Source organism: Pan troglodytes, chromosome 1, assembly GCF_028858775.2.
Source record: "Pan troglodytes isolate AG18354 chromosome 1, NHGRI_mPanTro3-v2.0_pri, whole genome shotgun sequence".
In the NCBI taxonomy this organism is placed as follows: domain Eukaryota; kingdom Metazoa; phylum Chordata; class Mammalia; order Primates; family Hominidae; genus Pan; species Pan troglodytes.
In genome coordinates this window covers 36,878,180-36,950,268 of record NC_072398.2, presented here as the reverse complement: position 1 = coordinate 36,950,268, position 72,089 = coordinate 36,878,180, and the positions used below count along the sequence as shown (strand labels likewise).

At 44.1% G+C, this 72,089-nt stretch overlaps 1 long non-coding RNA gene across 2 annotated transcripts; it reads right to left on the bottom strand.

The window, feature by feature from the left end:
- Positions 1-46,799: 46,799 nt before the first annotated feature.
- On the bottom strand, positions 46,800-70,513 carry LOC104004711 (uncharacterized). 2 transcript variants are annotated; one of them, XR_010150601.1, is made up of 4 exons: positions 70,280-70,513; positions 65,971-66,027; positions 50,478-50,555; positions 46,800-48,209 (listed from the first exon to the last, which is right to left on the bottom strand). It is a non-coding gene; the product is annotated as an uncharacterized LOC104004711 (long non-coding RNA). The 2 variants fall into 2 exon arrangements; XR_677732.4 differs by lacking the exons at positions 46,800-48,209; positions 50,478-50,555 and adding an exon at positions 60,591-61,276.
- Between the last annotated feature and the right edge of the window lie 1,576 nt (positions 70,514-72,089).

Here is a 72,089-nt window from a genome sequence, read left to right as displayed (position 1 = left end):
ATGTAGTAAGGCATTCATCGGGGTCTCCTAGACGCAGAAAAAAATGTAACGACAGTGAGGCATATGTGTGCTTCACGCAAGAAAGAATTTTTTTTTTCTTTTTTTTTGAGACAGAGTTGCCCTCTTTTACCCAGGCTGGAGTGCAGTGGCACAATCTCAGCTCACTGTAACCTCCTCCTTCCAGGTTCAAGCAATTCTCCTGCCTCAGCCTCCCAAGTAGCTGGGATTACAGGCATGCTCCACGACACCCGGCTAATTTTTGTATTTTTTAGTAGCAGTAGGGTTTCACCATGTTGGCCAGGCTGGTCTTGAACTCCTAGCCTTGGGTGATTCACCCGCCTCAGCCTCCCAAAGTGCTGGGATTACAGGCATGAGCCACTATGCCCGACATGAAAGAACTTTCTAATGGAGTTGACCATCAGGAGAAGAGTCTGCCTGGGAGATGTGAGATCATTTCCATTGGATGTGACTCTAATTATCTATCAGCCATGCCATAGGTGTGAGGTTGGACCAAGAGAACCTTTAAGATCTCTTCCAAGCTCTAACTCTACGACTCTGTAATCATTATCACCATAAACTGGGCACCTTTTCCACAAGGGGCTTGTGTAAAATGTGGAACAATCAACTCGGAAAAGGCCTATTCAAGAATCAGAACTTCTTGTGTTCTGAGGGATATTCCTACAAATCTCCGAGGACATAATAACTTACCAATATATAGTCTAGGAATATTTCTGAATGTTTCAGTCACAGAGTCCAGGAAGCCTCTCTTCTGGACAGTGTCTGCTAATTAGCTCCCTTGTTGAAATAGTCTGTATCCACCACCAAACACCCTGAGAGTGCTATCCTTTCCTGATGGATACATTATAGTTTATTTCCGAAATAGTTTATCTCTCAAATCTCTCTCTAACTCACACCTCTCCCCTGCTTAGATTGTTCCAATCAGTTGGACATTTTATTTGTATTTCAAACTACCTACACTTGAATATCTATTAGACATTTTAAACTGAAAATACCCCAAACTCGTCTTCTGCCACCAAACTTGCTCCTCCCACCAAACTTGCTCCTCCCACCAAACTTGCTCCTCCCACAGTCTTGCCTGTTTCAATTAATGGCAACTCTATCCTTTCAATATGCTGGGACAAAAACCTTGGAGTCATTTGCGACTTATTTTACACCTTATAGCCAGTCTTTCAGAAAAACCTGTTGTTCCTACTTTCAAAATATATTCAGATTATGACCACTTCTCATCACCTGCACTGCTGCCACCTGGTCTAAGGCCATGGTTCTCTCTCACCGAGATTACCACAGTAACGTTTTCAACTCATCTCTCTGCTTCCATCTTTCAGTCTTTCTCAGCACAGGATCCAGAGTAGGGTGATGGAAATGTACTATATGGCTATTGTGGTGGTGGTTACATGACTCCATACATTTGTGAAAACTCAACAAATGGTACTCTTAAAATTGGCAAATTTTATTATATACAAATTATATTGCAAGGCCAGCCATGGTAGCTCATGCCTATAATCCTAGCACTTTGGAAAGCCAAGGTGGAAGGATCGCTTGAGCCCAGGAGTCTGAGGCCAGCCTGGGCAATATAGTAAGACCCTGTCTCTACAAAAAATAAAAAATTAGCCAGACGTGGTGGTGTGTGCCTATAGTCCCAGCTACTTAGGGGGCTGAGGTGGGAGAATTGCTTGAGCCTAGGAGGTCAAGGCTGCAGTGAGATATGATTGTGCCACTGCACTCCAGCCTGGGCAACAGAGCAAGACCCTGTCTCAAAAAAATTGTATTGCAATAAAGATTAAAAATGCAAATTAGATTATGTCATTTATTGGATCAAAACCATAAAAAATGGATTCCCATTTCATTCAGAGTATAATCCAGAGTTCTTACAATGGCCTTCAAGGTCCTGTTTAATCTATTACCCCATTAGCTGTCTGACCTCACCTCCTTTTCGCTCACTTAGCTCTACCACTGGCCTACTCATTGTTCTTCTGTCATACCAGGAACACACCCACCTCAGGATCTTGTATGTGTTTACCTGTCTAGAACACTCTTGTTCTAGTTATTATCTGCATCCTTGATCCTTATTCTTACAGTATTTTTTAAATTGTCACCTTCATAGCGAGGCTTTCCTAGACCATCCTATTTATCCACTCTGCCTTTTAATTATAGTGTTAAGACCATTTATATTTAATGTAATTATTGATGCAGTTGATGTCCACTATCGTGCTATTTATTTTCAATTTAGCCTATCTGTTCTCTGTTCCTCTTGCCTCTTTTCCTGCTTTCTTTTGTATAAAGCAAGAAGAAAATGTTCAGGGTTTCATTTTATCTCCTCTATTGACTCTTGAGCTAGTTCACGTGGTTTTTGTTTGTTTGTTTTAGTGGTTGCTCTGGAAGTTATAATATGCATCCATCACTTACCACAGGCATATCTTGAAGTAAGATTATACCACTTCATGTATAAGGTAAGAAACATAAAACAACATACTTATATTTATTCCCCTTCTGGTCTTTTTTCTATTGCTATAATGCCTTTTATTATTTCTACATATATTATAAACTCCACAAATTATTGTTAACTTTTGGTTAAAATTCAATTGTATAGACTCACAGATTCCTATTTTATTCAGTGATACGATCTATTACTGTTATTATTATTATTTTTTTAGTCTTCAAATCATCCCAGATTTGGCCATTGGGAATCCCTTTAAGTTACTTCTTGTGTCTTTTTGATATGTCCCCCATCATTCTTTGAGGATTTTGTTACTTCTGGTAGCAGGTTCCATGCTTATTTTATACTTCTCTGCCCTTCCCCTGAAATCAGCCATTTCTCCAAGGAGACTTGATTCTTTTTGTGGAAAGTGATATTCACAAAGCAGGATCTAGGTACTAGTGTGCTCATTGCTACTACAGTATCATTCATTACTTCTAGGCCCCTGTCCTCTCAGTGGACAGAGCTGGGAAATGTACATATGTATATACTCACATATATGTACACATGCACACCTGTATCTGTTTCTATAACTATCTACTAAAAACCATGAGCCCTCACCAATGCCTCCAATTCCAATCCAACATCACAGCGTTTATTTTAGCCTTCCCCTTTCCATTTTTGTCTTTTAAATTTTAACTTTTATTTCCTTTGGTGCTCCTCAGCAGGACCCTTTCCATATTTGTAACTGTCTTCATTCACAGTGAGAGAATCAGCTTTCATTATCCTCTGTACATTTATATATTTGCTCAATCTTCCTGGATGTAACCAGTATTCTGGCCACTCTGGAGCCAGTCCTTGGTTCTGCTGCCCCACTGATTCCCGCCAGTGACATCAGGACTAAATTCTTCCCTCACTAATTGCTGCTGGCCATGCTGGAGCCAAAGCCTAGACCCTGATGAAGGGCCCAGTAGCCTTGGTGAAGAAGCAGGAGGAATGTCAGGATTAATCACAGCTGATAATCTGTAAACTAGATGTGACAGGAAGATGAGGGAGCTTGGATACCGAGAATGCCAGAAAATATGCCATGGGTTTCAGGCAGGTTGTACAAGAAAAATGTGCCAGGAGATGCACTGAGTTGGTAGAAAATGGAGGAGTGGAAGTGCTGGAGATCTTGGTAAAATCGAAGAATAGGTATGGTTAGGATGAAGCTATCTGGAGGACACAGCCACTTCCAAATAGCTGGCCAAATGCCTGATTATATCTTCACATGAACTGGGCTACAGAGAGACCCAATTCCACTGGAACTTTTATTATCAAGTGGGTCACATCCGGGAGAATTGCCATTAAGCAGACATTTTTCCAAACAGGGATTACAGGTGCTTCCCCTCCAGTAAATTAAACCCCTAATAGCAAAAGTAAAGGAAGCACATGTACACTCACACACAGACTGAATATAATACTGGCCCCCAATCAAAAATCATCAGGAAGTCAGACTTCAAGGCAAGTCCTCTGTCCTGAAACGACTCTTTCATGATCAGATAGCACAGGTATCAAAGAGAAAAGACAGAGATGGAGCTTTTGCAAGTTCCTGAACCCAGAAGCCATGGGGTTCTGAGAGACCAGCTGGAAACTGGATGAATTAATATCTGAATAGTTGAATAAACAAACCTGAGCTAGCCTTGCAGACTGAGTAGGATTTCTGTATGTGAGAGGGAGAAGGAGTGGAATTCCCACGGGAAGCAACCCAATTAAGGATCTAGAGCAAGCCACAAGCACGCGAGAACGGTATGACAGAACCATGGCTGCATCTGCTGCACTGGGGGTGACCTAGGTCAGGGCCGTAGCAGAGTCACGTCTCCAGGCAGCACCAGGCTGTCAGTGCTGTTTGGCAATGCAGCTGTGTGTCAGTTTCCTCCTTCATCCCTCTGTGGATATTCAGACTCCCCCCTCTCAGTGGACAGCCTTGCTGGCTTCAGTGATTAACATCAAGGCTATCAGTCATGAACTTCCTCAACCTCCTGTTTCTGCACCTACAAATTATTGTATTTATACCTACTCACAAATTCTTTCTTCCTCAGTCACAGGAAGAGATGTCCTATTAAAGACTAATTCCCCACACCACATTCATGCTTTCCTTTTTCCTCACAAAAACATCATTACTGCCGGGTGCAGTGGCTCACGCCTGTAATCCCAGCACTTTGGGAGGGCGACACGGGCGGATCACAAGGTCAGGAGATGGAGACCATCCTGGCTAACACGGTGAAACCTCGTCTCTACTAAAAATACAAAAAATTAGTCGGGTGTGATGGCGGGCGCCTGTAGTCCCAGCTACTCAGGAGGCTGAGGCAGGAGAATGGCGTGAACCCGAGAGGTGGAGCTTGCAGTAAGACGAGATCGCGCCACTGCACTCCAACCTGGGCGACAGAGCAAGACACTGTCTCAAAAAAAAAAAAAAAAAAAAAAAAACCATTACATCAGTTGTCACCCTCGACTCCTTTCAGGATCTTTCCCAAAAACTGTGAATAGGAAGTCTCATCATGAGCACGTGAAACATTAATCCTATACCCTGTAGCTATTGCCCAATTCTATGGCTTAAATGGGTCCCTTCCAAAAATCAGGTGTTGTCAATGTGATAGAATTAAGAGGCATGGCCTTTAAGAGATTATTATGCTATGAGGGCTCCTCTTCTTGAATGGGATTAGGTATCCTAATAAAGGGATTCGAAGAGGAAATTGATTCTCTCTTGCGCTTCTGCTTTCCACGTGAGGATGCAGCAAGAAGGCCCCCAAAAGGAGCCAGCATCTTGATTTTGGACTTCCCAGCCTCTAGAACAGTGAGAAACAAATTTCCTTTCTTTATAAATTACCCAGTCTGTGGTATCCTGTTATAGTAGCACAAAACAGACTAAAATGCCTTTTCTTTCTCTTTCCTTTAACAGAAAAGCTTATTTTTTGTTAAATACTGCTTCACATTTTTCTCTACTTATAAAAGTAGTATACGTTCATTACAGAATATTTAGAAAACAAAGAAATATTTAGAAACAAAGAAAACTGTACAGAAAAAAAAAACCAACTTTGTAACCCTGCCACTCATTTTGGAATCTCTCCACCTGAGGAAATATATATATATATATATATATATTTTTTTTTTTTCAGATGGAGTCTCGCTCTGTCCCCCAGGCTGGAGTGCAGTGGCATGATCTCGGCTCACTGCAAGCTCCGCCTCCCGGGTTCATGCCATTCTTCTGCCTCAGTCTCCCGAGTAACTGGGATTACAGGTGCATGCCACCACACCCAGCTAATTTTTTTGTATTTTTAGTAGAGACAGGGTTTCACCATATTAGCCAGGATGGTCTCGATCTCCTGACCTCGTGATCCACCCACCTCAGCCTCCCAAAGTGCTGGGATTACAGGCATGAGCCACAGCGCCCAGCCCCACCTGAGGATATTTTGTTTCTATGTGTATATATCTACGTTCAGCATTGAATAGCTAACATTTTACTGAGCACTTTCTGTGTGCCAGGCTAACCACCACCCAGTGAGGGACTTTACCATGGCTGCACATCCTGTCAGTGGCCTAGTCAGGATTTGATCCCAGGGAGTCTGGCTTCAGAGGGTGAGATCTTAACCCTGCTCCTTATGCCTCTAATTTATACCAGAATTGGAATCATATAGTATAGGTAATGTTTTATATCCTGCTTTTCACTGTTATATTCTAAGTATTTCTCAATATCACAAATTATGTTTTGTAAATGTAATTTCTAAGTTAGTATCACACTTTTCAATAGGATAGCTTGTCCTCTTCCATTCAGTTGTCAAACCATTGATTTTTGCCCTCACTTCTCACCACTCAACAACAGAAACAGATCCCAGAAGGATCATAGGTGACCTCTTCGAGGCTAACTCCACTGGACATGTTATAACCCTTCTCTTTCTTGACTCCTCAGGAATATTTGACACCATTGTACTCTCCTTCTTTCTGTCATCTAGTCAATATTTATTGAGCACCAGCAGAAACTTCCTCCTCTATCCATTTCCAAGACATGCTTTTCTTTGGTTTCCCTTTCTTTCCCTAGCCATGTTTTCTTAGCCTTTAAGTTCCTGGTCCTCAGTCCACACTTGAAGTGTGGGTTCCCCTGAGAACCCCATGTTGGGGTTTTCACCAGCATTTTTCAGCCCTGGCTGTGGCTAGGAACCACTGGAAATAACTGCCTAAAGTATTCAGAGTGGGGAGTGGGCTTCAATATTTTGAAGATGCTTCATGTCTTCCACTCAGTCTTTGCTTTTCCTCCTGTGTTCCCTATGTCAGAGAATAGCATACATCTCCACCCACTTACTTAAGCAAGAAAGCTTGCCTTCTTCCTCTCTCCCAATCAATCACTGTGTCCTGTTGATTCTACCACCTTATTATTTTTAAATGTTTCTACATCTCTCTATCTCCATTGTCATTACCTGCATTCAGCCCATCATCAGTTCTTACCTGGATTACTAAAATGCCCTTGTAGTTGACCCTGCCTCCAATCTTGCCTCACTCCAATCCTTAGGTTGTTGTTGTTTCACACTGAAAACAGCTTTCTTGTTTTTTTTTTCTGATTATGTAAATACTATAAGGTCAATATAAAAATGAAAAGAATCATAAAAATAAGAGGGAGAAAGAAATGATCACCTGAAATCCCACCGCCCTGAGATACCCTCATTCTTCCACTTTTTGGTGATTATCCTTTCATGCACTTTTTATGTTGATCAGTCATATGAGAAAAGGGTCTGAACTTTGATCTTCATTGGGATTCAGATATCAGAGAGTGGCGGTGAAGGAGGAACAATTTTAATTAGGGACAAAGAAGGCCTAGAAAGAGGGTATGTATAATCGTAAACAAGTGTCATAATCTAATTGCTGTGGTTTGAATGTGTCCCCCATATTTCATGTGTTGGAAACTTCATCCCCAATGTGGCAGTACTGAGAGGTTTGGGCCTTAAGGGATGAATGGATCGTGAGGGCAGAGCCATTATTCATGGATGAATGGATGAATGGGTTAGTGGATTAAAGTGTTATCATGGAAGGGGAACTGCTGGCTTTATAAGAAGAGGAAAAGAGGCCTGAGCTAGCATCTTAACATGCTAAGCTCCCTTGCGATGTGATATCCTGTGCCACCTTAGGACTGTGCAGTCTCTACAAGCAAGAAGGCCCTCACCAGATGTGGCTCCTTGGCTATCTCAGCCTCCATAACTGTAAGATATAAACTCTTTTTCTTTATAAATTACCCAGTTTCAGGTATTCTGTTATAAGCAACAGAAAATGCACTAGTACAATCATAATGCTGTTTTGTTTTTAAACAGGGGCACATTTTATTTTTTTAATATATTTTTTACTGTGCAAAATCTGCTACAAGAACATTCTAGTTAAGTAATCTTTTTTGTTTACCTTCCCTCCTTTCTCTTTTTCTACTCCTTGCAGCTTCACCTGCACCCCAGGTAACCAGTGCTACTAACTTGGTATGTGTACCTTCATACCTTTTCTTCATGCTCATATAATCATATGTTGCATTTGGCTCCCCATGATAGTGACTCAACACAGGCTTAATCACTTTAGAGTTTATTCTTATATGTAGGCATCCAGGGCTGCTATGGTGGCTACACAAAGTGATCAGGGAGCCAGCTTCCTTCAAACTGTGTGCCTGGCAATCTTTCACATTGTTATATCTTCAAAGTCATACAATGACTATAAAAGCACCAGCCATACATCCTTTTCAGGTAAGAAATGGGGAAGATCAGGGGCCAGAAAGAGCTTCACCTAAACTTCATCCAAATACTCCATCCAAAACTTCCACTTAAATTTCATTGGCCATTCCTATCTGCAAGAAGAGACACGTTTGAGCACATTGCTACCCCTAATGATGGAGGTTCTCTTAGTAAGGAAGAAAGAAATAATAGATTTAGGTAGGCAGCTAGCAGGCTGTACCTAAACACACACACAAACAGTTTTAGGGTTTTTGTTTTGCTATTGGTAGATGTCATCATTTTCTGAAAATTGGTTCAGAGTACATCTATACCTTTGCATATAGCTTTCCCCCACTTAATCACATTTCATGGAAATCTCTCCAAGTCCATTAATATAGATCTAACATATATTTAAATGGCTACACAATTCCCCATGTATAAGCACACTGTAATTTATTCATTCATTCCTCTAATGATGGGCTTCACTTGGTTTTCAGTGTTTCGCCAACTACAAACAATGCAGCAATAAACACCTCTGTACATGCATTTTTTTTGTATTGGTGCTTTTATTTCTATAGAGTAGATTCCCAGCAGTGGGATTGCTAGGTTGAAGGGCAAATGTATTAAAATTTTATAGTCTTTGCCTGATTGCCAAAAGGTTTGTAGCAACTCATACTGCACCCAGCAATATATGAGTACCTATTTCCTCCTCATTCTTACCAATAGTAGATGTTTTCCCTCTTAATTTTTACCAATCTAAAGGGTATAAAGTGATATTATGTTATTACCTTAATTTTCATTTCCCTGATTGATAGTCATATTGAGCATCTTTTAAATCTACTTATTGGACAGGCATGGTAGCTTATGCCTGTAATCCTCACACTTTGGGAGGCCAGGGAGGGTGGATCGCTTGAGCTCAGGAGTTCAAGACCAGTCTGGGCAACATGATGAAACCCCATCTCTACCAAAAGTACAAAAATTAGCTGGGCATGGTAGCCCACGCCTGTGGTCCCAACTACTTGGGAGGCTGAGGTGGGAGGATCACTGAAGCCCAGGGAAGTGAGGCTGCAGTGAGCCATGATCGTGCCACTGCACTCCAGTCTGGGCAACAGAGGGAGACCTAGTCTCAAATAAATAAATAAATATTGGACACTTAGAATTTCTCTTCTGTGAATTACATTTCATTTAAGTCATCTATTTCTACTAGTTTTGTCTTTTCTAATCAATTTCTGAGAGTTTTTGTGTATTATGAATATTAATCATCAATTCATACAGTATAATTAGCATTCTAGCATACTACATAAAAACTTTATTGGCTGTTCTTTGCCTACAGAATAAAGTCCAGGTTTTTTAACAAAACGAAGTATGTTGTCTGGGCAGGAGATGGTGTTCAGATGCCTTTGATAGGGACAGTTAGGCAACTCCTTTCTCCCCATGTGTCCGTTTACATACATCGATTTACACAGAGATTAAATAGTATGGTCTATGAGGAAAAGGTCTGAACCTTGTTTTGGTTGGATTTCAGTCATCTGATGGACTGGGGTGGCCCTGAGGGAGGCATGATTAAAGTGGTGGTGGTGTGGGGGGTGCTGAAAAGTAGGTCATCACAGAGCAGAAGGGATCTGGCCCCTTGGATCCAACCCAGCATTTGAGCCAGAATGTCCAAGAGCAGTGTCATTCTGGGTTCACTGTGGAAGCCAATACTGGAACTTGTCTCACCTAGCTGCTTTGGCAGCCTGTGTGGGTCCTGAGAGAAAATGGGTGTCTTAGTGTGTTTGGGCTGCTGTTATAACAAAATACCACAGACTGGGTAATTTATAAACAATACACTTTATAAACAATAGACATTTATTTCTTACAGACTGGGTAATTTACCACAGACTGGGTAATTTATAAAACTGGGTAATTTATAAACAATAGACATTTATTTCTTCCAGTCTAGAGGCTAGGAAGTCCAAGGGCAAGATGCCAGCAGATTTAGAGAGCTTGCTCTTTGCTTCCAAGATGTCACCTTCTTGCTGTGTGTTCACAAAGCAGAACGTACAAATGCTATGTTCTCACATGATGGAAAGGCAAACAGGGCCAGGTAGCTCTCTGAAGCCTCTTTTATGTATGTATGTATGTATTTATTTATTTATTTTTAACACTGTCTCACTCTGTCACCCAGGCTGGAGTGCAATGGCACGATCTTGGTTCACTGCAACCTCTGTCTCACAGGTTCAAGCGATTCTTGTGCCTCAGCCTCTCAAGTAGCTGGGATTACAGGCGCCCACCACCATGCCCGGCTAATTTTTGTAACGTTAGTGGTGACGGGGTTTCACCATGTTGGCCAGGCTGGTCTCAAACTCCTGACCTCAGGTGATCCACCTGCCTTGGCCTCCCAAAGTGCTAGGATTACAGACGTGAGCCACCTCGCCCAGCCTGAAGCCTCTTTTATAAGGACATTAGTGTCATTCACAAGGGCAGAGCCCTCATAACTCAGGCCCCACCTCTTAATACTCTTGCATTGAGGATTAAGTTTCAACATGGATTTTGGAGAGACACAAACATTCCAACCATTGCAGGGGCTTGTGTGGAGGTTTAAAGAGCTGTTACTTTGGAGCCAAGCAGGCTTGCCATGGAACCCTTAATTGACCTGTAGCCAATCAGAGCATTTTCCTTCACACTTGACTAGAGCAGTGGCAATAAAGTCTGGTCTTCAGATGCAGGAGCGATGCTCCAGTTTCAACATTATGAACCTAATTGTCTAGGTATTCATGCCAATAACAGGAAAAATGTTCCAACCTTGTGTTGGTACCCTGTTAAATCATTAAGACTTGGAACTGCAGAATTGCAGCCTGGCTAGACATGGTAGCAAGTGGTAATCTAGGTGGGTTCATGAAAACATAAAAGTACTCCACAAAGAGTCCCCTAAGTATTTGGTAGAAAAGATTCTGAAAATAACTTTGATTTCCTGCATGGATCTTGACTTCTTTTAGTTAAGCCAGTGAGACTCAAGAGTTTGTGAGAGCTGGGTATTGACGCTAATGGGATCACCACTATACACACTGATGAAGGCCAAAACCAGCAGCTTCCATTCTCACTGTGAACATAATGGACCTTGCTCACCTCTCCAGCCTTATCTCCTGCAATTTTCTCTGTTCTGAATATGTTGAGCCAGTAATAAATTCCTCCAGCCAGTAATACATTTTTTGTCTACTGTAACTTTGCGTATGCTATTCTGTCTTCCTGAAACACTCAATCTCTCAGCTGCATTATTTATTGGCTAACGCTTTTGAATCACGGCCTAATTCAGGAAGTCCTCCTTGATTCCTCCAGTTGGGGCTTCAGGTCTCTCCTAAAGTTCCCATCACATTCCTTGTGCCCCCAAATGCCACCCCTTCTATCAGACTGTGCACTAGTTTCCTCAGCACTGAGTGCAGTGTTTGACACGTAACAAACACTCAATCATGTTTTTTGTTGTTGTTGCTGTTTGTTTTTTGTTTTGTTTTGTTTGAGACAGAGTCTCGCTCTGTCGCCCAGGCTGGAGTACAGTGGCGCGATCTCGGCTCACTGCAAGCTCCGCCTCCCGGGTTCACGCCATTCTCCTGCCTCAGCCTCCCAAGTAGCTGGGACTACAGGCACCCGCCACCACGCCTGGCTTTTTTTTTTTTTTTTTGCATTTTTAGTAGAGACGGGGTTTCTCCGTGTTAGCCAGGATGGTCTCGATCTCCTGACCTCGTGATCTGCCCACTTCGGCCTCCCAAAGTGCTGGGATTACAGGCATGAGACACCGCACCTGGCCAGCAGTATTATTCTTAATGGAGAACAAAATAAAAACAGTCAAAATGTTGAACAATAGAGAATCGGTAAATAACTTATGATTCACCAGTATAATGGATATTATGCAGCCATTAAAATCTATGTTTTTCTGATAATTTTAGCATTATGGGAAATTTTTCATGTCATAAAACTGAGTGAAAAAATATAAAAAACTATGGACAGATTATCTACATTTTATGACTGCAAACCCCTAGATATTATCAGTGGTGGAATTATAAGCAGTTCTTTTTTTTTTATCATTTTCTTTATTTTCTAAATTTCCTACAAGTATGTATAATTTTATCTTTAGAAAACGTTGTTTTGTTTTGTTTTTGAAATGGAATCTTGCTCTATCGCCCAGGCTGGGGAGCAGTGGCCCAATCTCAGCTTACTGCAACCTCCACTTCTTGCGTTCAAATGATTCTCCTGCTTCAGCCTCCCAAGTAGCTGGGATTACAGGCGCCCACCACCATGGCCTGGCAATTTTAGTATTTTTAGTAGAGACAGGGTTTCACCATGTTGGCCAGGCTGGTCTTGAACTGCTGACCTCAGGTGATCTGCCCGCCTCGGCCTCCTAAAGTGCTGTGATTATAGGCATGAGCCACGGTGCCTGGCCAGAAAAGGTTTTAATTTTTAATGCAAATAAATTGATAGGACAAGGTAGTTTATGCTCAAAGCATAAACTTTGCTCAAAGCAAGACAAAGAAGTGACAGTAAACTCACATTAATGCAGAATGATTGGGAATTGCACCCCTCTTTTGTTTTCATGCTGTATGGCTATAGCCTTCTTCTCTACAATCTCTGCAGTTTTTGACAGGGAGGTGCATAAGAGAGAATTGGAGAATGACACTACCATTTCTTTTTTGTTGTATTCAAGTGTTTCATGCAAAGTTTGTGGGTGGAGCAACTTGGAGGACACAGTGGTCACATCCTATTACCTATATCCCATGAATCTTTTCTTTCCTTGGTTATCCTAAAATAATGCTTGATGAAGAAAAGGCAGGGAACAGCAAAGGAGTGCTGGCTATAGCATCACGAGCCCTGAGAGGGTTTGCCAGGCAAGCGGAAAAAGCCCCTTTCACCATCAAGTGGTGATCATCCTCGTGGTCCTGAGTCCTTAGTGACCATTCAGGAACATCTGGCCTGCCCCAGGCACAATAAGGTTAACAGTGTCTCAGTCCCTTTAACCTGGTGGAGGGATGAGACTGAGATAAGGATTGAATGATGAAAGAAAAAGCAGGCGGGCTAGGCACAGAGGTTCCCGCCTATAATCCCAGCACTTTGGGAGGCCGAGGTGGGCGGATCACCTGAGGTCAAGAGTTCAAGACCAGCCTGACCAACATGGTGAAACCTTGTCTCTACTAAAAATACAAAAATTAGCTGAGTGTGGTGGTGTACGCTTGTAGTCCCAGCTACTTGGGAGGCTGAGGTGGGAGAATCGCTTGAACCCGGGAGGTGGATGTTGCAGTGAGCCAAAATCACACCACTGCACTCTAGCCTGGGTGACAGAGTGAGACTCTGTCTCAAAAAAGAAAAGAAAAGAAAAGAAAAAGCAGGTGCACATGTCTGCCAAAATATGGATAAGAATGCCTAGGAAATCATCCCAGTTAGTATGTATGCTTCAAGCAGATGATCAATGAACATCTGACATGCAAAAACTAGCTTCCATTTGTGTCACATTCCCCCCAGTTCATCAAGGGATTTTACATTTATGATTTTATTTGATCCTAACCACAACCCTTTGAGAGAGGCCCCAGTCTTCCCATTTTACAGATGAGATCATCAAGGCTCAACAAGATCAAAGGTTTCGCCCAAGGTCTCTCTCAGTTAATAGCAGCTGGAGCAGAAACCCAGACTTCTGGTTCCTCCGATTCTTTCTTGTTTGACACATTTAAGCCCTGACAGAAACATTCTCATACAAGAATACTCACAAATAATACTGAAATGTGAAAAGAAAAATGAAAATCTGTCTATCTACTGGAAGTTTTATTCATGTGATCTTAGCTACTATTTCTCCTTTTGAAATTTCATTTCTCAGCTCTTATCATGAATGCCAAGAAGAAACACAACAGACAGGCCCAAGGCACTACCTCTGGGCCTTAGTCAGATTTCATTCTCAATCCAACCCTGTGAAGTGAGTGACTGTCCCCATTTTATAACTAAGGACCCTGCAGGATCAGAGAGATCAAGCAACTTACTCAAGGAGATGTGACTAGTAAGTGGCCCAGGCAGGACTTTTACCTGGATCCTTTTGGCCACAGAACTCAGGCACTTTCCAAGGTACTACAAAGCCTCCTCAGGCAGGAGGTGCTCAATAAACATCCTTGGCTTGCTCTAATCCATCAAAGGAGATTTGACCAACTTGGATGTTTAAGAGCCGTACCACCAGAGCAGATCAGGTTAGTACACACAGAGATGCATTTGCAGGTCATGCGTGAGACAGAAGACAGCTCACCTTCATCAGTCAAGCAGATTTGAACTCCCCCTTTCTAGAAAACCTTCCTGCTTGCTGGAATCTGCTTAGCTTTAGAACACTCTAGTTACCTCTCCCCTTTCCTAGCTTACCCTCCAAATGATCTTCCCTTGAGACATTTACTGAGCAGTCATAAAAGTATTTTCAGTCCATCCACATGACAATTGCTTAGGTGTTTGCAGGAGAGGAACCCATCTCAGGTTTTTGATCCACAGGAGGCAGGGTCCTGAGATGTCTCAGTCACTGCAGACAAGGCCCAAAGAAGCCCCGAATCCTCTGCACCCACCTCCCTCTCACCAAAAACCCTTTTCAGGGGAAGAGTGGAATCATCTTACACTAGAAGAACTTAATATCTCAAATGAAACAGCAGCCAAGTTTCTCTTCTCCAGGAGAAAAGAGATTTCCAGCCTCTGAGTTAAAAAAAAAAAAAAAAGTCATTTTTTGGAGTTTCCTCTTTCCAATCCCTTTTACAACAGCTCTCTGAACTTTCAACTAGACTCACTGTCTTTTCTCATACTCACACCCTTCGTCCCATGTCCAGCCTCACTGTCTTCCTGTCTTCAGCCCTACTATTGGTGGTCTGGGCCCTGGCTGAGCACCACAACCTATACAGATCATGCTCAAGGCAGGAAGTCAAGGCTTCACTCTGTCACTACATTTCTTGCTGCTTAGCATTTGTGTATTTTCGACATATGTTTTTCCAGTCTCCCATTAAATTAGAATCACAGAATGTTAGGAATGGAAAGAACTTAAGAGCCCTTTAGTTCATGGAGCAGCTCCACAGCCTGTTCCCAAACACCTCTAGGGGCTTTGGCATTTGACCCAGAACTCCCCTCACATTACAGCAGCAGTTCCCAGCGGGTAGGAGCTTTCCCTTGTACTTCTGCCTCGTTGCCTCCACAACTGACGCAAGGATCTCCAAAATCAGCGTTCAGTGTCGTTGACAAGGGGAGCAGAATTTTCTAGCTCCAAGCACCGTCAAAGGTCCTCTTTGTTTTGCCAACAGTCCTGCAGGTACAGGCATAGCTGCTTTGCCCCACTTTGGTGGTGCTGAGGAATGGCAGGCATGACTACTCTAAGGCTGAGGTCAAGCCACCCATCCTGCCTCTGATCCCTGTCCCCCATGCCACCACCCCAGCCTGCTGTCCTCTCTACCCTAGACTAAGCTGTCTCTATTCTGTGAGCATGAGAGGACGAACTGTAGTATAGGATAGTGTAGTGTAAAGACTCTTCTATATCCCTTCCTGGGCAAGTCTTGCCCCCACATGTTCCAGCCTGGGAATCTCAGCACGGCATTTGTGTTCACTGCTGGCTTGGGTTGGGAACCGTAATCACACCCTGATGAGGATTAATAAGCTTCCTGGGCCTGTTGGGTGACTGTGCCTCAGAAACTGTCCAATCCAGAGCTGGGTCTATCCCCATAGCACAGCATGCTTTGCTATGAGTCAGAGCTTTGCAAATGCTGAAATTACCACCACCATGTTCCTAGGGATGACACATACTCCCAAATGCCATCACTATATGTTTTCTTCCACAGTAAGCCTTATAGCTGGTCTGCAGATTGGCTTAAATTTTGGTTAAGTTTCTTTTTGTCTCAGTTCTCAATTATTCCTGCTAGGGGAAGCAGTGGTCATTTGGATAATCCAAAAGGATGGATTATCTAAAAATAATTTGAATTTATCTCTGGAATGTGTTAGGTGATTTATTTGTTTTAAGCACAGCAGTTACCTTTCTAATGATACTTAATCAGGGTAATGTGAAAGAAATAGCATTCCATCACCACAGATGAGTTAGATAGGCAGTTCTGGAGGTTGGGGAGAGAGGAGCAAGTGAGGCAGGGTTATGAAACAATGTGCTCAACATCCACACTGGCCAGAGATACCTACACTCAGTCCCTACATGTATAGAGGATTACACAGGCTCTGTGATTTTGCTCCCAGGGGTACATTCACACATCTTGCCATCTTCCCATTGGCTAGAGAGGTCTTCCATCCTGAGAATGAGAGAGGGCAAATCAGGCGGACAATGAAGTGCCTTCTGTGTCCAGAAAGTTGAGAGTTGTCCTTAAAGTAAAAAAAGGGTGGGATTTAATGTTCCTTTTCCAACAAGTATGGGAAGTCCCCCTTGAGAGATAGTGTAGGTTTTTGGGAGCCCATGGATGGCCAGCTCCCTGTTGCCCTCGCTAGGATCTTAGAACTCCTTTCTCTGGGTATCAGGACACAAGAAGACTCCAGTGAGCAGAGAATGGGACAGCGACAGTGTGAAATATATAGATTTTAGACCAGAAGAAAAGGATTGCCTCTTGTTGGCTATGGGATCTTGGGCAAATTACTGAATTGCTCTGACCCTTACTGCACCTGTCTGAAAAAACGTAAACAACAACAACAGTAAGAGTAGCTACCATACAGATGAGTGGTTGCTATGATCTGAATGTTTGTGTCCCCGCAAAATTCCTATGTTGAAATTCTAACCCCTAAGGTGATGATATTAGGAGGTAGAACGTTTGGGGAGGTGATTGGGTCATGAGAACAGCACCTTTATGAATACAATCAGTGCCCTTACACAATAGGTCCAAGGGAGCTTGTTCATCCCATCCACCATGTGAGGGTACAACTAGAAAGTGCCATTTATGAACCAGAAAGCACTCACCAGACACTGAGTCTGCCAGTGTCTTGATCTTGGACTTCTCAGACTTCAGAACAGTGAGAAATACATTTCTGCTATTTATAAGCTAACCAGCCTCTGGTATTTTGTTATATCAGCACAAATGGACTAAGATAGTGGCAGCTAAATAATATTTGTGAAAGTATTTTGGAAGCTCTAATGTCCTGTTCAATTGTTAGTTATTACCATAACCTGTGACTGGCCCTATAAAACCCAATCACAGTCCTGAAAATGGAACTCAAAGGGCACGCCCTCCCTAAGGTGAAGGCAGCGTTTAAAGGACTGTATGTTCTCAGCACCTAAGGGGTATATTCAGGTGTGTACTTAATCATTACTGTTCTGATTCTGACGAAGATAAAGATAGCACAAGAACCCAGAGGAAGACTGACTGCCTACCTGCATGGAGTCCTTTCTCATTTTCTTAACATTTGGTTGAATTTGTTAATGATTCTAGATCACAGCCTCTTCTGATATTGGCCTCTTCAGAAATGCTTGGCAGTGGAATTGCCATCTACCTTGAATGCCAGGTTGGAATCTGCCCAGACTCTCAATAAGAGAGCATTTCCAAACACTCTGCCCAGGCTCCCTTATCTAAGATCCTCTCTTCAAAAAGTGGGTAGAAGGTGGGGAGATGGGGGAGGCAGGGAGTGGGGAAGGGTAGTGGTGGGGCGTTTGCCACTGCTGAACTTCAACTTTCCCGCTTGACTATCTTCTTCTCCCACAGAGAAGAAAGAAAGAATTGCGACTGAAGTTTCAAGATACCCTAAGTTTTCCTTCTCTAGTCTGTAGCCTCATTCTTGTCTCTCAGTTTGCCCCCTTCTTTCTTTTCACCATTGCTCACCTCACACCCTTGGCTTTCCTGTTTCTGGTTTTTTTTTGTTTTGTTTTGTTTTTGTCCTTAGATCTTAAACCACCGGGCCTCTGGATCAAATGGCAGACTCCTTTAGAGGAAAATGGGATATTTGTTCTGGGACCAGAGAGGTAACCTGCAGGCTCTAATAGTTGCTGAGGAAAAGGAGCAACATGTTCACCTGGATGATTCCAAATGGCCTACTCTGGTTTAAGGTTAGGTATGGTTATTCCAAAAGTCTTCACAGACTTCTGTTCCTAACCCATTCAAACCCAAAAGAACTCTAATTCTACATGTAGCCATCAGCTATGTCTTAGTCTATTGGGCTGTTATAACGAACTGTCATAGTCCGAGTGGCTTATAAATAACAGAAATTTATTTCTCACCCTTCTGGGAAGTCCAAGGTCACGACATGTGGGAGAATCAGTGTCTGGTGAGGGCCTGCTTCCTGGTTCATAGATGGCCATGCTTACATGGCAGAGGGCCAAGGGATCTCTCAGGGTCTCTCTTCTAAGGGCACTAATCCCATCAGTGAGGTCGCTACCATCATGACCTAAAAATCTCCCAAAGACCCCACCTCCTAATACTATCACACTGGGGATTAGGTTTCACCATATGAATGTTCTGGGGGACACAAACATTCAGACCGTATCAAGCTGCAGTTAGTTCTTTACCTCAGGATCTTTAATTATCCTTCAATTACCCATCTGCCACCTCCCACACCTTCAACTGCTTCCTACTTTTCATTGTGATTAAGTTTCAAATTGTCTCCAGTGGACATAGTATTTCTAAAAATAGAATTCTTAAGCAATAAGGATGTAGTAAATCAGGAATCTTCAGAAGGTGCATATTCTGTCTGAGGTCAGGTTCTCTAGAGGCAGAGTCTAATGCAGGGATCATTGTGCAGGTGACTTTGAGGAGGAGTGCTCTAGAAGAAACCTGAAAGGTTTCTACGGCTTTAACACTCATCTTAAATAACTGTCCTAGTCACCCTCTAACACTCGCCCTATCTTTTTTTTTTTTTTTTTGTCCAAATCTTGCTCTGTTGCCCAGGCTGGAGTGCAATGGCACGATCTTGGCTCACTGTAACCTCCGGCTCCCGGGTTCAAGCAATTCTCCTGCCCCAGCCTCCCGATTAGCTGGGATTACAGGGGTGCACCACCACGCTCGGCTAATTTTTGTATTTTTAGTAGAGACAGGGTTTCACCATGTTGGTCAGGCTGATCTCGAACTCCTGGCCTCGTGATCCACCTGCCTCAGCCTCCCAAAGTGCTGGGATGATAGGCGTGGGCCACCACGCCCGGCCCGCTCACCCTATCTTATAGCACTTATCGCTGTAAGGTTTGCTCATTTATCTGTTTACTTACCTTTTTCCCATCTTCCTGCTACTAGAGTAAAAGCTCCATGACAGTGTGAGCTTACCTGGGTTTTTGTTTTGTTTTTATTTGGGTTTGTCCTTGTTGTTGTTTTACTGCTTTATCCAGTGCCTGGAGCATAGAAGACACTCAGTAGATAGTTGTTTAATAAGATAATGAATGAGTACATAGTTTAAAATAATGTCTACTACAACTGTGTAATACAATGGAAAAATAACCAAAATCTACACTTAAGTGAAAAGATCATGATGTAAAATGTCATGTGTTACATAATTAGATCTGTGTTGAGAGAACTTCTGTTCCTCGCCACGATGAAATAATAGACTCCAGGGATTTACTTTTTTTCTTTTTTTTTTTTGAGATGGATGAAGTTTCGCTCTTCTTGCCCAGGCTGGAGTATGATGGCGCCATCTCGGCTCACTGCAACCTCTGCCTCCTAGGTTCAAGCAATTCTCCCGCCTCAGCCTCCCTAGTAACTGGGATTACAGGTGCTCACCACCACGCCCAGCTAATTTTTTGTATTTTTAGTAGAGACGAGGTTTCACCATGTTGGCCAGGCTGGTCTCAAACTCCTGACCTCAGGTGATCCACCCGCCTTGGCCTCCCAAAGTATTGGGATTACAGGCGTGAGCCACAGCACCCAGCCAGGGATTTACTTTCTTACCTGAAACTACTAAAAATCTGAACAAACTATACGACACAATGGTTTCAGGATTTGGTTAGTTAGCACAGGACTGTGTCCCTGAAAGAAGGGAGGGGAAAACCAAGGTCAGTCCTATGATTGCTTCAGTTTAACTGGCTACAGGCAGTTTCCTGGCTGCAGTGTGGGGAAGAGGAACCCAAGCACAGCCTCGTGCTCTCACTGAGTTGAGAGACTGAAGTTTAGGAATGCTGAGATGGCGAGAATTTGAGAGGCAACATATCAGGGAGGAGGAACTTGCCCTGCAAGAGAGCTCCAGAGATCTGCAGGTTGATAATTTGACTGGGTACTGATCTGTGCATGTAGGAGAGAAAACAACATGAAACTGTGTAAAACAAACATACATGCAATAGAAAGCAAGAACATCGGGCCGGGTGCGGTGGCTCGCACCTGTAATCCCAGCACTTTGGGGGGCGAAGTGGGCAGATCATGAGATCAGGAGTTTGAGACAAGCATGGCCGATATGGTGAAACCTCGTCTCTACTAAAAATACAAAAATTAGCCAGGCGTGTTGCCATGCGCCTGTAGTCCCAGCTACTCAGGAGGCTGAGGCAAGAGAATCGCTTGAACCTGGGAGGCGGAGGTTGTAGTGGGCCGAGATCGCGCCACTGACTCCAGCCTGGGCGACAGTGACTCCGTCTCAGAAAAAAAAAAAAAGAAAGAAAGAAAGAAAGCAAGAACACCCCAAATTCCTGAAGGTCACAGAATTCAGTTCCCATTAGGCAGAGTGGAAAGACCTCATCACACACAGAGCATTAAGTAGAGTCCACAGAAGGGTATAGTCATGGTGGTGGGGCTAAATAAGCCCTAGACTACCTGTTGCTCTGGACCCACCCTAACAAAGCTTAAAAGCAAGCCTTGAAGGGATCAGATTAAATCTAAGTAACTTAACTGAACAAAGTAGAGCATTATTTAAAGGATTACAACAAAATCTAGTATCCAACAAGGTAAAATTCACAATATCCAGCAACCAGTTGAAGCTTGCCAAGCATGCATCACAATAGGAAAATAGTACCCATAACTAGGAGAAAAGTCAGTCAGTAAAAACAGACCCAGAAGTGGCAGAGATGATGAAATTAGCAGATAAGAACCTTAAAAACAACTACTATAAGCATGCTTCACATGCTGAGGAAGATAGAAAACCTGAGCCAGGTGTGGTGGCTCACGACTGTAATCCCAGCACGTTGGGAGGCAGAGGCGGGTGGATCACTTGAGGTCAGGAGGCAGAGGCGGGTGGATCACTTGAAGTCAGGAGTTCGGGACCAGACTGGCCAATACAGTGAAGTCCCGACTCTACTAAAAATACAAAAATTAGCTGGGCGTGGTGGCATGCACCTGTAATCCCAGCTACTTGGGAGGCTGAGGCATGAGAATTGCTTGAACCCGGGAGGCGGAGGTTGCAGTGAGCTGAGACAACACCACTGCACTCCAGCCTGAGTGATAGAGACTGTCTCAAAAAAGAAAATAAAAATAGATAGAAAACATGAGCACAATGAAAGGATAAACTGAAGATACAAAAAAGATCCAAATGAAACTCCTAGAGATGAAAAATACATTTGAAATGGAAAATATACTGCACGGGATTAAGAACAAATTGGACGATGCAAAAGAAAAGATCAATAAATTGAAAACATAGCAATAGAAACTGTCTAGAGAAAAACAACTAAAGAAACAAAAAATAGAGAGAGGTAAAGAGAGTGAGCTTCAGTTACCCGAGAGACAATATTAAGCAGTTTAACATGGAATTTGAGTCCCAAAAGAGGGGAATAAGAAAATTTTTTTGAAAAAATAATGGCTGAAATTTTCCCCAAATTGATGAAAACCATAAACTCATGCATACAAGAAGCTCAAAAATCTCCAAGCAGAGTAAATATAAAGAAAACTGGCCAGGCACAGTGTCTCACACCTGTAATCTCAGCACTTTAGGAGGCTGAGGCAAGAGGATCGCTTGAGCCCAGGAGTTTGAGACCAGCCTCAGCAACATAGTGAGACCTTGCCTTTACTTAAAAAAAAAAAAAAAAAATTAAGGCATGGTGGCACACACCTGTGGTCCCAGCTACTGGAAAGGCTGAGGTAGGAGGATTGCTTGGGCCCAGGAGGCAGAGGTTGCAGTGAACCGAGATTGTGCCACTCTAGTCTGGGTGACAGAGTGAGACTCTGTCTCAAAATAAAATCAAAAATCAACCTTGGACCTTCGTTTGTCACCCAGAAATTCAGTCAACGGGTCAGTCCATCAGACCAATAGCAGTAGTGAGCACCACTTGCGTAGAGAAAAAAGCCAGCCCGCCAGGATAAAATAGGAGGGTCCCGAGGCCTTAACTGTGCAGAAGTGCTTCCCACACAAAGGTTTCCTCACCTGTCAGTGTCTACCCCAACAAGCACCAGAGAACCATCATGAAAATGTACAGTGAATGTGAGGGAGGGCCAATCACATTAACATTAGCAGGACTGTACCTTGAAACCGTTAACCCTGGGAGAAAGAATGGTTGAACAGTAAGCTTTCTGCATTGTTGAGATGAAGCCAGCAACAGTGGGCAAGAAGGTTGTAGCAGGAAGAAGGAAGTATTCTCTGGAGACCAACTCTCCTGTTTCAGTTTTGTCCCTGGGGCTAGTCCTGCTGAGTCCTGTAAGGTAGTAGTGTGGTGGTTCTTAATCTTTTTTTTTTTTTTCTTTTCGTGTTGGAGGCACATCTTTGACTATTAGAATTTGGTGTAGCAGATTTGAAAAAATATGTATTGTAAAACTCAAAATGATACCAAAGTAAGCAGTAATTTCACCTGCAGTCATTGCCAAAATATTAAGTTCTCACAGCATTTATAGCAGTCATAGAGGCAGCACCAGTTTTCAGTCCTTCTATAATACATCACCATCTAGAAACGGCCTGTTTATAGACCCCTAAAGCCACCTCTTACATACTCTAGAGACAAAGTTCTCATGTGTTCCAGTCAACGCAGGAGTTTTTTGTTAATTTGTTTAGGGTGGGGGTGGTGGGTGCCGGCTCCGTGTCATATTATTTCCTCCTCTATCTATCTAGAAGAAAGTTTACGTCACTCTCTGTACCCATAATGTGAACCCCTTGAGTCAGTAGTGAGTATTCTGACATACACTGAATCCTCAGTTGTAGCAAAAAGTGGTTTTTTTTTTTTTTGAGATGAAGTCCCACTCTTGTCACCCAGGCTGGAGTGCAGTGGCACAATCTCAGCTCACTGCAACCTCCGCCTCCCGGGTTCAAGTGATTCTCCTGCTTCAACCTCCCAGGTAGCTGGGATTACAGGTGGCCTGCCACCATGCCCAGCTAATTTTTGTATTTTTAGTAGAGATGGGGAGACGGGGTTTCACCGTGTTGGCCAGGCTGGTCTCAAACTCCTGACCTCAGATGATCTACCCTCCTCAGCCTCCCAAAGTGCTAAGATTACAGGCGTGAGCCACTGCGCCCGGCCCTCAAAAGGTGATCTTTAGTATTTTTAGTAGAGACAGGGTTTAACCGTGTTAGCCAGGATGGTCTCGATCTCCTGATCTTGTGATCTGCCCATCTCGGCCTTCCAAAGTGTTCGAATTACAGGCGTGAGCCACTGCACCCAGCCGCATTGGCCAATATTTGACAGTGCCCTGTGAAAGGATTGGCAGGAGAAGAAAATAAATAGGAAACAGTTTTCCAGCCACAAGAAATTCAACTCAATTCAATCAAGGCTGACTAAACACCTGCTGCGTCTAAGTCCTTGAGCCAGGGTGGGCTTCTGTCCCTAGCAGAGGCTCTTCAGCCTGGAGGCGCACCGCTGGGCTGGGGCAGGACCAGTTAAAAGTGAGGAAACCATACACGTACGTCAGAGATATGTTTTCTCTCTTTTCCCTTTGGGAAGATGTTCTTGGGAGTTCTTTGCCAGGAAGTTGGTCACTTCCTGCCCAAATGATGAGGTTTCCAAAAGGTATAAATAGATTCGCTTGCCACATAGAATTGGCTGAAGATGCCTCCACATGCCAGAAGGAAGCCTTGGGAGGGTTCTTTCCAGTATCAGGGAGCTCAGAGACAGGAGGCAGCAGCTGCCAGAGAAGCAGCACCAGCACCAGCCGGGCCCAGTGGGCTTCAGGGCTGAGGGCAAAAGGGCCTGGAAAAGTAACAAGTCTGTTGCGGAAAGTGCCGGGACTAACGTGCTGTGAGTATGGTGAAGCATATGAGAGAAAAGAGCATAGTAAATGATGAATAAGTATAAGAAATGCGGCCGGGCGCAGTGACTCATGCCTATAGGCCCAGCACTTTGGGAGGCCGAGTCGGGCAGATCATCTGAGGTCAGGAGTTCGAGACCAGCCTGGCCAACATGGTGGAACTCCGTCTCTACGAAAAATGCAAAAATTAGCTGGGCATGGTGGCACACACCTATAATCCCAGCTACTCTGGAGGCTGAGGCTGGAGAATTGCTTGAACTTGGGAGGCGGAGGTTCCAGTGAGCTGAGATCATGCCACTGCACGCCAGCTGAGGCAACAGAGACTCCGTCTCAAAAAAAAAAATAAGTAAGAAATGCGTTTGTAAGGATCTGCAGAAGGAACAAAGAAGACTACTAGAAACGTCAGTACCTGCTCAGTGAGTCATGCAGGGTGAACCACATACAGGAAGTGGTCAGAGGGTGCAAGAAGGGGAAGAACATGATAACTTATAGGGCCAAAGGCTGTGAGACTCACCTGGTTGTGCTGAAGAATTCTCCATGTAGGCATTGGTGTTACATTCAAATTTGTGTTGCACATATATTGTTTTTGTGTAACTTTAAGTGCGTACTAAGTTCTATTGGTACTTTATCCATGGGAGTAATTAAATTATCAAACACATCCTTTTTTGCTAATGATATTGCTCTGCCAAGGTAAAAAGGACCCCTGCCTTGGGCCTCTGCTTTAGACCTTAATTATTCAAAGTGTGGCCCTTGTACCAGCAGCATCAACAGCACCTGGAAGCCTGGGAGAAATGCAGAATATCAGGCCCTACCCCATACCTACTTAATAAGATCCCAGGTGATTCACATGTGCATTAAAGTCAGAGAACTGTGCTTCCTCCAGCTGTGTCTCTCCTCACTGCAGGCACGGTCCTCAGGGCCAAGGAGACGTGGCCATCCAGCACCCCTTCCCTTCTAGATCATGCTCCAGGTAGCTGGGACACCAGAATACTCTGGACGTTGGCCCTCTCTGACCCTGCCCCCAGAGTTTTTGTGGCCCATCCCCTCAGGGATGGCCTCATTGCCACCATGAGATCTCTGGGCCTGAGAGGTGGCCTCGGGGCAGCTGTTGGCAGGACATGTGGACAGAGGTTGGACCACATTCTGGAGTATCCACAGGCTTGCATATGAGGTCCCTTGGACAGAGCCAGAAGCAGGAAAGGAAGCAGAGGAAGGAAGTCATCATGTCCTGTGCCACCACATTTCAGGGCAGGACTCCAAGTAATTCAAGAATCTACATTTGAAATTGTTCTTCCAGGTCATTCTAAAAGTATATTTGTTGGCTGGGTGCGTTGGTTCACACCTGTAATCCTATCACTCTGGGAGGCCAAGGTGGGCAGACCACCTGAAGTCAGGACTTCAAGAACAGCCTGGCCAACATCGTGAAACCCCGTTTCCATTAAAAGTACAAAAATTAGCTGGGCATGGTTGTGTCTGCCTGTCGTTCCAGCTACTTGAGAGGCTGAGGCAGGAGAATCGCTTGAACCCAGGAGGCGGAGGTTGCAGAGAGCCGAGATGGCACCACTGTACTCCAGCCTGGGTGACAGAGTGAGACTCCATCTCAAAAAAATAAATAAATAAATAATAAAGGTATATTTATCAAGCTAGGATAATAAAACACATTTTATTTAACAGTTTATTCTCAAGTGAGGAGCACCTCTGCCCAGCCACCCCACCATCTGGGAAGTGAGGAGCTCCTCTGCCCGGTCGCCAACCTGTCTGGGAAGTGAGGAGCGACTCTCCTTGGTCGCCACAACGTCTGGGAAGCGAGGAGTGTCTCTGCCTGGCCGCTCCATTGTCTGGGAAGAGAGGAGCGCCTCTGCCTGGCTGCCCCACCGTCTGGGAAGAGAGGAGCGCCTCTGCCCAGCGGCCGCCCCGTCTGAGAAGCAAGGAGCTCCTCTGCCCGGCCCGCCGCCCCGTCTGGGAAGTGAGGAGCGCCTCTGCCTGATCGCCCCACCATCGGGGAAGTGAAAAGCACCTCCCCCTGGCCTGCGCCTCCCGCCAGCCGCAGCACCATCTGGGAAGTGAGGAGAGCCTTTGCCCGGCTGCTGTGCAACCCTCCAAGTGTGAAGTGGCAGCCCTGTGTGTGATCTTTCTGCCCTCCCCAAGTTTGCATTTTCAATATTAAAGTTTACTTTTAAATTAGAAGTTTTAAATTGCAGAATTATATTTTTAGAAAAGTTTATTCTCTTGATTCATAACTTTGAAATATCTAGACGTATGGTACATGTCACGCCATTTCTGCTCTTTCCTGCACCTCCCAAATGTTTTAGTTGTAGCCAAAGTACACAAATCTAAGAAGATCCAAATGATCATCTTCACATTGATGGGTTCCTAGGCAGAGTAGGACTTTGGAAGACAGATGGGTTTGTCTACAGCCCACCTATCCAGTTTGTAATAAAAAGAAGAACATATACTTCATAACTTGAAAAGGGGTGTTACAAAGGAAAATGTGGATTCTAGAAGGGAGAGCAAAAACAAATCAAGAACCAATCATTATGCAATTTGACAAGTGCTACGACAGAGGTGTAAGTAGAATACGTGTTAGCCCAGAGGAGTCAGAGAGTACCTCAGCAGGGAAGTTTCCACAGCGAAAGCTGGATGAGAAGGGGTTTTTAGAAAGTGGCCATTTCGACCAGGTGCAGTGGCTCATGCCTGTAATCCCAGCCCTTTGGAAGGCCAAGGTGGGTGGATCCCCTGAAATCGGGAGTTTGAGACCAGCCTGACCAACATGGAGAAACCCCGTCTCTACTAAAAATACAAAATTAGCTAGGCATGGTGGTGCATGCCTGTAATCCCAGCTACTCGGGAGGCTGAGGTAGGAGAATTGCTTGAACCCGGGAGGCGGAGGTTGTGGTGAGCCAAGATTGTGCCACTGCACTCCAGCCTGGGCAACAAGAGCGAAACTCTGTCTCAAAAAAAAAAAAAAGTGGCCATTTCAATAGGAAAAAGGTTGGGAAGGACAACCTGTAGCTCAGGCTGGCTGGAGGACTGAATGTGTAGAGGGAGTGCTGAGGGCCAAGGCTTCAGAGGTGGGCAGTACCAAGCCGTGGAGGGTCTTTATTTAGGAGTTCAACATTTCCCAAACTGCTCAGCAGTCATCTTGGTGCCAAAAGAGTTTACTAGAATATTGCCAAAATTTTTCTTCTAAAATCTATTTAAACATATATGTAAAAAAAATGTTAAGTGGAACTACTGGATGTCCATGTGTGGAAAAAAAAATCTAGACACAGACTTTATACTCTTCCCAAAAATTAATTCAAAATGGATCATAGACCTAAATGTAAAACCTGAAACTATAAAACTCCTGGAAGATAACATAAGAGAAAAATATAGATGACATTTTAGGTATAACATCAAGGGCACAACCCATGAAATAAATAATTGATAAGCTAGACTTCAATAAAATTAAAAACTTCTGCTCTGCAAAAGACGTTGTCAAAAGAATGAGAATATAAGCCATTGACTAGAAGAAAATATTTGAAAAGAGACATCTGATAAAGGACCGTTATCCAAAATATTAAATAACTCTTAAAACAGCAATAAAAAGACAACTCTATTAAAAATAAGCAAAAGACCTGAATAGACACCTCATCAAAAAAAGATATACAGATGGCAAATAAGGATATGAAAAGATATTCAACATCATACATCATTAGGGAATTGCAGATTCAAACAACGAGACACCACTATGTACCTGATAGAATGGCCAAAATTCAAAACAATGACAACACCAAATGCTTGCAAGGATGTGGAGTAATAGGAAATCGCATTCATTACTGGTGGAAATGGAAAATGGTACAGCTACTTTGGAAGACAGTTTGGAGGTTTCTTAAACTTTAAACATACTTTTACCATACAATTCAGCAACTAAAGCCCTGGGTATGTATCCAAATGAACTGATAACTTATGTGTACACAAAAATTTGCACAAGTATGTCTACAGCAGTTTTATTCATAATTGCCCAAATTTGAAAGTAATCAAGACATCTTCAGTAGGTGAATGGATAAACTGTGGCATGTCCAGACAATGAAATATTATTCAGTGATGAAACGAAATGAGCTATCAAGCCATGAACAGACATGAAAGAACCTGAATGCATATTGCTAAGTGAAAGAGCAAATCTTAAAATATTATATACCATATGATCTCAACTATATGACATGATGGAAAAGGCAAAACTATGGAGGCTCTAAAAACATCAGTCATTGTCAGGGGGGAAGGGAGAGAAAACGATGTTTAGGTGGGAGCACAGAGGATTTTTAGGGCAGTAAAACTATTCCATATGATCCCGTAATGGTGAATGTATGTCATTACACATTTGTCCAAACCCATAGAGTGTACAATACCAAGAATAAACGTAAACTATGAACTTTGGGTGGTAATGATGGTGTCAGTGTAGTGGTATAGTGTCAGTATATTACTTGGGAGTGGGATGCTGACAGTGGAGAATGCTGTATGCTGCCCAAGAGAGGATAGAAGTGTATGAAAACTGTGTATTTTTTTTCCCAGCTTAACTGAAGTACACTTGACAAAAATTGTATGTATTTATTGTGTACAATGTGATGTTTTGAGGTACCTATACACTGTGAAATGACTACCACAATCAAGCTAATCAACATATGCGTATCTCACATAGCTACCTTTTGTGTGTTGAGAACCACTAAAGATGCACTTTCTTAGCAAATTTCAAATATACAATACAGTATTTTTAACTACAGTCACCATGCTATGCAATAGATTTCTAAAACATATCATCTTGCATAACCGAAACTTCCTACCCTTTGGCCAACATCTCCCCATTTTCCCCCAACCCCCCCAGCCCCTAGCAACTATCATTCTACTCTGCCTTTATGCATTCAACTTTGTTAGGTTCCATATATAAGTGAAGTCATGCAATATTTGTATTTCTGTATCTGACTTATTTCACTTAGCATCATGTCCTTCAGGTTTATCCATGTTGTGGTAAATGGCAGGCTCAAAAATATTCCATTGTATTGCATACATTTTGTATACACACACAATGGAATACACACCCCTGCCCGCCCCCCTACATTTTCCTTTTCCAGTCATCCATCTACAAACACTTTAGGCTGTTTCCATATCTTAGCTATTGTGAATAATGCTGCAATGAACATGAAAGTGCAGATATCTTTTTGAGACACTGATTTCATTTCCTTTGGATATATACCCAGAAATTGGATTGCTGGATCATATGGTAGTTCTATTTTTAATTTTTTGAGAAACCTCCGTACTGTTTTCCATAATGGCTATACCAATTTTCATTCCCACCAACAGTGTCCGGCGTTCCTTTTTCTCCACATCCTTACCAACACTTGTTATCTTTTGTCTTCTTTATAATAACCATTCTAACAGTTATGAGGTAATATCTCATTGTGGTTTTGATTTGCATTTCTCTGATAGTGATATTGAGCATCTTTTCATAAACCTGCTGGCCATTTGTATGTCTTCTTTTGAGAAATGTCTATTCAGGCCCCTTGCCCATCTTTCAGTTGGGTTTTTTTTTTTTTGGCTAACTGTACTTTTTGCTCAGTTTTACTGTGAATCTAAAACTGCTCTAAAGAATAAAATCTATGACCAAAAGATCTTGTGAATAAGTAAATGGAGGATAACAGACAAATCTCCCATGCAGAAGAATTTCAAATAATGTATATAGTTACTCCACCCCAAAGGATGGGGAGCATAAATCCCTGCTTCTTAAGTGTGGCTGTATATACAGTCATTCCATCCTCTGATATCTTAGAGGGACTTATCTGAGGACCCTCACTGATATAGTTTGGATATTTATCCCTGCCCAAATCTCATGTTGAATTGTAATCCCCAGTGCTGGAGGTGGGTCCTAGTAGGAGGTGTTTGGGTCATGGGGTGGATCCCTCGTGGCTTAGTGCTATCTTTGCAATAGTGAGTGAGTTCTCACAAGATCTGGTGATTTTAAAGTGTGTGACACCTCTCCCCACACCCGCTCTCTGTTGTTCCTGCTCTGGCCATGTGATGTGCCTGCTCCTACTTCACTTTTTGCCATGAGTAAAAGCTTTCTGAGGCCTCTCCAGAAGCAGATGTTGGTGCTATGCTTCCTATACAGCTTACAGAACCATGAGCCAATTAAACTTCTTTTCTTATAAATTACCCAGTCTCAGGTATTTCTTTATAGCAATGCAAGAATGGAGTAGTACAGAAAACTGGTACCAGAAGTGGGGCATTGCTTTAAAGATACCTGAAAATGTGGAAGCAGCTTTGGAACTGAGTAACAGGCAGAGAATAGAAGACACTGGAGGGCTCAGAAAAAGATAAGAAGATTAGGGAAAGTTTGGAACTTCTTAGAGACTTGTTAAATGGTTGTGACCAAAATGCTGACAGTGGTATGGACAAAGGCCATGCTGATGAGGTCTTATTTGGAGATGAGGAACTTACTGGGAACTGGAGAAAAGATCACCCTTGTTATGCTTTAGCAAAGAATTTGGCTGTATCATGTCCATGCCCTAGAGATCCGTGGAAGTTTGAAGTTGAGGGTGATGAGCTAGAATACCTGATGGAAGAAACTTCTAAGCAGCCAAGTGTTTGAGATATAGCCTGGCTTCTTCTAACAACCTATGCTCAGATGTGGGAGCAAAGGAATGACTTAAGGTTGGAACTTATATTTAAAAGGGAAGCAGAGCACAAAAGTTTGGAAATTTTGCAGCCTGGCTATGTGGCAGATAAAGAAAAAGCTTTTTTGGGAGAGGATTTCAAACAGACTATGGAGCAACCACTTGCTAGAGATATTTGCATAAATAAAACAGAGCAAATTGATCATATCCAAAACAATGGGGGGAAAGGCCTTGAAGGAATTTCAGAGACCTTTGTAGCAGCCCCTCCCATTACAGGTCCAGAGGCCTAGGAAGGAAGAATGGTTTCATGGACAGGGCCCAGGGCCCCACTGCCCTGCATGGCCTTGGGACACCACTCTCCACATCCTGGCCACTCCAGCTCCTGCCGTGGCTCAAAGGAGCCCAGGTATAGCTTGGGCTGCTGCTCTGGAGAATACAAGCCCTAAACGTTGGCAGCTTCCATGTAGTGCTAAGCCTGCAGATGCAGAGTGCAAGAGTGGTCGATTCTTGGCAGCCTCCACCTAAATTTCAGAGAATGTATGGAAAAGCCTGGCTGTCAAGACAGAAGCCTGCTTATGGGGGCAGGGCCCTCACAGAGAACCTCTACTAGGGCAGTGCAGAGGGGAAATGTGGGGTTGGAGGCCCCCAGCAGAGTTCCCACTGGGCACTGCCTAGTGGAGCTGTGAGAAGGCAGCTACCATCCTTAAGACCCCAGAATAGTAAATCCACTGGCAGCTTTCACCCTGCACCTGGAAAAGCTACAGACATTCAACTCCAACCCATGGGAGCAGCCATGGGGCTGAACCCTACAAAGCCACAGAGGCAGAGCTGCTCAAGGCCTTCAGAGCCCACCCTTGTGCCACTGTGCCCTGGGTGTGGGACATGGATTCAAAGGAGATTATTTTGGAGCTTTAACTTTTAATGACTACCCTGCTGGGTTTTGAACTATTGGGTTTTGAAAGGGGCCTGTAGCCCTTTTCTTTTGGCTGATTTCTCCCTTTTGGAATAAGAATGTTTACCCAATGCCTATACTCCCATTGTATCATGGGAGTAAATAATTGTTTGATTTTATAGGCTCATAAGTGAAGGAACTCATCTCTAGACGACACTTTGAACTTACTTGGGCCTTCTGAGTTAATGCTGGAATGAGTTAAGATTTGGGGGACTGTTGGGAAGGCATGATTATATTTTGCAATGTGAGGAGGTGACACTTGGGAGAGGCTGGGGCAGAATGATATGGTTTGGATTTTTTTTTCTGCCCAAATTTCATGTTGAATTATAATCCTCAATGCTGGAGGTGGGGCCTGGTGGGAAGTGTCTGGATCATGAGGGTGGATCCCTCATGGCTTGGTGCTGTCTTTGTGTGCTGTCTTTGTGATAGTGAGTTCTCATGAGATCTGGTCATTTAAAAATGTGTGGCACCTCCCCAGCTCACCCCAACTCTCTCTCTTGCTCCACCTTTCACCATGTGATTCCCCTGCTTCCGCTTCGCCTCTCATGAGTAAAAGCCCCTAAGGCCTCTCCAGAAGATGAGGAATGTCAGTGCCATGACTGTACAACCTGCAGAACTGTGAGCTAATTAAACCTCTTTTCTTCAAAAACTACCCACTCTCTGGTATTTATTCATAGCAACACAAGAATGGCCTAATATACCCACAGATCCACAGATATCAAAATCCACACATACGCAAATCCCAAACTGGGCCCTGACAAACTCAGCCATACACAAAGTCAGCCCTCCCTATCTGCTGGTTTCAAATTTCTCCAATACTGTATTTTCCATCCACATTTGGTTGTGAATGTGGAACCTGCGGATACAGAGGGCTGACTGTATTTATAAAAAAAATCTGCATATAAGTGGACCTGTGCAGTTCCAACCTGCATTGTTTTTTTTTTTTTTTTTCCTGAGACAGAGTTTCTCTCTTGTTGCCCAGGCTGGAGTACAATGGCACGACCTCAGCTCACTGCAAGCTCCACCTCCCAGGTTCAAGCGATTCTCCTGCCTCAGCCTTCCGGAGTAGCTGGGATTACAAGCATGTGCCACCATGCCAGGCTAATTTTGTATTTTTAGGAAAGACGGGGTTTCTCCATGTTGGTCAGGCTGGTCTCAAACTCCTGACCTCAGGTGATCCACCCACCCCGGTCTCCCAAAGTGCTGGGATTACAGGCGTGAGCCACCACACCCGGCGCCCCAACCTGCATTGTTGTAGGGTCAACTGTACCGACTTCCTTCCAAAGAATACAGTATGAAAAGCAGGAGATGGAGTAACTTTACAGTGGAGGTGGTTAAGGTCAAAATCAACAGTGATAAATTGTGTTGACAGTATATACCCTTGAATGATGTGATGAAAATAGTACCTTATCTCTGTGATCTTCCTGTTAAAAAAACCCATGATCTCAGTCACACAAGAAAAACATCAGACTGAGCACAGTGGCTCACGCCTGTAATCCCAGCACTTTGGGAGGCCAAGGTGGATGGATCCCCTGAGGTCAAGAGTTCAAGACCAGCCTGGTCAACATGGTGAAACCCTGTCTCTACTAAAAATACAAAAATTATGCTGGGCTTGGTAGCTCACGCCTGTAATCTCAGCACTTTGGGAGGCAGAAGTGGATGGATTATGTGAGGTTAAGAGTTCGAGACCAGCCTGACCAATATGGTGAAACCCTGTCTCTACTAAAAATACAAAAAGTAGCTGGGCGTGGTGGCAAGCACCTGTAATCCTAGCTACTTAGGAGGCTGAGACAGGGGAATTGCCTGAATCCGAGAGGTGGAGGTTGAAGTAAGCTGAGATCGTGCCACTGCACTCCAGCCTGGGAAACAGAGAGAGATTCTGTCTCTCAAAAAAAAAAAAAAAAAAAAAAGGGCCGGGCACCATGGCTCATGCCTGTAATCCCAGCACTTTGGGAGGCCAAGGCAGCTGGATCATAAAGTCAGAAGATGGAGACCATCGGCCGGGCGCAGTGGCTCATGCCTGTAATCCTAGCACTGGAAGGCCGAGGCGGGTGGATCACGAGGTCAGGAGATCAAGACCATCCTGGCTAACACGGTGAAACCCCGTCTCTAGTAAAAATACAAAAAAAAAAATTAGCCGGGCGTGGTGGCGGGCACCTGTAGTCCCAGCTACTTGGGAGGCTGAGGCAGGAGAATGGCGTGAACCCAGGAGGCAGAGCTTGCAGTGAGCCGAGATCACACCACTGCACTCCAGCCTGGGTGACAGAGCAAGACTCCATCTCAAAAAAAAAAAAAAAAAAGAAGAAGATGGAGACCATCCTGGCCAACATGGTGAAACCCCATCTCTACTAAAAATACAAAAATTAGGCCAGGTGCAGTGGCTCACACCTGTAATCTCAGCATTTTGGAAGGCCGAGGCAGGCAGATCACGAGGTCTGGAGTTTGAGACCAGCCTGGCCAACATAGTGAAACCCCGTCTCCACTAAAAATACAAAAAAATTAGCCAGGTGTGGTGGCGGGCACCTGTAATCCCAGCTGCTCGAGAGGCTGAGGCAAGAGAATCACTTGAACCCAGGAGGTGGAGCTTGCAGTGAGCCGAGATCGCGCCACTGCACTCCAGCCTGGGTGACAGAGCAAGACTCTGTCTCAAAAAAAAAAAAAAAAAAAAGATCCAATGACACTATGGTGCAAATAAAGTGTTTAATGCAACAGCTGGTCTGGCACAGAGGTGCAGTTCACATTTACTGAATGAATGAGTGAGCAGATGAATAAAAGTTTCACGTGGCCTCTACCTCCAAGGGACCCCAGCTTGTCCTTCAACAGTATTTATTGGAAGTGCTAGGGAGGAATTTGCTTGGAAATTTAATTTTGCCGGGTGCCGTGGCTCATGCCTGTAATCCTAGCACTTTGGGAGGCCGAGGCAGGCAGATCACGAGGCCAGGAGTTAAAGAGCAGCCTGATCAACATGGTGAAACCCTGTCTCTACTAAAAATACAAACATTAGCTGGGGGTGGTGGCATGAGCCTGTAATCTCAGCTACTTGGGAGGCTAAGGCAGGAGAACTGCTTGAACTCGGGAGGTAGTTGCAGTGAGCCAAGATCACGCCATTGCACTCCAGCCTGGGCAACAAGAGCGAAACTCCATCTCAAAAAAAAAAAAAAAGAAAAGAAAAGAAAAGAAAAGAAAAAAGGAAAACATCAGACAAATCCCAATGGAGAAACATTCTACAAAATACCTGACCAGTACTCTTCAAAACTGTCAATCAAGGTTGTCAAAAATATAGTGAGAACCCATACGAAGTTTGAAAAAAAAAATTAGCTGGGAGGCTGAGGTGGGAGGATCACCTGAGCCTGGGAGGATGAGGCTGCAGTGAGCTGTGACTGCACCACTGTACCCCAGACTAGGAGACAGGGCAAGACTTTGTCTCAAAAAAAAAAAAAAAAACTCAAAACAAAGCAAACAAACAAAAAACAACAAATAAAGTCTGAGAAACCATCATAGTTAAAAGGGGCCTAAGGGGGCCGGGCATGGTGGCTCACGCCTGTAATACCAGCACTTTGGGAGGCCAAGGCAGGCGGATCACCTGAGGTCGGGAGTTCAAGACAAGCCTGACCAATATGGTGAAACTTCGTCACTACTAAAAATACAAAATTAGCCAGGCGTGGTCTCACATGCCTGTAATCACAGCTACTCAGGAGCCTGAGGCAGGAGAATCGCTTGAACCCAGGAGGCAGAGGTTGTGGTGAGCCGAGATTGTGCCATTGCCCCATAGCCTGGGCAACAAGAGCAAAACTCCATCTCAAAAAAAAAAAAAAAAAGGTGGGAGGGAGCCTAAGGAGACACAACAACTAATGTCTTGTGGCATCCTGGATAAGCCCTGCAACAGAAAAAAAAAAAAAAATCAGGTAAAACCTAAGGAAATACAAAGCAAGTATGGACATTAGTTAATAACAATATATCAATGTTGGGTCATTAATTGTAACCAATGTATGATACTGATGTAACACATTAAGAATAGCAGAAACTAAGTGAGCTGTGAGCTGTGACTGTACCACTGTATCCCAGTGGGAACTCTCTATACTATCTGCAATTTTTCTGTAAATCTAAAATTATCCTTAAAAATGATGTTTATTTTTTAAAAAGATATTGCATACACTTAAATGGTTTTTACCCTACAGTATCCACTTGCCTTTAGAAATGGTGTGTCTATGGCTGGGTGTGGTGGCTCATGCCTGTAATCCTGGCACTTTGGGAGGCGGAGGAGGGAGGATCATCTGAGGTCAGGAGTTCAAGACCAGCCTGGCCAACATGGTGAAAACCCATCTCTACAAAAATACAAAAATTAGCCGGTCCTGATGGTGGGTGCCTGTAATCCCAGCTACTTGGGAGGCTGAGGCAGGAGAATTACTTGAACCCGGGAGGCAGAGGTTGCAGTGAGCTGAGATCATGCCATTGCACTCCAGCCTGGGTGACAGAGCGAGACTCTATCTCAAAAAAAAAAAAAAAAGAAAAAAAAATGGTATGTCCACATAAGCATGGTGGGTGAAGTAAGTATCCATGCCTGTGCATAGTGGGAACTTTAAGGATGGGGGCAACACTTATCAGTCACTGATCATCTCTCCCTGATCACCTGACTGGGTAGTATTTGTCAATCACATTATGTTGTGTGATTTCAGCATGTATGGTTATGCTAGTCAGGGTTTGTTGTAGACTAAATATTTACACACCCATTCTCTGAAATTCTGTGATGGGTAGAAAGAGGGTGTGGGATAGTGGTTATGTGAGTTCACTTGGCTGCCACAGCAAAATACCGTAGGCTGGTGGCTTAAATGGAAGTTTATTTCTCATAGTTCTGGAGCCTGGGAAAACTGATATGAAGGTGCTGACAAGGTAGGTTTCATTGAGTCCTCTTCTCTTGGCTACCATCCCACTGTGCTCACATGACCTTTTCTTTGAGTGTACATGCAGGGTTTGGGGAGAGCTCTTAGGGGTCTCTTCTTATAAGGGCACTAATCCCATCATGAGGGCCCCAGCCTAATGACCTCATCTAACCCTAATTACCTTCCAAAGGCCCCATCTCCAAATAACATCACATAGGAGTTCAGGCTTCAACATATAAATTTTGGGAACAAAATCTATATTTGGGAACAAACATTAAGTCCATAACAGTAGTGAAGACCCCCAGGCTTTGGAGCCAAACTACCTTGATTCAAATCCTAACTTTACTCCTTACTAGTTTTGTGACTTTGAACAATTTACTTTGTGTCTGTCTGTTCTTCCATTTCCTCATCTGTAAAATGAGGGATATTAACAATGCCCACCTTGCAGATTGCCTTAAGGATTAAATGCAGCAATGTATATAAAGTGCTTAGAACAGTGTTGGCATGTAAATATCAGTCAGTGAATGCTATCTATTATCATTGCTATGATGTAGTTCATGAGCTCCTACTAGTATTTTTCTTTTTATAGAAAAAGTGTTGTGAAGTCAGATATGCCTGAGAAATGCTGCAACGAACAATGGGAAAGTTTTTTAAAAGGGTTTGAGTAGGGAGGGTCTACCTCTAGTGTTTTACTTTCTCTGCAGATGTACCCATCAAAGACACCCAGCAAGAGTTGGCCATTTCCTTCCTTTGTTCATTACCTCATTAGTCGGCATAGAATATTATGTATTTGGCACGTTCTGATTTTAACTTAGGGAAAAAAGCTGAAGTTACACATTCAACTATATAATATTATTGTTCTCAGTGCCACCTCATATTCTTTTTCAGAGGCAGAGAATATGTAAATAAAAGCAGACATCTAGTAAATACAGCACTTAGTTATACATTCAATTTCATTTGAGTTCCAAGTACAATTTTAATTTCTTAACAAATGCCTACCTTTACTCCATGGTTAATTTTAATGGTCATTTTATTCCTCATCTAATACACATACCATAAATTTACTATCATAACCATTTTTTAAGTGTACAATTCAGTACAGACTGTATTTTTATTGTTAATGCTTGTTTTATGGGCCGACCTGCATTTCATTTGTGGACTATGTAAACACAACATATACATATCTCTCTCTTTTTTTTTTTTTTTTTTTTTTGAGATGGAGTCTCGCTCTGTCACCCAGGCTGGAATGCAATGGCACGATCTCAGCTCACCACAACCTCCACCTCCTGGGTTCAAGCAATTCTCCCACCTCAGCCTTCTGAGTAGCCAGGATTACAGGTGTGTGCCACCACACCCAGCTAATCTTTGTATTTTCAGTTGAGACAGGGTTTTGCCATGTTGGTCAGGCTGGTCTGGAACTCATGACCTCAGGTGATCCGCCCGCCTTGGCCTCCCAAAGTGCTGGGATTACAGGCATGAGCCACCGCGCCCAGCCTTTTTTTTTTTTTTTTTTTTTTAATTATCAGATGCCTGGTAACCACACCCAAAGGAAAGGAAAGCTATGGAATGTTCTGTTGTTTTGCTTTTTTTTTTTTTTTTTTTTTTTTTTAAATGGCTCAGCTCTGTTCAGGAAAAGGTTTAGTTTTCTAAGAAAATTCCAATAATCTGAATAATGATAATTGCTGTCTAAACCTCCCTACATAGTTGACGATGCATTGTTTCTCTCATACCTTATCTTTTGTATAAAAAGATAAACATCGCTTTGGTTCTGTTTGCCTTCTGGTAAGGAAAGAAGTTGCACAGAGAAAGGCTGTTCTCTGGCTAAGAAGGAACCAAGAAGAAGTTGCCAACATGGAGAGGCCCAGGGCATGCTAGAGAGGGAAGCAGAGAGGCCCAGGGCATGCTAGGAAGTAAAGCAGAGGGGCCCAGGGCATGCTGGGAGGGAAGCAGAGAGGCCCAGGGCATGCTGGGAAGGGGAAATGGAGAGGCCTAGGGACCTTGGCTGCTAGAGAGCTTGCTATTCCAGGCTCCTCTTGAAAGCTCTTGTGCTCAGCTAGCTAGTCATTGTGACTCAGCTCTGCCTGCGAAGCGCCTACAGTCTAGTTGAGAAGGTAAGGTACATAACTATATTAAAAAGCAGTTGGAGGCCACATTTAAATATATCAGCAAGTGAACAATACAGATAGTAAAAGCAGAAATCCTGTGAGTTGGAAGGTTAGAGGAAGCTTCGTGGGAGAAGTAGGATTCTCGATGAATCCTGAAAGATGGGTAGATTGTTGGAGAAACGGAGATAATTAAGGTCCCACTGCTAGGGAGATTGTATATAAGCAGAGGAGGAAATGAACGCAGCATGTTGGGAAAACCTATATTTCCCAAGCTATTTTATTATTGATTTTCATCATCTCCTGAACTTCAGTTGATTGGATTGGTTTTTGCCATTTTGTCATCACTCCTTAAATCTCCAGCGCAATCTCCAGCATTTACCTTTCTTTATTTCTGTGGACGAGAAACAGATCTGTCTTTTTGCCTTTTGGGGCACTGGCTTCCTGAGTGTAGAAGTCATGACTGTGATGTGCAGTATGCCTGGGAAAAATAAAAGGAGTTACTCCTTGCACCCAGGGTTAGACTTTCCTCTTGGCAAGAGATTTTGGGGAATCGTTTTCGGCAGTGATCCCATCTTCAAACACTTCTGGGATACTCATGACTAGCTAACTCCTGCTGGCGGCTGCCTCCCATCACTGACCTCGAGTTTCTCCAGAAAGAGATCACATGTGGGGCTTCCATGACTGCGTTTATGCAACAGCAACACTGACCAGTCTGGCCACAGAATCAGAACTGGCTCAAGTCTGGACCCTGAAGGCATTTATCAACTTTCTGGTCTCTCTTGAGCTTCTAGGGTCTCAAACATTATCCTGGCCAAGGGATTTAGCCAAGAAGAAAGGGCATCTGGGCAAAATGCCATTAGGAAGGTTGTCCGCCAGGAAACAACACACGCTTTATTTATGGTCTTTCCTTTCCCCCCATCAAATCAGATTTTGCTTTCTCCCACTACTGAGGTGACAGAGACAAAGACTTGTGTTTAATATGCAAAAGCAGTAGCTTACATCCAAATTGCTATTATCCCTGCAAAAAGACTTCTTTCAGAGCTTTACAATCCTTTTGCTATTTACTTTCATTGCGTGGGTTACATTTACCTATTTTTTGCTGCGAGTTTTATATAGCTTAATCACAGAGAAAAAGAAGCAGTTCTATACTACTATTTCTTTTTTCTAACCAGTCATCCCATTGAATTTTTATTAAGAAAAATTCTACCTGGATGTAAAAAAAATTTTACATGAAGGAATTGCAAATAAGTATAAGAATTGCACATATGCATAAAAATAATTGTATTTTATTTTATTTATCTTACTTTCCAAAAGATGATAAAATCACTGACATATGCAAGTATAAAAGCACTATACGCCCTCAATTTTTGTTGGTTTCCTCTCTGTAAAATGGAAGGTTTGCCCTGCATAGATTATTTTTAAGTTTCCTTTGAGTTTAATATTCCTTGGTCCTACAGGAGGATATGGTGCTGTTTTTGTTGGAAATTCAAGATGGTAGCATATAAAAAGAGGATTAGACAGAGAAACAGAAATTTGTCTTGGAGTAGACTGGCAACTACCATCTAAGACCCTTTTCTGTCTGGACAGGTCTTTGAATGGTCAGCATTAGCATAAGTGGAAGTAAGTCAGCAATTGCTCCATATTCACCTGGAGTTTAAAATTGGCAGCCAAAGGTTGCAAACTCAAATGCCTCCAGGGTTTGGAGGTTGGTACTGTAGGTGGGGGCCTGAGGGGAATGGTAGGAACCCCAGTCTGTAGGAGAGTGCTTGTCTCCTCCTTAAAAGTATGTAAGTAAATAAATAAATAAATAAAGGTGGCCCAAACACACAGACAAATCTCTGACTTTATTTAGCCTACAGGCTACTAGTTTCCTACCCTTAAATTCCATATCAGCCTATCTGTTCATTTTTTAAGTAAAGAATCTGAGGGACAGTAATTTGCCCAAGGTCAGACAGCAATTTAGTAGTATAGCAAGGCCAAGAAGCCGGACGTTTTGCTCTCTAAGTCAGTGTTCTTCCGTCTGGTTCTCTCTCAGCTCAGATCTGTCCCAGCAAGCAAGCCTGCTGATTGTCTAAACACTGAATAGACTGTGGCTTTGCTGCCTTTACCTGAACATTGTTTATAACAATAGCTACTTCATAAAGGTAAAAGTAGATTGCTATGGTTAGAATATGTGCCACAGAAATTAATGTGCTGGAGACTTGATCCCCAATGCAACAGTGTTGGAGGCGGGGCATAATGGGATGTGTTTAGCCCCAGAGGCTTGTCTCTTTCAAGCCCTTTTGAATTGACTAATGCTGTTATAAAAAGGGCTCATGGGATTAGATTCTTCCTCCCACCTTTCTTTCTCTTTCCTCTCTCCCCACCCCCCACCCCCAACTTTTTCCCTTCCATCTTCCATCTAGAAAGGATGAAGCAGGAGTGCCCTCACCAGATGCCAGTGCCTTGATCTTAGACTTCCCAACCTCCAGAACTGTGATAACATAAATTTCTGTTCTTTATAAATTACTGTTCTTTATAAATTACTCAGTGTCAGATATTCTATTATAGCAGCACAAAACATACTAAGACATAGATCTATGTTAAAGTCACTTTCAAAAAGTGTTGATATGTTATTAATTCATTATTAAATCATGAACACTCTAGAACAGTGCCATTCAACAGCTCCATACTTAATTTTAAAGGACTCAGTAGAAACATTTTAAAAAATAAAATCAATATATCAAAAATATCATCATTTCAACTTGTAATAAATATATAAAATTATTAATGGGATATTTACATTCTTTTTTCATAGAACTCTTCAAATCTGTTGAGTATCTTATAGTACATCTTAATTCAGACAGCCACATTTCAGGTGCTTGATAGCCACATATGGCCAGTGGCTACCATATTGGACAGTGTGGTTCTAGAAGGTTCCTTGTTTCATTCTCACCCTACTCACAGCCAACCAGGGAAGGGAGAAAGTTCCCAGAGGCTTGTCTCTTTCAAGCCTTCTATTGTTGGTTAATTAAATCCCTAAGCAACAGCTGAGTCACTTGCAACTGTGGAAGACAATTTAAGAAATCTATCTCAAAGCCAAGAACATAGCTCCCCACGTAAAAGGAGGGGAGGCAAGTCCTTTGAGCTAGATGCCTTGAAGGAAGAGTCTGTACTGAGTCAGGTGCCCCTATGTAGGAGCGAAGGAGAGAAGTCATTGCCAAGGGGACAGAGGAAAGCAGAGAAGAGAAATGGTTCTCCTTAGGGTCACCATTTCCCTCCAGAGCCCCTGTGAAGGAGGGTCTATGGTGCTTAGTTCTCACTAAGAGAACTAAGCTCTCCATGAGGCAGGTACTATACTATTCTCATTTTATAGAGGAGGAAATCCAGGCAGAGAGGTCATGTACTTGCCTGAGATCATGTAGCTAGTAATCAGCAAAGCTAGTGCTCAACACTCAGGTCTGATGGACTTCAATACCAATTTCTTTTTTTTTTTAATTTTGAGATGGAGTCTCGCTGTTGTCACCCAGGCTCGAGTGCGATGGTGCGATCTGGGCTCACCACAACCTCCGCCTCCTAGGTTCCAGCAATTCTCCTGCCTCAGTCTCCTGAGTAACTGAGATTACAGGCGCCTGCCACCACGCCTGGCTAATTTTTGTATTTTTAGTAGAGATGGGGGTTTCACCATATTGGCCGGGCTGGCCTTGAACTCCTGACCTCAGGTGATCCACCCTCCTGGGGTTACAGGCGTGAGCCACCGCACCCGGCCTCAATACCTATTTCTTAACCACTGGGCTATATTAGGAAGTTCTGACACCATCTCCAAATATCACAGAGGGCACATGAACTTTTGCATAAAATGTGCATGAATGTTTGGTGTTTACATACAACTTATTACTGTCTACATGACTGAATGGTCTATTTTCAGGCAAATTTCCATCTAAAACAGTATCACTCCTTCCCAACACAGTTGGTTGCTTCTGAATCTTTCTTTTTGCTATTCATTTTCACCCATCCACTATTTCTGGTGGACTCCTGGGAGCAAAACTGTATGGGAAAATGGGAGACTCACATAGCAAAGAAGTAGGAGGTGAATGCCAGGAATCAGCAGGGCTGGCTATCTGTATAGGATTTGGCTGAATGTGGCATCTGATCTGGGATGGAAGAGGAGGGAAATATCACACATTTTGTTTGTCTCAAAATATCCTATCAACCTCAGTCCTGTAATTAGTGAGTTATTCCCACCAGGTAATTCATTTCACCAGAGGAAAGGCGTTTTCTCCAGAAGATCCCATTGAAATGAAGCAGGCCTAATGGGGAGGCCAGGTGGAATAGCAGCTGAGCCTGCAGTCTGTGGGGCTGTATTGCCTGTGTTTGACACCCTGCCCTGCCACTTTCCAGATGAGTCACTTTGGACAGTTTACTGAAATTTCTCTGCCTCAGTCTTCATTTAAAAACTGGATATAGCCAGGCGTGGTGGCTCACACCTGTAATCCCAACACCTGGGGAGGCCGAGACAGGCAGTTCACCCAGTCAAGAGATCGAGACCATCCTGGCCAACGTGGTGAAACCCTGTTTCTACTAAAAAAAAAAAAAAAAAAAAAAAAATTAGCCGGGCGTAGCGGCATGCGCCTGTAGTCCCAGCTACTCGGGAGGCTGAGGCAGGAGAATCGCTTGAACCCGGGAGGCAGAGGTTGCAGTAAAGCAAGATCGCGCCATTGCACTCCAGCCTGGCAAGAGAGCGAGACTCCGTCTCAAAAAAAATAAAAAATAAAAACTGGATATAAAACTAGTTTTACATGATAGGACTTTCAGGATGATTAAAAGAGATGAGAAATGTGAAGTTCCTGAAGAGTTAGCAGTCAGTAATCTTACGGTGCAATAGCATGAATGCCCAATTCAGTGGTCCTTAACCACTGAATCACCAGGAGAGTTCATTAAAATACAGGGACCCAGGCTTATTTTCCCAAGAGGGGGAAGGGTTACAAACAAGCAACATTTGTCCCTTGCCTTGGCTGGCATTGGTGTACCAGAATATTAAGTCCTTATCCATGTGGTGCCAAAAATACCAAGAGGCCAAGTGATGTCGTGGGAAAGGCATGGGCTTCAGTGTCAGACAGGTCTGTGATGAAACTCGGCCCAGTCACTTGCTGGCTATATGACCTTGGGGAAGGCTTTTCATCTCTCTGAGCCTCAGTTTCCCTATTTGTGTGGTGCAAATCATTATAGCTGTCTTTTTGCTTGCAGCGAGGATTAATTTAGGGCCAGCAGTGCCCAGTGGTCAGCTAATGTGGTTAGGATGGAGCCCTCACTTCATTTGACACCAAGGCCTCTCACAACATGGGAAATAGAGCTTCTGGGAGCATCCTTGGGAGCAACTGGGCTGTCCAGCTGGCACTGAATGGAACTGAATTTTCTACAGGAGGAACAGCTGCCAGGTCATTGGTAAGCTGGTCACTGAGGATTGATGCCGGCTCAGAGATATCAGTAGTGGAGAAGCTGGTTGGAACAGAGATAGGCCGTAGGGAGGGGTCCATTGGCTTCTTGCTTACTACAAAATAAACTCCTTCTATTTCTAGGAGTTAGAACCCTTCATATTAACCTAAGGAGTATTCCCTCCATGCCAGTAGAACAAAAATCTCCCACCTAGGCTGCACCCTTTTGAAGAGGTAGATGAGTCCTATGAGTGGTGGGCCTGGTGGTGGTGGTGGTGGTGGTGGTGGTGGTGGTGGTGGTGGTGTTCCCTCCCACCTCATCAGGGGGAAGAATCACTTTGGAATCTCCCTCCATTCACTCTTTGATTTACAGTCTTATAAAGGAATGATTTAATTCTCAGCATTAAATGCACAGATTCACACACATTATACAAAACCAATAACTCACAGGCAAGCCAGAAGAGATTCTGAGACTTAGTCTACAGAGATGACAGACACAGTGATTCTTTCCTCCCTATTTCCCATATTCCACCCCCAAATACCCTGCAGTAGTCCCCCATCTGTCCAGGTGAGGAGGAAGCCCTCAAAGAGGAAATCTCCCCTGCTGCTTCTAGCTCAAGATATGGCCAAATTTCATAAGATCTTTTTAGCCATAAGACATTCTAACAGGGGATACTGGGAATGGAGACAGAGGAGGGAGGCTTGGAAGTCAAGTTCAGCTTTCTTTGCAGTTGTTTCTTTGTTATTTACATTATGACTTTTCTTGTTTCTGAGCTGTTGTTGACATTTTGCCTTTATTCTGGCCATTGCTGCCTCCTACCCTGTTTCTAGGAGCACACACCTCACCTCTCTCTCTCAGGTGTGCTAGAATGTAGCTCCTGGCCTGACTTATTCGTCTTTATATCCCCAGCACTTAGCACAGTTCCTGGCACCTCCTCCATCATGACTGTTGACTGTGTGGAATGGCTTGTTACTGCACTGGCAGTGAGACTCACTTAAAGAAGGTGGCTTTGTTATGGTTTCTCTAAAAGGTGGCTCTGTCCTTATCTGGCTTGGCTGAACAGAGGGCAAATGGGACAGTGGGAGGAGAGGAATCAACAGTTTCCCAGTTTTTCCCCCAGGCAATGTGAAACACCTGGGATTTAGAACCTGAAACCTGAATTCAAGAGACCAAACTTCTACTAACTGGACGAACCTTGGGCCATTTACTCAAGCCCTCTGGACTTCAGTTTGTTTGTATCCTGGAAAATATAATAAGATTTTTCCCTTCCTGCCTTATAATCAAAGAAGCTGTGACGATGTAAGAAATAAGGTTTTGGAAAATGCTCTGTAAAGAACTATGTGAATGACAGCTATTATTTTTCATAAAGTGATTTCTTTGGTGGGTTCATAGTGTTGTAGCTCAAGTGTATTAGGCACCTACTATGTCCTAGGCACAGTGTGAGGTGTTTCAAGAAGTACATAATCAAGATGTAAAAGGAGTGGCGTGAAGACAGCTCAAAGAAGGGAGCCATTCATAGACAGCACCCACCCTGGGGGGTGTCATAGGTGCTTCTGTTGCGAAAATAGCCCAGAGCCTTTCATCCTTTAGAGTTTGAAGTAACATGGAAGGCATCCTCATTTGGCTTCAGGACACCCCCAGGCCAGTCTGTGAATGGCTCCCTTCTTCGGGCTGTCCTCATTTGCACCCAATGGTACTGGCCACCAACTCTAGGAATGTTGAGAATTAACCAAATACGATCTCTGCCGAAGCAACATATGGATCATGGAGACTGTGTGATTTCAATTATCGGTGTCTATTCTATTAATAATAGGTGTTGTAGGAGGAAAAAAAATAATAGTGTCAGCTAAAATTTGCTTTTACAAATAGGCCAGGCACTATTCCAAGTGATTTATATATATATGTTCACTCATTTAATCTTTACAAGAATCCTACCAGGTAGGATCTGGTGTTATCCTCATTTTACAGATGGGGGCACTGGGACACAGAATGTTTAAGTAACTTGCCCCAAGCCTCTCAGACTGGAGCTGGGGAGCCATAATTTGAACCCAGGTAGTCTTGCACCAAAGAAAATGAGGCATGCTGCTAACCTTGACAGCAGCCTCTAGGACAGCCCATGGACTGTGCCCAGAAGGAAGAAAAGCATACTCCGAATGACAAAATAAGCTCTGGATGACCTCTTACTGATCACCATCTTTTCCCCAACACAACCTCCAGAAATACCAGGTCATTAGCAATTATGCAAGGGTTGAGGAGGAAGGTTTTCCACTCTTTATTCCATTTCATTATACTTCTTCTTCTTCTTCTTCTTCTGCTTTTTTTTTTTTTTTTTTTTTTGAGACAGGGTCTCGCTCTATCTCCCAGGATGGAGTGCAGTGGGGTGATCTCGGCTCACTGCACCTCACTGCAACCTCCACCTCCTGGGTTCAAGTGATCCACCTGCCTCACCTCCCTAGTAGCTGGGACTGCAAGTGTGTGCTATCACTCCCAGCTAATTTTTTTTTTTTTTTTGTATTTTTAGTAGAGACAGGGTTTCACCATGTTTGCCAGGTTGGTCTTGAACTCCTGACCTCAGGTGATCTGCCTGCCTTGGCCTCTCAAAGTGCTGGGATTACAGGCATGAGCCACCGTGCCTGGCCTATACTTCTTATTTAAGAACAACTTGGCCGGGCGCGGTGGCCCACGCCTGTAATCCCAGCACTTTGGGAGGCCAAGGCAGGCGGATCATGAGGTCAGGAGTTCGACACCAGGCTGGCCAATATGGTGAAACCCCATCTCTACTAAAAATACAAAAATTAGCCGGGCATGGTGGCACGTGCCTGTATTCCCAGCTGCTCAGGAGGCTGAGGCAGAAGAATCACTTGAACCCAGGAGGCGAAGGTTGCAGTGAGCCCAACTCATGCTACTGCACTCTAGCCTGGGCGACAGAGTGACTTTTATCAAAAAAAAAAAAAAAAAAAAACTAAAAAAAAAAAGATAAAATCATGACTCTCCTACAGATATAAAATGAAGACATCACTATGGTTTGAATATGTCCCCTAAAAAGCGTATGCTGGAAACTGAATTCCCAATGCAACAGTGTTGGGAGGTGGAGCCTGATGGTGGGTGTTTAGGTCACGAGGCCTCCACCATCATGAATGGATTAATGCTGACTGTGAAAAGACTCGCTGCTGCCAGTCTGAGCTCTCACTCTCATCATGTGATGTCTTCTGCTGTGTTACGATGCAGCAAGGAGGCCCTCACCAGATGCAGCCCCTGAATCTTGGGCTTTCCAGCTTTTAGAACTGTAAGCCAAATACATTTCTGTTCATTACAAATTACTCAGCCTGTGGTATTCTGTTATAGCAGCATAAAATGGACTAAGACACACATGTTAGGGATTTTTTTTTTTTTTTAAAGACTGAGTACTGCTCTGTCACGCAGGCTGGAATGCAGTGGTGCGATCTCAGCTCACTGCAACCTCTGCCTCCTGGGTTCAAGTGATTCTTCTGCCTCAGCCTCCAGAGTAGCTGGGACTACAGGTGCATGCCACCACACCCAGCTAATTTTTGTATTTTTAATAGAGACGGAGTTTCACCATGTTGGCCAGGCTGATCTCGAACTCCTGACCTCGTGATCTGCCCACCTCAGCCTCCCAAAGTGCTGGGATTACAGGCATGAGCCACCGCACCCAGCCACATGTTAGGGATTTTTAAAACTCAGAACTGGATTGAATTTGGGGCTTTGATGCTTACTAGCTGTATTAACTTAAATGCATTTCTTAACCTATAAAAAGGAGATAGATACCACATGGACAGCAGTGAAGATTAAATGAACCAACCTATGGCTATGAGGAAGATTTCTGATGCAGGTAACAGAGCCCCCAACTTAATATGATATAACACAATAATAAATTATTATATCACATGCTAGGAAGTCCAGAAATATCTCAGGCTCCAGGGGAGAATACTCGGTTCCGCCCTCCCGTAGGTGTTACATTCATCCTTAGGTTGATAACAAGATAACAAGAGTTTCAGGAATCTCATCTAGAAATAAAAACCAGAGAGAAAGGTCATCTCTTTCTGTGTCTCTTTCACACAATCTTTCTTTTCCAGAACTTTCCTTCATGCTTCATTGGCCAGTGTTTTGTTATTTGACCTTTCCTCAACAAGTCCTTGGCAAGGGAGATGGAAATATCATGACTGGCTTAGACTAATCAATACTTACTTTCAGAATTGGAATGGGGTCACCTTTCTCTGGGTTTCAAAAGGAAACAATAGATGAACAAAATTGAAGTTCTGTTAGCTAAAATGGAAGAATGGAGAAATAGAAGTTGAGTAGGCCACCCGTAGGTTCCACTACCATCAGCAAATGCCCAGTATAAAGATTAATACCCAGCAGGTATATGTCCAAGAAATGTTAGTCATCACTTTTCTCAGTGACACCTGAACGTGATGTACAAAGACTGGTTTGAAGGCACATCTTCATGCAGCTCTTAACTCAGAAATCAAGTCATCTGACAGGTGCCGATGAAAATATTTTCAGAAACTTCAGATGGACAGCTTCCAGAAGTAGATGCTGGCTCTTCACAACTTGCCGCACATTGCACAGCACATTACGTTGCCAAGCAGGTATCTTGGGATTGGTGGGTTGCTCCTTCTGCTTAGAGGCCCCAAGCATCTGGTGTTTCTCTCTTCTGTGTTGGCGGATCCTCTGAACTTTGATACAGTCTTCATTCCACAATTGGCAAAGAAAATCTCCTCTGGGATACAGCCCACACACGCCTCACGCCTGGGGAGGCATGACTCCCGGCCCTGTCCTTTCACTTTGAATGAAATATAATAAATATGAAAGGAAACCAAAAGACAGGCAGACAAAAAGCAGACTCAGAAAGACAGAATGAGAAAACACATATACGCTCACAAAAGCAAGGGAGAACAAAAGAGGGCAAAGGGCAGACATCTCTGTGTCCACTGGAGCTCTGAGGAATCAGAATTTCTAAAGCTTTTTTTTTTTTTTTTTTTTTGAGACAGAGTCTCGCACTCTTGTCCCCCAGGCTGGAGTGCAATAGCATGATCTCTGCTCACTGCAACCTCCGCCTCCAGGGTTCAAGCGATTCTCCTGCCTCAGCCTCCCGAGTAGCTGGGATTACAGGTGCCCGCCACCATGCCTGGCTAATTTTTCTGTATTTTTAGTAGAGAGGGGTTTCACCGTGTTGGCCAGGCTGGTCTCGAATTCCTGACCTCAGGTGATCCGCCCACCTCGGCTTCCCAAAGTGCTGGGATTATAGGCCTGAGCCACCGAGCCCGGCCTCTAAAGCTATTTTTTAAAATGTAAAGATTTATGAGTTATCCTCTCCTTCCTGATAGCCCTCTTTTCAGCAGTTACTTTATTCGTATTGAGGCAGGAGGATGAACAAAGGATCTTTCCTCCTCAAGAAACACCCCCTCCTTCCTCAGTTCCACACCCCTGCCCTAGGAATCCATGACTCCAGGAAATATTTTCAGATAAAACAATTCCAGTTACTGGAAAATTGCAAGGCTTTCCTCTGTGGGTTTACAACAGCCTGGCCTCTGACCCACCAATAAAAGAGATTTACTAAGTGATAGTAACACCTTTTATGTAGTCTCAACATGAGGCAAGTCACTTTATCTGTCTCAATCCAGGCTCCTCAGGCTCATAATGGTGAAGGTTGGAATGGATTAGTGGTTTTGAGTGTATGTGCGTATGTATGTATGTACATGCATATTAAACTATGTACATCGTATATAGTTTATGTATATGACCCTCCTTCACAGGGGCTCTGAAGGGAAATGGTGACCCTAAGGAGACCCATTTCTCTTCTCTGCTTTCCTTTGTCCCCTTGGTAATGACTTATCTCCTTCCCTCCTACACTGGGGCACCTGACTCAGTACAGACTCTTCTTCCTTCAAGGCATCTAGCTCAAAGGACTTGCCTCCCCTCCTTTTTACATGGGGAGCTATTACATACTAAACAACAGAACATCATTTCAAATGCCAACATCTTATGTGGCACTTCAACATAAAAACAGGTAAAGGCAAGTGCTTTAATTGAAGGAAGGTGAGCATGGAAGGAGTGGAGTAAGAGCAGGAGGAATCTTTGAAATCCTTATCTTTGGCCACAGCAGCCTCTTGAAGTGTGGCCCCAGGTGGGGCTTCCCAGGGCAATTTGATAACCATTGATCTAGCTACTCTCTAAGGCATTGTAGATCTAAAACACAAAGGTCTTGCTCTGTCTTTATCAAAAAGAAAGTCTGATTCCTCCCTGTGGATTCACACAGTAGAACAACATACCTTGAAGTGGAGAAGGAAGACAAGAGCCAGGAGGGCAAAAATCTCCTTCCTAACTCCATTTCTATCTTCTTTGGAATTCTGAAAAAAAACAAACAACAACAACAAAAAAGATAGTGAATGGTACAGGGAATAATATAACTCATACCTACCACCTGTAAGGTTAGCCGAGAGAAAGTACAAGAAAGAGACCCAAGGTTAAGTGAGGAAGTTTATTAACCTGCTGGCTGCCCGCTTAACAGTCAGAGAGGAAGCAGCCCCAAGCTTACAGAATGAGGGGTTTATATTGGGGAGGGGAGTTTGAGGGAGTTCTTTGGTGTGGCCACATCCCAAGGTTGTTTGCTGGTTAATTTTGCCACATATCACCTTGTGACGTTTATTACAGGAGGGTGTAGGTAAAGTTTGTTTATGCTTCCCATGACCTCCCCCTTTGCTGTCTGGATGGTTTGTAATTGGAGTTTGCTTATTGCAGCAAGGTCTGGTAAGTGAAATCTGCTGGCTTCACCGCGGTGCCTAGATAAGGGCTTAGAAATGTAAAGCGACTTGGGGGAAGGAGAAGGGTTGCAGAGCATTAGGGGGAGAGGTGGGCAGCACGGAGAGGTTTGAAGGGGAGTGTCGGCAGTACCAAGAAGCTTTTGGGGGCAGTTTGTTTCTAACACCACCCATAATCATAAAATGACAATTTGACATATTTGTCTCAGATAACTTCTTTATTTTTTTTATTATTATTTTTTGAGACAGGGTCTTGCTCTGTCGCCCAGGCTTGAGTGCCATGGCATGATCTTGGCTCACTGCAACCTCTGCCACCCGGGTACAAGCGATTCTCCTTCCTCACCCTCCCGAGCAGCAGGGATTACAGGCCCACACCACCATACCTGGTTAAGATAAGTTTTTGTTTGTTTGTTTGTTTGAGATGGAGTTTCACTCTTGTTGCCCAGGCTGGAGTGCAGTGGCGCAATCTCGGCTCACCACAACTTCCGCCTCCCGGGTTCAAGCGATTCTCCTGCCTCAGCCTCCTGAGTGGCTGGGATTACAGGCATATGCTGCCATGCCCGGCTAATTTTGTATTTTTAGTAGAGATGGGGTTTCTCCATGTTGATCAGGCTGGTCTCGAACTCCTGACGTCAGGTGATCCGCCTGCCTCGGCCTCCAAAAGTGTTGGGATTACAGGCGTGAGCCATTGCACCCAGCCGATAAGTTTTTTTAAAGTAAAGAAAACCTGGCAGATGAAGTTCTCTTAGTTCATCACTCTAATCCTATTTTCCTCCCTCTCTCTTCAGTTAAACGCTACCATGACTGACTAATGCCTGCCCCCAACTCCCCCGCCCAAAAGATGTTCACTTACCAACCCCTGGAGCCTGTAAATATGTTGCCATGGCAAAAGAGATTTTGCAGATGTAATTAAGGATTTTGAGATGGGAGAGATTATTCTGGGTTAGCCAGCTGGACCCAATATGATCACAAGGGCATTTATTGGAGGGAGGCAGGAGGTCAGAGGCAGAGAAAGAGATGACACAATGTTGCATGAAGTCGGTGATGATGAAGCAGAGGCTGGTAAGATGCATCCACGAGCTAAGAAATGCAGGCAGCCTCTAGAAGCTGGAAAAGGCAAGTATTCTCCTTTAGATCCTCCAGAAGGAACACAGCCCTGCTTACCAACTGTAGACTTCTGTGTTGTTTCGAGCTATTAAATTTATGCTGATTTGTTACAGCAGCAATAGGAAACTAATACAATGAGCTGGGTGAGTTTCCATCTGCTCCATGGTTTTTTTTTAATATTTATTTATTTATTTATTTATTTATTTATTTATATGAGACGGAGTCTTGCTCTGTCACCCAGGCTGGAGTGCAGCAGCACGATCTCGGCTCACTGCAAGCTCCGCCTCCCAGGTTCACACCATTCTTCTGCCTCAGCCTGCCGAGTAGCTGGGACTACAGGTGACGGCCACGATGCCCAGCTAATTTTGTTTTTGTATTTTTAGTAGAGACGGGGTTTCACAGTGTTAGCTAGGATGGTCTTGATCTCCTGACCTCGTGATCCACCTGCCTCAGCCCCCCAAAGTGCTGGGATTAGAGGTGTGAGCCGCCGCACCTGGCCTCCACGTTTTTTACTTGGACTAGTTGGATAGACACATAGAAATAGAGAAGATAATTTTGTTTTATGTACAGTCACCTGATGTTTTTGAGAATATCCATTTGACATGTAAATATTGAATTCATCCAGTTTAATTGCAATATGGTATTTTGTCATGACTATACCACAGTTTGTTTATGTAAGTCTCTAAAATGGACTGGGCACCATGGCTCACGCCTGTAATCCCAGCACTTTGGGAGGCCGAGGCAGGTGGATCACGAGGTCAGAAGATCGAGACCATCCTGACTAATACAGTGAAACCCTGTCTCTGCTAAAAAATACAAAAAATTAGCCGGGTGTGGTGGTGGATGCCTGTAGTCCCAGCTACTCGGGAGGCTGAGGCAGGAGAATGGCGTGAACCCAGGAGGCGGAGCTTGCAGTGAGCTGAGATCATGCCATTGCACTCCAGCCTGGGCAACAGAGCGAGACTCCATCTGAATTAAAAAAAAAAAACTGTCTTAGTCAGCTTGGGCTGCTATAATGCAAAATCATAAACTGGGTGGCTTAAACAACAATGTATTTCTCACAGTTCTGGAAGCTAGGAAGTGCATGATCAGGCACCAGCAGATTTGGTGTCTGGTGAGGGGTTTCTGGTTCATAGACGGTGCCTTCTAGTTGTGTCCTCACCTGGTAGAAGGGAGGAATGAACTCCCTTGGGCATATTTTATGGAGACACTAATCCCATTCATGAGGGCTTCACCCTCAAGACCTCATCTAATCCTAATTACCTCCCAAATATCACATCTCCTACTATTGTCACATTAGGGGGTAGGATTTCAATATATGAATTTTGGAAAGCCTAGAGCATTCAGTTTATAACAATAACACATGTTTATTCTAGTTGATTCTGTGGCTAGTTGGGTGATTCTTCTGGTCTGAACTTGTTTGGTTGGGGCTGGATGGTCTAGGAGGGCCCCGCTCATATGTCTGGCCTCATGTGGAATCCCAGGACTGTGGGTAGGGCTGGAGCTTCTCTCCGTGTAGTGCTACCAGGAACAGCTTGTTGACATGGTGCCAGAAGGGTTCCCACAAGCAAGAGCCTCTGCTTGCATGACATTTGCTATCATCCCGTTGGCCAAAGAAGGTCATATAGCCAAGCCCAAATTCAGCAGGTAGAGAAACAGACTCTACTGCTTTTTGAGAAGAGGGGCAAAATCACATTGCAAAGGAGCATGCATGCAGACAGACAAGATAAATTGGAGGGTATTACTGTAACAACCTAACTTAGCTGATAATAAGAATCCAGCTTCTAGTGTGCTTAGAAATCTCAAAATTCATCTCAATTCAAAAAGTATGCTCATTTTCAACTGTGGTCTCTGCATGCCGTAAAACTTAACTTCTTGTGGCATGCCTGGCTACTTCCCCCAGGAGCCTTTCCCGTGCTGTTTGCTCTGCCTGGAATGCTCCTCCCCTCTCCGTGCCAGGCTAATTATTATATTTCCTTTAAGTCCCTTCCTAAAGTCACTTCCTTAGGGAGCCTTTCCTGACTCTTCAGACCAGGCCAGGTCTCCTGTTCTACACACTCAGGGCACCACAGATGCTGTATTTACAGCACGTACCACCACTGTCATGAATTACTTTGTTGTACAATTATTTGTTTAATATCAGTCTCTCTCTCTTTCAACCTCAACCAAAGGAGCTCCGGGGCAGAGACTGGGTCTATCTTGTTCACTGCTGAATTGCCAGCATCTAGTACAATGTCTAGCATGGAGTAAGTGCTCAGAATTGGAGGAATAAATAGATGAACCTATGAATGAATGGCCTGAAATGTGCTCAGCATGGAATAGGCCTGTTTAAAAACCTGTTGGAGTAGCAGATATGGAAAACTGCAACCTGGTGGGGAGTGAAGACTGAGTTGTACAAAATGATTGAGAACAACTCAGAACCAAATAGAGGGTGAAATACCAGATGCTGGGCTGAAAATGCCATGGAGATTGGGAAGAAGGGATCAGGATAGATCAGGTGGTCACAGAAGGTCATAGGGGTTAGCATTTGAGTGAGGTCCAGAGGAGGAGCAAGATTTGGAGGCAAGGATTTAGAGGAGGAGCAGGACTTAGAGGCAGTTTGTAAGGAGGCTAATATATTAAGGTCATGAGTTTGCTCCTCTGTAGTTCCTATTCTACTCATATCCTCATAAGCTCTTTATCATAAGAGAAAGTAGGCAGGAGAGTAAGGGGAGACGGTTCAGTGGAGCCAGTCCTACTGTTATTGAAACAGCTCCAGGAGGTTATGCTTCAGAGGAAACTGCAAAGTTGTGTCATCCACACATGCAAAAAACAGCTCATTTAGAGACCAGAGAGATTCCTCTGAGCCACTGAAACAGAACAACGGTAAACATCTGCTTCTACTCTTCTGGAAACATTGTGGTTTGGATGCTCTGTCTGTCACTCCTCTGCTCTTTTGCTTTTAACTATTTATTATGAAAACTTCCAAACCTACACAAAGAAAAGAGTTTAAGAAATTCCATCACCAACTTCAAAAAACATCAATACTTTGTCACATTTGTTCCATGTCTCTCCCTCCCAACCCTAAGTTTTTTTTTCTCCTGAAGCATTTTAGAGCAAATCCTAGATACCATGTTATAACACTCCGAAATACTTCAATACAGATATCTAAAAGAAATAAGGGCATTTTCTTATGTAACCACAACACCTTTTCATACCCAACAAAATAAAGCATAATTTGTCAACATCCTTTAACACCCAGTTCATATTCAAAATTTCTTGATTGTCTAAAAAAAGTCTTTTTACAGTTGGTTTCTTTGAATCAGAATCTAAACAAGATCCTCACATTAATTTAATATCTCTTAAATCTCTTTAAATCTAGACTTTGGACGTTCTCTTTCAGCTGGGGTTTCCTTTACCAACAACCAGCCTCAGCCCTCGCAGTCTTTATCTCGCTCCTGGATTGGCAGGGAGCTGAAAGATCAGAAGCAGGAGGAATGAAGTCAACACAGGGAGAGGGTGGGAGGGATGGTGTGAGTATCAGATGCCTAAGATCTTAGGAAAAAAAATTCCTAATCAGCTTCAGAAGAAACAGATTAGAATAAGAGACTCTTAAGAACTGGAGTTGACCTGCATGCTCTCCTAACACCTAAGAATGTCAAGAATTTACAGAGATTATAAGAGGCTGATTCCTGTGGGCAAGAGAGGGAGGGCAAGAGAAAGGAAATCACGATGAATCTAATGGACAACATACAAGCATAGGCAGGACCTAATTTACAGGGCCCAGTGCAAGATAAAAGTCTCAGAGCCCTTGTTCAAAAATTATTAGGAATTTCAAGATGGCAATAGCGGTGCATCGAACCAAGCACAGGGCCCTTCAAAGCACAGAGACCTGTGTGACTCCACAGGTTACATGCCTGCCTTTGTGAAACTGGCCCTGTGCAATGGGTGGCCAAGTCTAGGAGGCCCCAGAGAGTTGTCCTACAAGGTAATACTCTACCAACACATGTCTCGTTTGCATTTCAGAGACAAGCAAAGGCAGTGGGAATTGTTTCCATATCTCTAGTCACCACCAGCATCTCAGACTTGTCAGAATGTCTAGGGATGGTGAATGGCTTTTAGAGGTCATAGAGATCCACGCTGCATAATTGAATTCTAAACCATGGATAGTGGTGGGTTTGGACCCTCTGGCCTTTATGCTTGTCTCTGTGAGTATAGGCTCTAGAGCCAGAATGCCTGGGGTCATAGCCAGGCTCTATCACTGTGTAACCTTGGTCAGTTACTTGACCTCTCTGTGCCTGTTTTCTCATCTATTAAATGGGGTTAATAAAGATACCTACCTCAGGCCGGGCGTGGTGGCTCATGCCTGTAATCCCAGCACTTTGGGAGGCCGAGGCGGGTGGATCACGAGGTCGGGAGATCGAGACCATCCTGGCTAACACGATGAAACCCCATCTCTACTAAAAATACAAAAAATTAGCCAGGCGCGGTGGCAGGCACCTGTAGTCCCAGCTACTCGGGAGGCTGAGGCAGGAGAATGGCATGAACCTGGAAGGCAGAGCTTGCAGTGAGTGGAGATCGCATCACTGCACTCTAGCCTGGGCAACAGAGCGAAACTCTGTCTTGAATAAATAAATAAATAAATAAATAATAAATAAAATAAAGATACCTACCTCAAAGGATTGTTGAATATTAAATTGGTTTATATTTGCTGCACATGGCAAGCACGATGTGTTTGTTAAAACAAGATAAATCCAGAGGCTAGAGCTGTACAGGTCCAGGCAGATATCTGGTAATGGTGAAACCTTCAGGATGAACTGACTCTGCTTTTCTAGGGGAGAGAGGCTGTGCCTACATCCTGATCCAGCTCCCCAAAAACATACACAATGGTCATTCACTCAGTAAGTGTTCATCAAGTGCCTACCATGTATCAGGCACTCACTGAGTAGAGAGTGAGCCAGGCATGGTTCTGGTCCTTAAGGTGCTGACCTCTAGCATAGAGAGGGCTCCACCTGCAAAGTCAGTTGTGCCTCTAGGTCTAGGAGCAGACCTTGTTCCAGGTAGGAGGAAGGAGATACTCTCAGCCAGTAGCCCATCAACGAGGTAGTTCTGCAGCTAGTAAGCATGATTTGACTTCAGTATCCTGAGTCCTTGTTCCCAGTCTGCTTTATGATATTCTGCTTTGACCAAACACCTGCCTAATAATTCAGCATTTCCCATCTAAGATTCAGTATTTTATTTCCTGCCCCAAAACTCAGACACTCCCAGTCTGACTTCTGATCCCTGCTGTTGAAATCCCTGAGATGCTGTTACCTGCTTCACTCCTCCCCTTCTTTGAAGGGGTTCTCAGGATCTTGAATTAGGTTTGGGCCACCATTGGTTAACAGTGATCATGTCGTTAAGAAAGACAATGGAGAAGGTGGCTGGGGCACAATGCCAGGACTTTTTATGGCCTTCTCAGGCTGTCCTGGGCCCACGTGTGTCCATCTCTCCAGTAACTAGTCTCTGACCCTGTCCTCATGTCCTTAACACCTGGCCACTCCTTGACTGCACAGCTGCACAGACTTAGATTCCCATCTCACCAACATTCAAGCCCAGGATCTGAAGGATTCCGGTAGGGGAGGCTGCAGGAGCCCTTAGGAATGTCAGTTTGACATTGAAACAAGTTTTTTCCCTCAACTAACAAATTCTTGGCCCTCTGCTAAGGCCTTTGAGGGGGAGTTTGTGGCAGGATGGCCATGGGAGGATAATGCAGGGTCATGGAGATGGAAGGAGGGTCATGGATAAAGACACCAGATGCTTTCCTTTGGCTGACATCAACCCTGAGGGCATTCTGAAACTGCTCTACTTGGCAGCCTGGAGACACTGCCTAGAATATCACCATCCCAGGCCAGGCATGGTGGCTTATGCCTGTAATCCCAGCACTTTGGGAGGCCAAGGCAGGCAGATCACAAGGTCAGGAGTTTGAGACCAGCCTGACCAACATGGTGAAACCCTATCTCTACTAAAAATACAAAAAAATTAGCCGGGTGTGGTAGCATGCACCTGTGATCCCAGCTACTCAGGAGGCTGAGGCAGGAGAATCGCTTGAACCTGGGAGATGGAGGTTGCAGTGAGCCAAGATCACACTGCTGCACTCCAGCCTGGGCGACAGAGCGAGATTCTGTCTCAAAAAAAAGAAAAAAAAAAGAATACCATCATCCTAGCTGAAGGCCTCCAGGCAACTGGACTCTTCAGATAGCTGGTGATAACAAATGGCAGGTGGAAGCCAAGGGAGAACTTTTCACATATCCTTCATCTTCCCCAATCTCATTTTAGAATTTCTGAAGTAGTGACAACTGGGGGGAAGAAAGTTTCTCCAGGGTCACTTTGGAAGAAGCAATATATATTAATTTTCTCCTTTATAGCCGCTGAACCATGGCAGGTTAGAGAGTGGCAGGTCCTGTTGATGAAGTATTAATATTACTGCAACAGGCTGGTCAACATGGTGAATCCCCGTCTCTGCTAAGAATACAAAAATTAGCCGGGAGTGGTGGCGGGCACCTGTAATCCCAGCTACTTAGGAGGCTGAGGCAGGAGAATCGCTTGAACATGGGTGGCAGGGGTTGCAGTGAGACAAGATCACACCATTGCACTCCAGCCTGAGTGACAGAGTGAGACTCCGTCTCAAAAATAAATAAATAAATAAATAAATAAATAAATAAATAAATAAATAAAAATATTACTGCAACAGCAGAGAGCCAGACCCCACAAGGGTGATGGCAAGAAAATTGGAGAGGAATTCGATGCGTAAATCTTGGGTTGCCTCTGAATCCTTTGGCCCTGGGAAGGGAGAGCAGGGCCCACCCTGAGAAGAGGCCAAGCAAGAGGACAGACAATGGGGAAGGAGGCCAGGTCACAGTGCCAGGACATTTTATCCTATTAGGCCACTGCATTCCTGCAACTTCTGAATATACAACCTAAATCTTTTTTTTTTTTTTTCTTGAGACGGAGTCTCACACTGTCACCTGGGCTGGAATGCTGTGTGTGTGTGTGTGTGTGTGTGTGTGTGTGTGTGTGTGTGTAGTGTATTTTAGGATGTAGGCTGGGCACAGTGGCTCTTACCTATATTCCTAACACTTTGGGAGGCCAAGGCAGGAGGATCCCTTAAGCCCAGGAGTTGAAGACCCGCTTGGGTAACATAGCGACACCTGCCTCTACAAAAAAATTCTTAAAAATTAGCTGGGTGCAGTGCAATGCACCTGTAGTCTCAGATACTGGGAGGCTAAGGTGGGAGGATCGTGTGAGCCCAGGAGCTTGAGGCTGTAGTGAACTGTGATCATGCCACTGCACTCCAGCCTGGGTGACAGAACAAAACCCTGTCTCTAAAAAAGTTTTTAAATTATCGAATTTTTAAAATTTTGTCCTACTAAACTATAATATGCCTTAGGGAAGTCACTTTTTTAATTCTCTCCCACCCTTCCATTAGCCCTTGGCTGTTGTTTAGGAGATAATGTTGATTAATTAATTTGTTGACTGACCCTTTAAGATATCAACATCAATTGTTTTAAAATCTTAGTTTATAGAAAAAATGTTAGCCTAAAGACTGACTCCATTTGTCCCTCATACAGAAGCCAAGAGTTTCTGTAAGATTTAGGTTGTATAGGCCGGGTGCCTATATATCCATATATACATATGTGTGTGTGTGTGTGTGTGTATGTGTGTGTGTATATCTATATATATCTCCAGGAAGAGAGAAATGTAATAATTTATAGGCAATATAGAATACATTGTTCTGTGGTAGCAGAACTCTTTCCTATGGAGTGTTGAGGATGACTTGGAAAAAGCAGAATTTGGCCTTGCTGGTTGGGGGACTTAGATTATGAAGCACCTACTGGGTGCCAGGCACTGGGCTAAGAACTGGGAACACAAAGATGAGCACTTCATGGGCTCTGTCCCCAAGAGAGTGCTCACAGACTAGTGTGGGTGGCAGATCTGTGAACAGAGAACAGAGCAGAGCCCTGAAAAGAGGAGTGATACCTGTGTGGCTGGGGAGGTGAGCAGGGTGTGTGTGGAGAGAGAGAGACACACAGAGAGAGAGAGAGACAGAGAGAGAGAGAGAAAGAAAGAAACTTCTGGAGGGGCTTCACTGAGGAGGTGGCATTTGGGTTATGTTTTCTCTGTGGATTTGGAGGAAGAGCATTTTAGACAAGCGGACAGTGAGTGCAAAGGCACAGGCAGATGCCACACAAGAAAGACAGGCATGCATTCAGAGGAGTCTGTGTGATTGGGAGAAAGGCTGCACACACCGTGTGGTAGCAGACAGTCTGGGAAAACTGGGCAGGAGAAAGGTCATTAGGGCCCGGGTGCCAAACAGAGTGTGCATTTCTTTTTATTTTTCTTTCTTTCTTTCTTTTTTTTTTTGAGACAGAGTCTGTCTCTGTCACCCAGGCTGGAGTGCAATGGCACGATCTCAGCTCACTGCAACCTCCGCCACCCAGGTCCAAGCAATTCTCCTGCCTCAGCCTCCCAAGTAGCTGGGATTACAAGTGTGTGCCACCATGCCTGGCTAATTTTTGTACTTTTAGTAGGCACAGGGTTTCACCATGTTGGCCAGGCTGGTCTTCAACTCCTGACTTCAGGTGATCCACCCGCCTTAGCCTCCCAAAGTGCTAGGATTACAGGCATGAACCTCCACATCCGGCCAAAGTGTGCATTTCTATCTTTGGGGAGATCGAGAGCCGGCCACTATTTTTGAGCAGGAGAGGAGAGGGTTCATGTTTACCTTTCAGAAAGATCCCCCACTGGAAGAAGGGGGTCTTATTGCTCCAAGAAGCCAGAGAAAGGGAGACCAGTTGTGGGGTGGGTGGGTTGGTTGGGGGTGGGGGCACTGACATGCTTTTAGGCAAGGACATGGCAGCAGCTGCCAGGATGCCCACAGCTGTGTGGCATGCAAGATGGACTGAAGGCAGGAGTACTATTTGAGGCAAAGGAGACCTATAGAGAAAATGCCCTGTCAAAGCCATTTATTTTAACAAATACTCTTCCATTGCTCTGTTTTTATTCCCCTCAGATGCAGCTTTCCTTCTGGGATTGTGAAAATGGGTGTCATTTCTGTAGCTTTCTGAAGTTTCGGTAAAGTTTCCTTTTCCTCTCAGTGGATTCTGTGTAGCAGGAAGCATGAGTTGATTTCAGCTTTTTGTCTTCTGAGACCTACTTCAGAGTGTGTTGCTGCTGGTCCAAGGCTGAAAGGAAGGTCTGTGATGTCATAGGCTGTGAATTTTCTAGAAATGTGTACTGAGATCAGCTGGCACAATTGTGTTTGTTTTAAAAACAAAAACATCTCAGGGGCAGTCCCCACATTCTGCATAACGGGACCCTTCACCCCACTGCCTAGATAATCCCGACAACTCAGAACACCCCACTAACCAAGGTGTTAATGATGTAACTCTCTCCTCACAGGAAAAGCTGCTCTGTAAGAAAAGGGCACTGAAGGAAGTGGCTTTTGTTCTAATGCCGAATTCCGGGGAGGCTGGTGCTTGAAATGTTTACCTCCTCCTGACTTTTTACATGATTTCTCCAGTTCTTGCATTTTATACACCAAAAGCAAAATACAGCTTGACCCTGGACTATTACATGGTGGCCCCACCAGGCTGGCTGTGGAACTCAGGCTCTGCCGTGCAATGGTTGGTTAGTCAGGAGACTGGAGCAGAGAGCAAATAATGTCGAGGTCATGGTTGAAATTCCTATAGAGGCCAATTGGCTGGGCACACCCTGCCCTCCGCTCTCTCTGGCCCTGTTGTACAGGGGACTGAGTAAGAGGGTATAGCTGGCTCAATGCAGCCCAGCACCTCTCTCTTAAATCGCATTGCACATCCTGAATGGCCAGTAAATAATACAGACTTCAGGCACAATGAGACCTTGCTTAAGCAACCTTCTAGAAGAAAGCACCATTATACCTTTCAGCTGTGGTTTTTTTCAGCCTTCATTAGTGATGTGGAACAGCATTGACTGCAGTAACTTTTCTACTAAGCAGAAACATTTGTCTGCTGCTCCAGTCAAAAATACCTGCTTTACAGCTTTAATTCGTCCCACAGAACTGCAGGTCCATAAGGTGAGGCCGTTTCCCTTCCCCACTTCCTCTCTCCATGCCCTTTCCTCACTCACTGATGGCCTCTTCTCCTCTGGTAGCCCCCAAAGCCTTTTTTTCTCCCTATCAGAGCAAGAAAGGCTCTTAGAATGGTTGTTGGCACGCACAAGTTGACAGACTGCCCTTCATGGCAATGATTCCTGTTACTATTACTTCACCCAGACATTGAATGTCAGGGTTTTTTCTAGAAGGCTGTCAGTAGAAGTTGGCAGTTAAGAGTGGGTAGTTTAGAACCAGATCAAAGCCAGGCTGGGATCTGGCCCTGACAGTTACTATCTGCGTGCCTTGGGATAAGAACTTAACCTTGCCAAGCCTCGGTTTTCCTCTCTGTAAAGGAAAGCTCACACTGAAATTATTGCATGCCAGCTCTCAGCATTGCCTGTCACATGACAAATGTTAGTTATGATTATTTGTTAGCTAATTGACACACAGAAGGCTTTATTCTACTAAAGGCCTACAGCTAGCAAGTGGAGATAATTTTTTATTCAAATTTTTTATTATAAAAAATTTCAAATGCATAGAAAAGGTGAAATAATAGTACAGTTGACACTGAAATCCCTCTTCTAGATTCTACAGTTGTATACATTTTACCAAATATATGTTTTTTCCTAAACTATTTCAATGTAAGATACAGACATCATCCCTAAATACTTCAACACACATCTCTTGAAAATAAGGACATCCTCTGACATACTCACAGTAACCTTTATTACACTTAAGAAAATTAATGATAATTACCTAATATCCCCTGGTTCCCAATTCCCAAATCATATAAAATTTTCCAAAATGTTTCCCAATATGTCTTCTAATAGATGTTTGTGTGTGTGTGTGTGTGTTTTAAAAAATTTCAGTAGCTTTTGAGGTACAAATGGTTTTTGGTTACGTGGATGAACCGCAGAGTGGTGACGTCTGACATTTTCATGCACCCATCACCCAAGTAGTGTACATTGTACCCAATATGTAGTTTTTTATCCCATACCCCTCTCTCATCCTCCCCCTTCTGAGTCTCCAAAGTCAACGGACTTTGGATGTTTTTTTTCAAACAAGATCCAATCAAAATTCTTACATTGCATTTGGTTGTCATGTCTCTATTTTCTTTTATTCTAGAGCGGTAGGTGTGGGGAAATTTTGAGAACAATATTGTTGCTGAAATCAACTATTGGCTGCCAGGTGGAAATGGCTGCTGCCTCCACTGAGGCACACTGGGCCCCGCCACATTTATTAGCACAAGCCCTGTGATATGGTTGCATAGCTTGCTTTGCTGAACTTGTTGGTTACTAGCTACTGCTTAATGACTGGACATTAGAGACTCTTCTGTTGTTTTTATATTCCCACCACCTCCACAGCACCTAACACACAGGTGGTCAGTAAAAGTGGATGGAAGGAAAGGAGGCAGGGAGGAAGAAGGAAGAAAAAGGAGAGTGGGAAAGAGGCAGGCACGGGCAGGCCCCTGCTTCCATGCCAGGTGGGTACCTGGAGAGTGACACTGTGCCCTCCTGGGAAGCACCCACACTCCTTTGATTGGGGGAAGACGATTCCATGTGGCATGTGCCTTTTGCCCAAATATGCCTTCTTCCTTCGCATTCTCCTTTCCCTCTTTCCCATCCTCCTTACCTGAGCACTAGTTGGGATCCCTCAGACCTTCTGCTATCTTTAATTTAGTCTTTCCCTCTCTTCCCATATACAAGATTAACATTTGACATTATTTTAAAAATAATCTATAATAGATTATCTTTTCCTACAATCACACTCATTTTCCCAATTCCTTGGAAGATAATTCCCACAAAATTTGTGGTCAGTAATTAAATTCCTGACCACAATGAATCATGAGGAATATATACTCTGTTCAGAGGGATGGTGTGGTATCCGTAAGGGAGCATCTGCTGAAGGGAGAGAGAGGACACATGGGGGTTAGCCCCCAAAGCCAAGGGGAGCTGTCCTCCAGACACAACCAACAGAGTTTAGCTCAGGCTTCAGGATCAAACTATTGCTTCTATTCTGTGTGGAGAGAACAATGACTGAATTGGCTGGAATAGAACAAAGTTGTTAAAGTGAACTTTCTCCACACCTCATCTCTAATCCCTAAAATTTTGACTTAAACAAAATTTTGAGTTAAGCAAATTTGAATTAAAAATTTTGAGCAGATACAGGGAATGAATGCAAGAAGCTCTTGATTATCTTCATGGTGGACTGGCTCATTTTCATTCCGGGCTGACCTCGTTGATATGCTTCTCTACCACTTCTCCTTGCTGAGAAGTAGTTGGCGTCTATTCAAAGTACACAGGCCATTTAATTATTAATCGGAGCAAAACATTATTAGGGAAGTTAAACTGTTGAGTAGGTGTGTGTGTGTACACATGTGGATACTTTCTTGATTATCTAGCTGTTTTGTTTTGCCTTTTGCCTTTCTGGGTTCCTGCCCCTCTCCATTTGTGGTGATACCTGTAAGGTGATTATGCCACTGAATTCCTAAGAGCTTTTTGGTCCCTCTCTCATTCTCCTTGGATGTGTGTGGAAATGTTTGTCAGCAGGGGCAGACCGCGGAGGGTTCATGTACACAAGAAGTGACTGACCTTGGCCGCTGAGTGGAGTGTGTATTTGTGACGAGGAAAGGGTTCAGTGTTTGTGTTTGGTGATGGTTTTATGTCCTGCTGTCATTACAGAGGACTTTATAGGGGTTTCTGATGACCTAGGGCTCCAGGAATCATCATGATTATTTAGCCAATGATTTTAATGGGCCCATATAAACTTATTCTGTTTTTATACTAGTAACAGAGAAGGAGATGTTGGAAGATTAAATATAGAGGAGGATGGGCTTTAGCTTCACTGTTCAGGGCCATTGGGAATTATTCTACAGAATTCGATCCAGCCTATTCTCATTATTTCCTTCTTCTTATAACTTTCATTCTTTCCTTACCTTCCTCCTTTTCCCTTTCTTCTTCTTCTTCTTTTTTTTTTTTTGAAACGGAGTCTCTCTCTGCCGCCCAGGCTGGAGTGCAGTGGTGCGATCTCAGCTCACTGCAAGCTCTGCCTCCCAGGTTCACAGCATTCTCCTGCCTCAGCCTCCCAACTGGCTGGGACTACAGGCGCCTGCCACCATGCCCAGCTATTTTTTGGTATTTTTAGTAGAGACTGGGTTTCACTGCCTTAGCCAGGATGGTCTCGATCTCCTGACCTTGTGATCCACCCATCTCGGCCTCCCAAAGTGCTGCGATTACAGGCGTGAGCCACTGCGCCCGGCCTCTTCTTTTTTTCTTCCTTGCTTTCTTTCTTTTCCCTCCTCCCTTCCTCTCCCCACCTTTATTTATTTCCTTCAACATGTACTGCCTGCTTACTATATATTAGTCACAGTCTAAATGCTGGAGATGCAGAGATGAATAACACATGGCCCCAGCCCTCCTGGAACTCAGTTTAGCATGGGAGGCAGATGGAGGCACAGATCATTCCAGTACAGTGGTTAACGATAGAGATAAGTACAGGGTGAGCTCAATGTAGGGGTCCCTAATCCAGCTTGGCTTGGGAGAGAAGGCAGGAAGCTTCCTGGAAGAGATGATGGCAGATTGATTGGGAGTGGCTGAAAAAGGAGCAGGGCTCAAGGCCTTTACCTGGCAGGCCAGGTCATTCACATGGTTTATGAGCACTGGATAAAGGGAATGGGATGAAGGGCTTCGGGGGTATGGGTCTTCCATGAGATATGACACCAGATTTTGATGTCACTGCATATGGTTAGGACCACAGGGGCAGGGCAGAAATGATGTCTACTACTGTGGGACAGTACTAGTGACCTACCTCTGAAATCTGGGGACATTCCAAGGTATCTGCTCAGATGGTTGATCCTGGGGAATCCTGGAAGAAATGAAAGCTGAAATGAAAGATCACTCTTGAAGGCCAGTACATGACATATATGTACTCAGGGGTGAAGACTCATGTAAGGGGAAATGGGCAGTGGGTAGTCAAGGTGTGAATGAAGATCACTGCTCAATAGAGTGGGGCAATGAGGCTTGGGGAGGTGGAGGAGGACTCTTGGCTTCTCTAAAAAAAAAAAAGGCCTAACTTGTGCTGCAAGTTTTACTGGATGCCCAGGACTCTGGAGGAGTTTTTGCGCCAGTAGACAGGCAAGTGGCCACGACAGTTCTTATGCCCCACAAGGGCAGAGCCTTACATTGGCAGCTCCCTGAGTTACTTGAAGCAGGAGACCTTTTGTAACCTCAAGAAGACAAGAGGAATTCTATTGAGGGAAGCTTAATCCCTGCTCCTTGGAGATCTTGGCATGATAGTAGAAAGAGCACATATGAGCTAGGAAAACATAAGTATCACATCTGATGACACCAACTGCAACAATAGTAATAGCCACTGTGTATCTAGTCTTTACCCTGTGGCAGGGTTTTTCATGTATTACTTAACCCTCATAACTACATAATAATATATAATGATAGAAGGTACTGTCATTTCCTCCATTTTATAGATGGGGAAATCAAAGTTTGGAAAGGTCACAGGTAGGAAGTCATAGAATCACATTTGAACCCAGGTCATTCTAACTCTAGAGCCTCTGATCTCAACTGCTGTCCTTACTGTGAATAAATATTCAGTGCAGCTTCTCTTTGACTTGACCATAGGACCACAGCCCACCTGAAATGGTAGAATAGAGAGACCCTAGAGACTGATGAACTGCATTTCTACAGCACTACTAGTTATTATGAAGATGGATAATCTAAAATTTCCTATTTCTCTAACATGTAGTCTTAGGGCACTCAATATTAGTATTAGCCAAGAACATATGATTTGAGGGGAAAAATATGGATTAGAAAACAATCACTCTGAAGTCTACTACTTTGGTAGTTGTTATGGAATGAATGTTTGTGTCCCTCCAAAGTTCATAAGTTCAAGTCCTAATCCCCAACCTGGTGGTACTATTAATAGATGAGGTCCTGAGGGCAGAGCCCCATGATTGGATTAGTGCCCTTATAAGAACAGGAAGACAGACAGACTAGAGCTTTCTTTCTTGCTCTCTCTCCATGGGTACACACCAAGGAAAGTCCATGCGAGGACATAGCAAGAAGGCAGCCATCTGCAAGCCAGGAAGAGAGCCCTCACCAAGAATCACATCTGCTGGTACTTTGATCTTGGACTGTAAGACACCTCCAGAACTGTGAGAAAATTGACATCCGTTGTTTGAGCCACCCAGTCTATGGTATTGTGTTACAGCAGCCAGAGTTGACTAAGGCAGTAGTTAATATCAGCAGCTGGGTGAACACACTCTCTGTGTGTGTGTCTGTGAACTAGATCCTCTTAGTCAAAAGGGTTGTTGACTGTGTCTTGAGACCCCTCACTCTCTATATTAGTTTTGGGTGTTCTTTTTCTCATTGGTATTTATGAATAATTTATGCAAAAATGAGTTTTTAAAAACCTTCTGAAAAAAATATATTAGTTGGTTTATGATTCTTCAACAGATCAGAAATTGGGCACTCCCTGTCACCTGTGGCCCCCAGGGAGGCATGCAGATAGCTTTTACAAGTGAGAGGAGAGCTAGGATCTGCAGAGACCACTGGACTGCCTGCCTCCCTCCTTGCTCTGGGAGTCCTCCATGGTTCTGAGGGAGGCACAGATAATCTCTACAAGCTGTCTGGGCTCCCAGGTATTTGCTACAGGAGGTCTCGTGTGTTCAGAGGACCTAAAGCTATGGTACCCTTGAGGTTGAGGAGAAAGGTGTACTTTCCCCCCTGTACAGAAGGCATGTGGAGAGCTGTGGCTTGGGAGGAGAATACCAGTGTGCCTCCCACTTCCTTAGCAGCCAGGCCTCCCTCCCCAGAGGGGCTGCACCACTTCTCAACTAGTGGCAGCTCATGAAATCCTCAAGTAGGAAGTGTATTAGTCAGGGTTCTCTAGAGGGACAGAACTAATAGGATGGATTTATATATAAAGGGGAGTTTATTAAGAGGATTGACTCACACGATCACAAGATGAGGTCCCATAATAGGCTGGCTGCAAGCTGAGGAGCAAGGAGCCAGTCCGAGTCCTCAAGCTGAATAACTTGGAGTCTGATATTTGAGGGCAGGAAGCAACCAGCATGGGAGGAAGATGTAGGCTGGGAGGCTAAACCAGTCTAGTCTTTTCACGTTCTTCTGCCTGCTTTTATTCTGGCTGCACTGACAGCTGATTAGACTGTGCCCACCCAGATTGAGGGTGGGTCTGCCTTTCCCAGTCCACTGACTCAAATGTTAATCTCCTTTGGCAACACCCTCACAGACACACCCAGGAACAATACTTTGCATCCTTCAATCCAATCAAGTTGGCACTCAATATTAACCATCACAGGAGGAATCTGCAAAGGTCATTTAGCCCAGCGCTTCTCAGTCCATAAGGTTCAAGCATTTTACCTGGGAACTTTGTTAGGGAGGAGATCTTTTTTTTTTTTTTGAGATGGAGTCTCACTCTGTCACCCAGGCTGGACTGCAGTGGCATGATCTTGGCTCACTGCAAGCTCCACCTCCTGGGTTCACACCATTCTCCTGCCTCAGCCTCCTGAGAAGCTGGGACTACAGGCGCCTGCCACCACGCCCAGCTATTTTTTTTTTTTTTTGTATTTTTTAGTAGAGATGGGGTTTCACCATGTTAGCCAGGATGGTCTCGATCTCCTGACCTCATGATCTGCCCGCCTCGGCCTCCAAAAGTGCTGGGATTACAGGTGTGAGCCACCGCGCCCGGCTGAGAGGAGATTCTTATTCAGGAGGTCAGGGTGGGGCCTCAGCATCCTTAACAAGCTCCCAGGTGATGCTGCTGCTGCTGATCTGCGGACCACACTTTGAAGAGCAAGAATTTACTCTATGTCAAGGTAGGCTACCTTTCAGTGACCATCACAGTCAAGTAAATGTCCATCCTGATACAGAGAAGCAAATTCTCTTCATCAACAGCTTTCTTACCTTTTAGAAGCTCTTACTCAGCAAGCACAAATCCCTTTAGTTTCATGCCCATTTTTTCAAGTTCTTCCCTCGGCAGAGATGGAGATGCAAAGTAGCCCTCTCCCATATCATAATCCTTAGTTATTTAAAGACTACCAAGTCAGATCTATTTTTAAAAGCACCACTTCTCTCTCTGTTCTTATGCCTGCGTTACCCAGGTCAGTCTGTAGGAATGAAACTCCTGGGGCACTCTTGGCTGAGGACTTGGCACTGGGAACATTCATGATCTGCTTATGCAGCTGGAATCTCCTCACATGCCCATATACTATTCTTTCTCAGTTCTCTACAGTAAAGGGATGGCAGAGTTATAAAAGTCAAAATCTGAAGAGGAGTGAAAACCTCCACTTAACCTTTAGTATCAACACTCCTCTTCTCAGAACTCGATCAAGATGTTATTCACAGGTAACAGTGACTTGGTTTCGGTTTTCTCTTTCCTCCCTGGCTCTACATGTCTCATGGTCAAAAGAACTTGGAAGCAAAGACTTAGCCATCTACCATGGCCAAGCAAAGGAACCTGCATAACCCCCAACTGGCCTGGGCACAGTGGTTCACGCCTGTAATCGCAGCACTTTGGGAGACCGAGGCGGGCAGATCACGAGGTCAGGAGATCAAGACCATCCTGGCTAACATAGTGAAACCCCATCTGTACTAAAAAATACAAAAAAATTAGACAGGCATGTTGACGGGTGCCTGTAGTCCCAGCTACTCGGGAGGCTGAGGCAGGAGAATGGCATGAACCCGGGAGGCGGAGCTTGCAGTGAGCTGAGATCACGGAGCCAGACTCCGTCTCAAAAAAAAAAAAAAAAATTAATAACCCCCAACCTGAATGAGAGTCCACAGGTTGGATCTGAAGTACCCAATAGTCCGTGTTCGAGGGTTCTATCCCCCTGAGCTCTCTGCTTTCTTTCTGCCCCAGAAAGGACTGCTGTCAGGTCTTTGCACGTTTGTGTGACTTTAAGTCAACATGTTTCCTCTCTCCAGGACACTTGTATTTTAAAACCTTTCTCTCCAGTATGGAATGAAATTTGTCCTTTGTTAAAGAGGCTAATGGTCCCAGGTGACAGGTTATTTTATGTATTATACCTGCCTAGGATGGCACAGTAGACATTGCCTACTAGAAAGAAGGTACTGCCACTTACAGGTTCACAGTGATATCCGGGATGGAAGGGAGGACTCTTCCAGGAGAAAGCAAGGCATCCAGGAGGAGACCACCAAGAGGGCCTGTGTCCTTTGCAGGTTTCTGGGGGTGCAGAGTTATTCAGAAGTCTGCTGTTACCCTGACCCCATCCTCAGCAGAACTTCCTCCATCATTTCAGAAGGTAAAATGAGACAACTAGAGCAGAGGATGAGATGGCAACTTCTGTTTTGCTTTTTTTTTTTTTCTGACAGCCAGTGTGTAGGGAGCTCTGTATGGGGAGTATGACTCACCAGTATTGGTCATGACTCTGGGCCCAGGATTCACAAGTGTTCCAAAATTAGCAACTGGCCGTGGTGTACACCCACAGAGCAGTTAGACATTTCCCATTGAAAACACTCAATGGGAAACCTACACGGAGAAAGGGAAGGTTAAAAGAGCTGTAGATTATTACAGCTCTTCTAGTTAGCCTACGGAATATCTTCCTCTCTGCTTGGCCATTTATATTTCTCATTCTCTTTCTGGAGAACACATTCCTCTTTGCTTCAGCATTTAGTACTTGTTCATTCATCCATTTAGGAATTTTTTTTAATTGAACATCTTCCCTGTGTCTAGCACCGTTCTGGGTGTGAGGGAGGCATCAGAAATAAAGCAGTCCTTAGTCTCCTGGAGTTCATGGTTCAGTGGGGGAACCTTGGGCAAGTGACCTAATCTCTTAAAATTTCCTCATTTGTGAAATAGGCATAATAGGCCAGGAGCGGTGGCTCACGCCTGTAATCTCAGCACTTTGGGAGGCCAAGGCAGGTGGATCACCTGAGCTCAGGAGTTCGAGACTAGCCTGGCCAACATGGTGAAACCCTGTCTCTATGAAAAATACAAAAATTAGCCAGATGTGGTGGCACGCACCTGTTAATCCCAGCTACTTGGGAGGCTGAGGCAGGAGACTCGCTTGAACCCGGGAGGCAGAGGTTGCAGTGAGCCGAGATTGAGCCATTGTACAGCTTGGGCAACAAGAGCAAAACTCTGTCTCAAAAAAAAAAAAAAGAAAGAAAGAACAAAAAAAAAGAAATAGACATAATAATGTACCTGATTCATTGTATATATACAATGTATATATAGCACTCATCAGAGTGTCTGATGCTTAGCCGACATTTAATCAATGTAAGTTGTTAGCTTCTGTTGAGAAGCATCTGGTGTGGGACTAAGATGATTGTTGTCCTGATTTGCCTGTTGGTGTCATAGTCAGATCTTCACCCTGGGAACTTAGGGCCTCAACAGTACCATGGCTGGGAACTTAGCTACAGTGGGGAGGGACCCAGAGATGCTGAGCTTAGTATATGCCTCCACTCCATTGGTCAAACTCACTCAATCTAAAAGGAGCTGGGTAATCAGTGAGTGCTTGATGGTGGTAATAAAGAATCTGTCTACGGTGTAATTCAATTTTGTAGTCGTTATCTTTTCCATTTTAGTGTAGGGACCCACCCAATCAGACAGCTGCACAATGAAAATAAAGGCTGGGAATGCCAGGGTGTGTCACTGGTTGTAGTCCCACGCTAGCAAGGGGAAAGTCAGGTTGCAAAACCAGCGCCGCCTGCCTTCAGTGGAGAAACCATGTAACCTCCCAGGCCTGCAGCTTCCCTAGGCCTCAGTTCCTTCCCTGGGCATCCTCCTTGGTGAGGTTTCTGGATCCCTGCAGGCACTGGTAGTTTTTGGTTTGGGTGCTCATATAAAACTCCTTACAAGTCTGTTAACACAATCTTATCTTACTGTCATTATTTGCATGTTAGTTCCTTAATAGGTCCTATTTCTTTCTG